This window comes from Diachasma alloeum, unplaced genomic scaffold, assembly GCF_001412515.2.
Source record: "Diachasma alloeum isolate Michigan unplaced genomic scaffold, Dall2.0 Dall_scaffold_00203, whole genome shotgun sequence".
Lineage (NCBI taxonomy): Eukaryota > Metazoa > Arthropoda > Insecta > Hymenoptera > Braconidae > Diachasma > Diachasma alloeum.
In genome coordinates, this window is record NW_021680368.1 from 263,764 (window position 1) to 332,390 (window position 68,627).

General features: G+C 35.7%; 9 protein-coding genes across 9 annotated transcripts in view; 4 read left to right on the forward strand and 5 right to left on the reverse strand.

Moving 5' to 3' along the window:
• The window catches only part of LOC107036057 (protein takeout), an 11,230-nt gene extending 9,229 nt beyond the window's left edge, over positions 1 to 2,001 (forward strand). Inside the window, exon 3 of the mRNA XM_015253778.1 lies at positions 866 to 2,001. Coding sequence (XP_015109264.1) covers positions 866 to 1,304 — 439 coding nt within the window. The 3' untranslated portion in view covers positions 1,305 to 2,001. The remainder of the gene's footprint in view (positions 1 to 865) is intronic.
• Positions 2,002 to 5,464: 3,463 nt separating this feature from the next.
• Positions 5,465 to 7,008, reverse strand: LOC107036056 (putative beta-carotene-binding protein). Its single transcript, XM_015253777.2, has 3 exons — positions 6,857 to 7,008; positions 6,351 to 6,716; positions 5,465 to 5,909 (listed from the first exon to the last, which is right to left on the reverse strand). Exons 1-3 carry the CDS (start codon positions 6,921 to 6,923, stop codon positions 5,602 to 5,604), a joined length of 741 nt encoding a protein of 246 aa, XP_015109263.1. The 5' UTR covers positions 6,924 to 7,008; the 3' UTR covers positions 5,465 to 5,601.
• A 6,026-nt stretch (positions 7,009 to 13,034) lies between these two features.
• LOC107036053 lies at positions 13,035 to 20,497 on the reverse strand. The gene is made up of 3 exons (XM_015253775.1): positions 20,375 to 20,497; positions 13,646 to 14,011; positions 13,035 to 13,569 (listed from the first exon to the last, which is right to left on the reverse strand). The coding sequence occupies exons 1-3, from the start codon at positions 20,460 to 20,462 to the stop codon at positions 13,262 to 13,264; spliced, it is 762 nt and encodes a 253-aa protein (XP_015109261.1). The 5' UTR covers positions 20,463 to 20,497; the 3' UTR covers positions 13,035 to 13,261.
• Positions 20,498 to 21,097: 600 nt separating this feature from the next.
• LOC107035952 lies at positions 21,098 to 27,905 on the reverse strand. The gene is made up of 4 exons (XM_015253619.1): positions 27,873 to 27,905; positions 26,881 to 27,047; positions 24,077 to 24,442; positions 21,098 to 21,405 (listed from the first exon to the last, which is right to left on the reverse strand). Exons 2-4 carry the CDS (start codon positions 26,948 to 26,950, stop codon positions 21,098 to 21,100), a joined length of 744 nt encoding a protein of 247 aa, XP_015109105.1. The 5' UTR covers positions 26,951 to 27,047; positions 27,873 to 27,905.
• Positions 27,724 to 35,462, forward strand: LOC107035953 (putative beta-carotene-binding protein). The gene is made up of 5 exons (XM_029125944.1): positions 27,724 to 27,904; positions 29,363 to 29,565; positions 29,748 to 29,919; positions 30,869 to 31,018; positions 35,308 to 35,462. Exons 1-5 carry the CDS (start codon positions 27,724 to 27,726, stop codon positions 35,460 to 35,462), a joined length of 861 nt encoding a protein of 286 aa, XP_028981777.1.
• LOC107036058 lies at positions 35,407 to 38,780 on the reverse strand. The gene is made up of 3 exons (XM_015253780.2): positions 38,717 to 38,780; positions 36,885 to 37,265; positions 35,407 to 35,871 (listed from the first exon to the last, which is right to left on the reverse strand). The coding sequence occupies exons 1-3, from the start codon at positions 38,778 to 38,780 to the stop codon at positions 35,573 to 35,575; spliced, it is 744 nt and encodes a 247-aa protein (XP_015109266.1). The 3' UTR covers positions 35,407 to 35,572.
• Positions 38,781 to 46,342: 7,562 nt separating this feature from the next.
• On the reverse strand, positions 46,343 to 53,682 carry LOC114841077. The gene is made up of 5 exons (XM_029125945.1): positions 52,183 to 53,682; positions 48,404 to 48,667; positions 48,213 to 48,339; positions 47,709 to 47,864; positions 46,343 to 46,724 (listed from the first exon to the last, which is right to left on the reverse strand). The coding sequence occupies exons 1-5, from the start codon at positions 53,680 to 53,682 to the stop codon at positions 46,606 to 46,608; spliced, it is 2,166 nt and encodes a 721-aa protein (XP_028981778.1). The 3' UTR covers positions 46,343 to 46,605.
• Positions 53,683 to 54,442: 760 nt separating this feature from the next.
• On the forward strand, positions 54,443 to 58,424 carry LOC107036055 (protein takeout). The gene is made up of 3 exons (XM_015253776.1): positions 54,443 to 54,528; positions 54,740 to 54,986; positions 57,737 to 58,424. The coding sequence occupies exons 1-3, from the start codon at positions 54,456 to 54,458 to the stop codon at positions 58,176 to 58,178; spliced, it is 762 nt and encodes a 253-aa protein (XP_015109262.1). The 5' UTR covers positions 54,443 to 54,455; the 3' UTR covers positions 58,179 to 58,424.
• A 7,774-nt stretch (positions 58,425 to 66,198) lies between these two features.
• LOC107036003 (protein takeout) overlaps positions 66,199 to 68,627 on the forward strand; it is an 8,344-nt gene continuing 5,915 nt past the window's right edge. The window contains exons 1-2 of the mRNA XM_015253682.1: positions 66,199 to 66,509; positions 67,807 to 67,899. Of these exons, the coding sequence (XP_015109168.1) occupies positions 66,392 to 66,509; positions 67,807 to 67,899 (211 nt within the window). The 5' untranslated portion in view covers positions 66,199 to 66,391. The remainder of the gene's footprint in view (positions 66,510 to 67,806; positions 67,900 to 68,627) is intronic.

Genomic DNA, 68,627 nt, shown 5'->3' on the forward strand with positions numbered 1-68,627 from the left:
CACGATGACCCGAAATATCACACGATCGGTTAAAATAAAAGTACTCGAAATTTTCTCCCAGATAAAAATAATTACAATTAAAATAAATAAATTCAATAAAGAATCAACAAAATTTTGGTTCATTTCATGTGCCTTCAAATTTATTATTATGAATAAAGATTGGAGTTTAGATTGATATTTTTAAGACAATATTTATAGATATTTGAAGATTACGCAAAATCCCATAAGAAACAGTCAAATAAACGCTCATTACAAATATTTTGAATAAATCGAACAGCTCAATGTCAGTCATATTAATCATTAAATTACGCGGTAAAACTAAGTAAATCTATATTTTATAATAACCCTCGGATTTATTCCTTTTTTTATTCATCACAAAACCCAAAAGAGTCGTCACTCATTATATTATTTAATTTATCAAAAAATATGTGCACTTTTAATTTATCACACGAGATCAGAGATTATAAAAGACAAAAAAGGCTCATTTCCTCAATTATAAATTATTCGTCTCAGAGAAAAAAGGTTGCACTGAGACCAGTGACAGTAAAAATTTCTCATTGAATATGGAATATTCGAGAAATTATCAAAATCGAAATTGGGTACCCATAATATACAACTGTCACTGTACTTATCTGTTCGGTGGCCACCGGAGGAAAGAGAGCGAGTCCTGTCTCTCGTGTATTAAGAGCCTCATCGTTTGATTCGATGAATCACCGATAATTCGGTTTTTCTCTTTTCGTTCGTGAATACATTAGATCTCTTCCTTTTCATTTTTCGAGGTTTCAGATTTCTATTTCATTTTAAAATTTTGAAAATTTAATCATCCTACAATCTAGAATTTAATAAGGAATAATTCTTTTTAAAGCGCTGACATGGGATCACTCGTATACCTTTTGGACGTCTTCCTCCCTCACCTGAGTATCGACGGCCAGTACGAGATAGACGGAAAGGTTCTGCTGCTGCCAATAACCGGGTCAGGTCGCATTATGGGCAATTTTACCGATTGCCTCGGCGCTGTCAAATTCACCGCGGAAACGGAGACTGTGGACGGCGTTGAATACTTCCGCGTGAGGGAATTCGAACTCAAAATTACTGTCGGCAAGGGCACATTGAGGTTGGACAATTTGTTTGGCGGTGACAAGGTCATCGGGGATGTTGTTAACAACGCGATCAATAATAATTTCGATGCTTTTCTTAAGGAGCTCATGCCCGTTGTTGAGAGAGCTTTAGGCAGAGCCTTCCGCGATATTGGACAAACTATTGTTAATCAATTCACCTACGATCAGCTCTTCCCTCTAGATTAATCGCGTTTTGACTCGCATGTTTTTTAATTTCGAAGTACAATCCAAAATACATACAACAGTAATGAAGTAGAAGAATGAAATGAGTCAATGCACTAGGTAAATTTCATTTTAAGATCGGTCTTTGCTGAATATCTCTGAATTTATAGGGTGACAGATGGAAGGTGTCGACAGTAAATTGACATATTTTCATTTCTTGGGACAGGAAAAAAACCCCATTTGAACCCATTAGTTCCTGCAATTTATTTGTAGTTGAACTGAATTGGCATGAGAATTTTCTTCGAGGGGCTACTTACTCAGTAATTAAGGGACACCATGATTTCAAAATGAAGTCGATTTCGGGTGATTTCAGCGATGATTTCAGTGATTTCGGACACAATGATTTCAAGCGTCACGGGAGGAGATTTCATGATTTCAAATGATTTCATTAATTCGAAATCAGTTATTTCAGAAAAATAAAGTTAATAAATAATAGAGGTGGGGCAAAACGGGTTATATCAAATTATGAAAATCTAAACTGGCAATAATAAGTGGCAATTAAGAACGAATTCGTTTGATTCCACTCCACCAATTTTGAGTCAATGACGATGAAAAGGGGTCCATTTCACCATTTTAGTATGGCAGTGAGTACGACATTTTATTATCATTCTTGGCAAGCGTGTCAATTTCAAAATCACGAATTACTTGCACAGTTCGTATGGCGCCAGTGATTTCGGTGATTTCATTGATTTCAGACGATTTCACGTGATTTCAGAGAGCTGAAATCACTTTATTTCAGTGATTTCAATGATTTCACGTGTTTCCGTGATTTCAATGACTTCACGTGATTTCAGAGTGATTTCAGAATGATTTCATGCTAGAGTGGCGCCGTGATTTCGGAAGTGAGTAGCCCCTCGATTTTCTTGGGGAAATGGATGATGCTTTCAGAGTCGCAAACTGAAATGTATAGAAAGTCAATTTATATAATTTTTTTTCTTGATGCATAACAGAAATAATTAACACACCTATGGATAGAGCGAGCTCTGCAACTTGATTTGCAATTGATTTAGATTACATGACAATTTTCCACTTATGGGATAACCATTCATGATTTCCCTTCAAACGATTTTTATCATGTTATGAAGATGACAAATATTATCAAATGTCATTCATGCATGTGTTCATTATTCTTGCCTTGAATCATGGAAAAAAATGTATAAATATACTTATTACACATTACCGCCCCCCCCTCCCCCCGTGAGAGAGATTGCGAAATTAGATTTTCAGAGATGTTCATAACAATTTTGTATTCTCGCGTGAAGTCTGGGATTTATAGCCAAAACTGATGTTAGAATGAAATTAGCTCGCGTACAATCAGCGATCGGTCGACAATCATTACATTTGTAATATTTTTCAATATTATTAGAATTTGCACCTTTCTATTACTGTGGTTATTTTATCTCAATTGAAATTTGAAAATAATGAAATAATTCATAATCTAAATTTTCTATTAACTATTGAGTAAATAATTCTAAATTTCATAAAAGGATTTTTTCGAGTAGACATGTAATGGTCAATCTTCTAACACGATTACTGGTTGATGGATTATTTCGGAATTTGAATATTCAATTGATGATTAATTTGGTAATTGAAAATTGTTGCGTAATATTATCAGTTAACATAAACTAAATTTAACTTATTTTGAAATTGATGACTGTTCCGATCCCTGCTTACAATTTTCTCTGGATATCTCTCAATTCAAGGTAGAAAAGCAAATTTTTGGAAGAAAAGCCTTCTTTTAGAGTAAAAGAGTATTCACAACAATCGAAAGAATAATTTTCTATTGCACTTGGAGACAGATATTCAGCGAAAACTGATCGTGGAGTTGAGTTGATTCAGTTGGTGCTACTGCTTCATTGCATAATGGGGTCGACATGCGGAGAAAAAACTGAGAAAAATTACGTGACAAAACGTTAAAGTGAGATGAAATGCTCTTTCGGGAATTGTGACGTGAAAACACTCAAAAAAGTCGACCGGATAAAAAATCCTGCCTCTTGAGTTGTGGAAATTTTATGGATTGAAAGGTAATGTTTACATGTTGAAATGTAAGTTTTACGTTACACTCCATAAGAATTTACGCAGGAGATATAGATTTCTGAGAAATAGGAGCAATGCATCACAATTACGGTAAACAACGTAATTTTTACGTCATTTCTATGGTACTGTTCAGGGACCGTTTTTCTCCGTGCAGGCCTCATTGTTCATCATATTAACGATTCTAATTGTAAATTGTTTGAAAAAAAATTATACGGAATGTGTACCAATTACCCATCCTAAACCCATTCATCAATGTTGTAATTTTTTTTTTGAAAAAATTATTTGAAATTGTGACGAATGATCCCTTTAGCCTAATTTCATGATTATAACGAGTGAAGTTTTGATTTTTAATTGATTCTTCTTCTGAGTGAATTACCAAAATTTTTTCAAATACAGAAATTTTGACTGACTCCACCGGAGGACCTCGACATTGTATTTTATTAGAGTAATTTATAGGATGAGTGATGATTAATGAGTAATAAAATTATGTTATTATGTACGATGGCTTCTTTATTTATACCTCAAAGGTTTTATTCATCTCGTTTCGAAAGACATTCCTTGTAAGAAATTTTCTGTATTATAGAAGAGGTTTTTTTTCCGATATTATGTGTGAACTTACCAGTGCACCTTTTAAAAATACATTATGTGCATTGTCCACAAGAATGGTCTTTTGATGCAGTTTTTCAAACCGACCTCTTGGAAGTCGATTTGAATGAAAATTGGATTCTCGAAAAAACATCCACTTAAACCGTTTTATCTCTTCACTTCTTCTTCACCGAAACAATCAAAAAACTCTTCAGCATCCGTTTCTTTCATCATAAAAATGATAATTATTGCAATTACAGTCTGAAGAATATGGAACGGGGAAGTTGGTTGATCTTAGATCCATCATGAATAAGGAAAAGGTAGAATTACCGTGTATCACGCAAGGATAACAGGCTCACCGAGAACTCACCAAGGCCGAGCATTAATGCATGAGAGACATTGTTGATTCACTTTTTTTCTCATTTTATTTCCTCTCTCATTTATCACTAATGAATCTCCGAGGCTGGGGTAATTGCTCTCCATTTTCGACTGCTGTTTGTGCACAATTGTTTTTTTTTTTGTATGAGAATTTTTCCCATCGAAATTTCAGCTAATAGAATTGTACTATTCGACTGTTATTTTCTACATATTGTCAATACGATATTCAACTGATATTTTTTAAAAATTCTACTGATAATTTTTTATATTTCCCGATAGCTTCGTTGCAAACAAACGAAAGTGTCAAGTTTTGTAGGCTAAAAATCCCGAGTGCGCAGCACGAGGGATTTTTCTGCAAAACTTGACACTTTTGTTTGTTTGAAGGGAAACTTGAGGCAAATATTACGATTAATTTTGAAAGTCGAGGGGTATTCGGCGGAGAATTTTCCGGGAGTGGATTTTGGCTAAGCGGAGCGCAGTATTCGAGGGCTTTTTCCAGCAAAACATCCAATTGACTGGCTGTCATGGGGGGAGGATCTCGTTTTGTTGGCATAAAATTAATTCGAAATTGGATTAAATAAAATAATGAAGCGAGGTAAAGAAAACGACTGTAACATTTTTGATTCACATGGTTCGTTAACTCCAGAAGAAATATCTGTTCTATGGAATGTTAGGTACAAAGCTTCTGTGATCAAATATAGTCAATGAAATTAAAAATATTGATAATAAAAAAATGGTCTGAATCTATATGAATATTGCTATTATAGTTGAAGCTGTGAACTAAAGTTTATCATTAAAATAAATTGTTGAATTGAGAGAGAGAAAAGAAATAATATTTTTCATTTTATCGTAGCCCAGTTCTCGGAAGTCGGGCTCGGCGTGAGCGCGTAGTGGGGGCAGGGAAATAGAGTCGAATTCTCCGAAATCGCTTCCCCTATCCCGCAAAACAGTCGACTCTAACCAGAGTCCACTGTATTACATAGGAAAATTTTTCAGCAGTAAAAATTGTCACGATTCGTGGGAATCGCGCAGTTATGATGATGAATATCGTGGAGTTGAGAGTAATAATGATTCAACTGTTTTTTTACGTTTAGAAATGTTTTTATAAATGAAAAGAATCAATGTAAAAATGAGAAAAACTCGCTTTACTATTCTCTATTCTATACAATATGTACAATAGAATTTTCGTGTAATTTACGTTGAAAATTCGGTTTTAAAATGAACAATTGCCACAACCGTGCACAAACCACAATAAACAAATCTATTCGCGGTCCGGGAATAGTTCTTCGAATGTGAAGTTCTTGCAGATTTTATTGGCAAGCTCTAGAATTTTAGCTGAAATTGACTTCTCCAAACTTGGTTGAATTCCACTGATGATTTCTTGACGATTTGAGTTGAGCACAGCGTTAATTGCTTCTCCGAATGTCACATCAGGGCCTCCAGTAGGTACAAATTTGGAGACGTAGTCTTTGATATCGAGTTTTAGAGACATTGTATTGAAGTACATGCGTCGGCCCTTCTTTGTGTTCACTATTTGGTATTTTAGAACTGCCTGACCGGAGACGCCACCTAAGGAACATAAATTTTATTAAAAATGAGCACCATTGTTAGCCAAATAAATCATCAGAATGAATTTATGTCTGGCGTAAATTCAGTAGCGAAGCGGTAAACCGAGTTAAATCAATTTTGGCAAAATGTCAATAAATGTTTTTTCTGGCGGAAAATTTGAAAAATAATCTGACAATTTGCCAAGAAATGATGTGAAGATTATTTCCAAATTGCAAGTGCTACGAAAAAGTCTCGATATTTCTCGACGATACTAGCTTTAGAGATATTTGGACAATTGTTTCTGACGGATGTTTCACGGATTTTAAAAATAAACATGACTAAAATGAAGACGTTTAGAGATGAATATCAAAAATCATTTTTTCAGGAGACAAAATCCCTACCGAAATATTTTACCAACTACCAAGAAAGAATCATTGAATAGAACATAGAAAAATTGATTACTTGTTTCAATCTCGACGGGTCCCTTAGCATTAATCGGTACAACAATTTTCGCTGCGACATCATAATCTCCCTGAAGCCTTAGTTTCTCAAAATGCACCTGCAGATCAATCTGCTGCTTATCGAGATCAACATTGAGGTTGTCCAGAACGAAATTCGGAATGCCATAGAGCTTGACATTACGAGCATAAGCCTTGATGTCAGGAGAATCTACTAATGGTAATCCTTCTGGCAAGAAGAATGGCTCCACTGATGGCACATCCAACTCTGGCATTCCCTCAGCTATTTTTCCTCGCAGTGATTCTACGCTGTTCCTTACGCATTCATTCAAATTTGAATTTTTGCGGCCGCAAACCGTAATGTAAGAAGCTAAAAATGAATTGAAAATTCGGAAAAACTAATGAACAGAACGTAAAATCACAACGGAGATAAGAAGAGAAAAGGATGAAATTATTAAAAAAATGAAAAAAATTATCGAAAACTCTCGAAACATTGTTAAAAATACTTACGAACTTCTCCTAGAGTCCATCCACTCAATAAAATAACATTCGCACACAATAAAATAATTTTCTCCATTGTCTCTCTAAAAAATGAATGAGTTATGTTATTGGTGCAGGAGTTTAAAGAGAAACTGAGAACGGCCAGTCTCAGTCTCGCCTATATACCATCGAACACAGTAATTTCATCGACATCATCACCGATTGAATCATTTATCAGTGTATTTCAGGGCCAAGGCCTGGAATCTACCTATGGGTGCATGCGCAGATTTCTCCCACTACTCGAACCCACCCCACTATCGCCTGCATACTCCATTAATTCATTAACACGCCAATAGGCGGAACTAACAGGTTTATTATTTCTTGTTCACTCGCTACATTACATCCCCATTCTTCATTTCTTCATTTATCATTCATTATTCAGCAGTTCTACCAGTTCTAGGTATAAAATACTTCATTAAAAGTGTTCAAGGTTGTGTGAAGTTTTTTCATCAAGAAGTATAGTTCAACAAGAAAAATGAGTGTTGACCCATCGCTAACTGAATATTTAGCGGAGTTAGTGGAGAGTTCGCCGGGAGCCGTCAAGCAGGGCAGACGTGTCTGTTCCGGTTCAGTGTATTCGACCATAACCTTTGCAATTCTTTCCTATTCGCCTTGCTTTTTCTCCTTTCTTTATTTCAATAGCGAAGCGGTAAACCGGGTTTACTCGATTGTGACTTTTGGCCAATTTTTGATAAATATCTTGCAATCTAAGAAAGATAGCAAAATTTTTTAATGACCTTTTTTATAACCCTCAATTGGCGTTACAAAAAAGGTCGTAACAAAAATCTTCCTATCTCTTTTAGATTCCGAGATATTCGTCAAAAACTGACCAATAGTCAAAATCGACTTAAGGTACTTCCGCAGTAAGTATACTTGGTGAAAATTTCGAAATGGTATAAAGCCGCAATATTTGGATCATATGTTGTTGACCACATTAAAAAGATATTCCCAAAATTTCAAGTCCCTGGTCCACCCCATTTTTGAGATATGCATCGCCAAACATTCAATATTTGTTTTTTCCATTTTTGACGATGTATATCTCGAAAATGGGGTGGATAAGGTACTTGAAATTTTGGAAATAGTTTTTGAATGTGCTCACCAACATATGATCCAAATATTGCGTCTTTATACCATTTCGAAATTTTCACCAAGTATACTTACTGCGGAAGTTCCTTAACCCGGTTTACCGCTTCACTACTGATTTTAATTTTCATTTCCTATCCTTTCCCACTTTACAACAAGCAGGCGTTCGAGCCTATCCGACAGAAGGCGTCACCGAAGGCACCGTTACTTTTTGTGTTATATTAGTCTATTTCTTTCTTTATCTACCAATTCCATTAGTAGTAAGTTTTCGAATGGATTCGTAACAATTCCTTGTCCTTGTGACAGGAATATAACAGTAACCACAGGCTACAGAGTGTCTACAGGAAGATATTCAACCTTGTAATGAAATAGATTTACACAAGAGATTAAATATCTCCGAAAATGCTCGGCTGCTTGAAGCCATCCGAAATATCCAAAATACCGTCAATATTATAAGAGCGACAATCATACCAAATTTCAACTTGCTAACTTCGTTTTTTCTCAAAATATGGTGCGTACAAGAATGAAAAAATTTTAAAAACGAAACAACGACAGTATCTCGAAATTTTTGTACAAACGGTTTTGTACAAGTTTATAAAGAATATATAAAAAATATAAAATATAAACATATATTTTATATATTTTTTGTATATGAATTGGGCCAAAATTTAAGATATTTTTTAATATATTTTTCAAAATATAAATTTTTCTGTGTAGGTTGTTCCTACTGTTACTATAAAAAATGAGAGGTCCAAATAGTGGTGATTCCAGAGTTTATCTAGAGGATCATTGAGAAGTAGCTATTTTTCAATGGTGTACGTGATGAAATGATCGTTTACGCGATTCGTTTAGTTATATTATTATCCATCGAAGAAAAATGGATCATATCAGAAGTAAAATTTAGAATTTTTTGCAATAGTGAACAGAAATTTTTTTCAATTGATGAAATTAGTCACTCAACTCGTTTTACGGGTTATAGATATCATAGTTCATACAAAAAATTTGAATTTTTATGCAGTTTATTAACGTTAATAACAAATTCAATGTTGAGCACTCAATCAACCATCCGGGAGCGATATGTTACAGCAGGGCAGTCACACTAAGCTGCCCACGTGCGAGAGAGACGGTGCACATCGCCTCAGCCGGGTTCCGCTGAGAGTGAGTGAGAAACATGGCAACTTCCCTGTTGCGAGGTCACAGTTTACTTAAGGATAATCGGGCGAGGAGGAAATGTAGGAGGTGAGGCGGAGGGGTTTCTATTGTTTTCCTGCAGAAAACCAATCGCTGAACAAAAAAATTTTTCCCATTCGGATTCAAAATTCAGGCAGTATTAGGGAGTATCTCCGGTTAAACATTATTTTTGGAGCTAATCAAATTTATTTATATCTGTTCCACGCATTGAATGGTTTTCAGATTGTTTTTTTTAAATAAATGAAAAAATATTAATCCATGCGAAAAAGTGGCAACATCGTCGGTAGTGTTTTTCTTTTTCACCAGGCGCTGGTACCACTGGCTCGAGGGAGCTCCAATCACAACGCTTCATCGCTCTCTCTCAAGAGACGTTTAAATTGACCGCGCTACCCCCACCCGATCGGTACTTGAGACGTTGCTGCTCATTTGGGCTGCGTGCGCAGAAATTTCATTTTTCAGTACTTTTTTCGCTATTATTAATAAACAATGCTCCTAGGCGACAATCTTTTTCACTCAAAAAATCATTGATCACATGTTCTAAATGTGTCTAAAGTTTCATGACTTTGGCTGCTTTTTTTCCTTGAGTTTTGCAGTTTTTTTTGTAATTTCCATAAGATCACGGGTTAAATGACCACTTTTTCAAAAATTCATAATAAATTAACCATGTTCCCCAGCAGTCTGAAACTTTGCACACGCTTTTTCTATCATTTAAAGAATACGTAAAAAATGAAACAGAAAAATGGCTGCTTTTTTTCTAACCCTCCGGGCTCGCCCGATTATCCTTAAGGCCTCCAAAAAGTGTACTTTTTACGAAAAAAAATATACTTGAATATATTTTATTCTCGAATCGAGAATAATACACTTGGGTAAACCTGAATTGTTGAACACAATTCAGGTTTTTGCCCGTGTTCTATCAACAATGTTGAGCGGGGTAATTGACGTTATAGTCGTATTAATTTTATGTTGACCCCAAGATTTTATCTACATCAATCTTTTATCCGGTACGGCTGCTAACGACGAATTATCCGAAAACAACAGAATAAAAAGTCTAAGGAACGGAATTGCAGCAATCAACCACAATTCATTCCGACTCACTATATAATTGATAAATAAAATGTTCATAAAATAATTTACAAAAACTGCAGTCTATGTCAATAGCTATTGCACTTGATAATAACTTGATAATATTAAATGGATATTTTGGTTAAAAATGAGAAATCAGAACAGGAGGATAACTCTGAATAGAAGGATTTTCAAAAAAATCTTCATGAAATAAAAAATTCAATAGAGACAGGATCAAAGTTCTTGCGCGGATCAGCAGATACAGATTGATACGAGACAATGAGTTGGAAAACTCCGCGCCAAGAAGTTGAATCCTGTCTCTATTGAATTTTTTATTTCATTGAGATTTTTTTGGAAATCCTTCTATTCAGAGTTATTTTCCCCACAATCATCTGATACCACACTCCATGATCCATTGGACATTTCTTGACTTAGCTATGATTTTTATTTCGTTATTTTTTGCAAAATTTCTATGAGAATTGTGGTTCGCAGAAAAAAGTGCTTCGCCTTTCCAGAAACGACCCCACAAAACTTTTTCTTGGCGCAGTTTTTTTGCAAAAACATTTGTTTTTGGTTTTTTGGGAGATTTCAGTCATTTTTCCAAAACGAGCACATGATCATTTTCGTATGAATCGAATTTATTTCTTTCCGCGGAACAGAAACTATTTTCAATCACTTCTGCTCTAAGAAAAAAAAGGTATTTCTTTACTACATTTATTCATAATTTATACTTCGATTCGATTTGAGAATTTCATGGGAAAATCAAATGTTCAAATTACCCGCGTGAACTAACATCAGAAATAAACTCGCCCACATGTTATTCACGGACTAAGTTGAGAATCTAAATTAATCGAGGATAGGGGAAAAATTTCCATGCAATATACAGCGCTACGTGACCTTGTTCATCAATTTTTCATTAATTTTCATAATAAGTCGATGATAAGTCTAAAAAATGTAAATCAGTAGATTTCAAGAAGGAGAGAGAAAGAGTAATACGCTCTTAAAATCTCCCTTCTCCGCACGTGAGGTTGGAGTGCACTGTTACCAACTTCGAAAACTAAATCTCACACTTAGTGCTCAGAGATAATGTGAAATGCGAGAATGTGTAATTTCCTTAATATCCCGAGTGGAAATTCTGTTCGTTTTGATCAGAAACTGATCAAGTCCGATCCGAAATTCTGATCAGGCGTGTTACGCCTCTGCCTTAGGTTTTTCCACTAGGGTTTCTCCGCCTTCCATCATTAGGTATTAATTAAATTTAATTTTTGGAGAGAAAAAATTAGTAACTTCCTAGCCGGGAATCGAACCCGGGACCTCCCAATGTCGCGTCGGGTGCTCTTACCATCTGAGCTACCAGAACACTTACGAATTTCACTCTCAAATTGACTCATACCCGAGTGGAAATTCTGTTCAGGTCTTGATCAGAAACTGATCAAGTCCACTCCGAAATTCTGATCAGGCGTGTTACGCTTCTGCCTTAGGTTTTTCCACTAGGGATTGAGTCGAAAAAGAAAATAGTGACATCAATGGAAAGCTCGTGGCCGATTTATGTGATGTAACTAAGGCTATTTTTTTCGTAGGTTAGCACGTTTTCATTTTATTCAATAAATGTATTTCGGTGGTAGTGGAGTGGGTAGTTGCTTCGTGCATAGATACCCGGTAGCAAGCGGCGAGTTTCAAAACTTTTCTTGGCCGATACGCTATCGCGTATCTCGATAATACAATTGTTCAATCGTAGGCGAATCACCCCAACAACATCAGCAGACATTAGTGATGTAGGGAATAGGTATACTATGACATCTAGATATATATCTATAAATACGAAATAGAAATTTTTTCATTTCTATTCTAGTCTCCATTAATGTGTTGCCTTCGTTAGTTTCTTCTTCTGTGCAGAATAATGTCTTGCGTAAATGTAGATTCGACTTCCCATTAAAATTCCTAATAATTAACGCTAGAGAACGGAATATTATCTTGCTCTGCGCAAGGAAAACGACGGGATATACCTGGTGAAGTGCTCATACGAACCTCCGGCTAATTACTTGCGATCTCAGGTTTTCCGCAGTTTCCTTTTTTTCCGTGCGGTTAGACATTTTTTATCAAAGGAAACGCCCAAAAAAGCTGCGAAAGTTTTCAATAAAACCGGAGAAAACCCGATAGAATTCAACAAAAAAAACTAATAGAATTTTAAATTGAAGTTCAGTGGAAATGCAATACAATTTTTTACCAAACTCACTCGGTTTTTTAATGAAATTTTTTTCGTGCAAGAATACTCAGGATTCTTCGCCGAACATCCAATATTCGCTTTGAAACAGGTTTTCCCAGTCACAAAATAGAGATGACAAGAACCTTTTTTTTATACACAATAAAAACAATTGGAAAACTTCTGGTGATCCGCAGATATAGGGGGAAGTATTCCAATAAAAAGTTGCCTTGACGTACAAGGGTGACCCTTGTGCGTCAGGGCAACTCTCATATGGTTATTTACGCAGGAAAAAAACCATCAATGAATTCGGAAACAATGAGCCATCAACGTTTCCAATTTTTAGCAGGCTCATCTCGAAGTTTTCCCCGAGATTTTCCAGTATAATTTCCATGTATTTATTCACATTTGCACTCAGCGCTAATAGAGATGAATAAAAAATTGTTGAATGACAATTATCAGGTAAACTCGATACATTCATCTCGGATGATTGGGAAAAGAACCAAGTGATGACAAATGGTCAGTATCAATTGATCGATATTTTCCTGTTGCGGGTTCATATTGCGCTGATTTATGTATTCAAATTACATGCTGATGCTAGAGCAATAGTTCAATGTCTATTCCAATCAATTTATTTCCAAAAAAATCATCTTCAGAAGCTCATGGTTACGAAAGAGAAGGTTAAACATGAATGATAATCAAGTATTTATTACTTTAGAATTATTTTCTTTAAAAAAAGAATATTTATAAAAAAATATCCCATCAAAAAATATTTCTTTGAGGTTTTAAACTGCACCAGAAGAGCCAAAACATTTGATTCGAATCAAAGTGATGTTTTACTCTCTGTCTGGCAGCAATTGGTCATATGTGAATGCTTTGCTAATTTTATTCGCAACGTCAAGGATCTTTTCGGAAGTTGCTTTTTCAATGCTGGAAGAAATACTGCTGATAATCTCCTGCTTGCTACCATTTAGTACACTATTAACAGCCTCAGCAAGTGTGGAATCTTGTCCCTGTGTGGTAATATAACGAGACTCATAATCACCGATTGTGATTTTGCACTTCATCGATGTAAACATCATGTGTGGGCCATCTTTTCTGTTCTTAAAATCGAAAGTCAGTGATGCTTTGCCTAAGATATCCTCTGCAAAATACAAAAACCCATTAAAGACCCTAAACTTTATTCACAAAATTGTCTTAATGATTCAATTTTATCTCACCAGCATCGATAACGATAGGTCCAACAGCATTAATTGGTACGATGATCCTGGCACTAACGTTGTAGTCACCTTCGAAGTGCAGTTTTTTGAAGTATAGGTCAATATCAAGAGTCTTCTTCTCAAGGTTGAGATCATTTTTTCTTATCTCGAAGTCGGAGACCCCGTAAATTTTGACATTTCTCGCTGTAGCTCGGAAAGCCTCAGATTCAGCTATGTCGATTCCTGCTGGAATCTCTAATGGCTCCACTGATGGGGTTTCAAACTCTGGCATGCCTTCGCGTAGTTTCGCGCGGAGGGACTCAACGCTATTCTTCACGCACTCGTTCAGTTTTGGATTCTTGCGACCACATATTTTCACGTATGAAGCTGGAGATTCGATGAAATTATTGTTATGAATGGGGACCACTCATGAGTGGGGAGATGGAGGACAGGAGGCAAGTGAACGCATTATATTGAAATTATTCTGCGAATGTCGACGAAAGAGGTTTGCAAATTTTTTTCTGAAGAATTTTGATGAACCTTTTCTTTATCACGATATTTTTGAATCTTTGCGAATTTTTCCAAGGGCTTTGAAAATTTATGAGAAGCCCTTTTTGTCGGAAATCTAGCTCCAGGGATAGCCATATTCATAAATCATAATTACCATTAAGGATGTTTAGCCAGTGTCGGTAAATGTGTTTTTACTTCCGAATGGAAGCTTTAATAAAAATAGAAGGTAATATGTACAATCATACTGAACCTAATGGCCAGAGAAAAATCTGGGGTACCCGGGCACAAAGAGGAAATATTAGAATGATTCTATCTCGTATAAGTGCGTGTTAGCACATGCATTTGGTGCATTTTGTCTACTTCATTTCTAAATAATGAACATGGGTTGGGGGATTGAAATTTGTATCAAAGTGAAGGGAATATCTTCATCTCTCAGTTTAAAAAAAAACAATTTTTTTAAGTACTTGCGATTTTGAATAAACATCCTTAAATTTTGAAGCCGTCAGTTAAGATCACTCTTAAACTTTTAATTATTCAAGTAATCATCAATTTAAATATTCAAATTTTAACTATTTTATTAATCAATAGTTTAGGTAAGAATATTGCGGATTATTTGATTAATCCATAATCTCTTTTAAAAAATTAGAAATAGTTACTTAATGGAAAATTTACACTTATACTATATTACCAAATATTTCATTCATCATAAATCGGAAATTTAAACTACTAATATTTTTTTATTTTGATGAGTATATTTAAATATTTATCAGTGTAAGTCGCAAATCCTTTTAATATTGAAGAAATATAATATTGATGGCCATAGCTGCCTAGCTCTCGATAAACAATGTTGAATTCATCAGAATCTCTCCCTTGTTAAATATGCGCGGAAGAATCTGGATTAGGGGGACCTTTAGGGGGCTCCGAATGATGCACGCCCCTTAAATCGGTTCCAAAAAAACGGATAACATAGATGGCCCAGAATTTTTTGTCATAATGCGACTAGAAGTGATGCCAGTAAAAGCGAACTATTTTTTTTCCTATTTGAATAATATGAAATTGCGCGACTCTCTCGGTCTTGATGTTTTAATAGTTCGGTTTTCAACGATAAAAATTCATACTCAGCGTGAAATTTATGATCAACAGTACTACTTTCCACCATTTTTTTTTATAGAGCTCAAGACCTATTTTACAAGGTAAAAACTCGATCAATACGCCGACCGTAATGGTTGGGTGAGTTAAGTGTTGCTCCGGCGGATATCCAAGTGCCGCTGCGTTTAGCGCGATTAGTACTTGGATGGGTGATCGCTTAGGAACACCTTCGCCCAATAATTTTGGAAGGTAAGCACGGTGTAGTGGCCTAATGTGCCCTTCTAGTCACTGTGGCAGAAGGGAAATCAGGGCTCTGCACAATCGGCCGGCTGTACGACTGGGGTTTTCCATGGTTTCCCGTGCAGTCCTAGCCCGTATGAGGTATAACTAAGAGTAACACGGTCCATGGTAATGCAGAAAAAAATCAGGAGAGAAGAGAGAGGTGGGAGAGGCAAGGCAGATGGATGGGGGGCCTATAAAACCGCAATGGTAGTAGGAAAGAAATTATGAGTAAAAAAAACTCGTTCCATCGAAATAGAATTAAACTATGATATAGTTGTTTCAATTGATAGAACTACTGATAAATCTTGATAATTGATATATCGGAGCTTGTGAGCGTTTATTTGAATGTCTGATGTTGGTTATTTCAGAAACTGCTACTTTATCTTCAATTTCATCACGTTGCTGTAATGTAGGTCTTGAGCTCTATAAAAGAAATATGGAAAGTGGTACTGTTGACCATAAATTTCCCGCCCACTATGAATTTTTATCGCTGAAATCCGAAATGTTAAGAAATCAAGATTGAAAGAGTCGCAAAATCTCATGTTATTCAAATGGGAAAATATTTGTCTTCACCGCCACTATTTCTACTTGCGGTAGAACAAAAAATTTTGCGCCTCATTTTTCATTTCATTTTTAAAGTTTTCAACCGCACATATAAATTTATTTGAAAACCTTCTTCCTTTGGCCATTATGCGGTCACCATTAGCAATGCTAACAATTAATAAGCAAAGGAAAAAAATAAAAAAACTCCTCTGCATTTAAAGCCAACCTTTCGAGAGTTAAATACTTTCCTCATCAGGGCGATTTAATTCCTTCTATACAACAAAAATTCAAACAAAAACCCATTTCTATTGCACATAAAAAAACTACCAAAAATTGTTATCTTCAGTATCAAAAAATAACTATCAGCACAGAAATTATAATTTGTGAGAGTAGAATTTATTTATTTTTTAAATTCATGTTTCATTCCTACTACCATTACGGTTTTTATAGGCACCCATTTCATCAGCGTTTCTGTCTGTTCTCCTCTTCTTTTTACATTTTTCTGTCATATGCGCGTTATCATGGGCCGTCATACCCAACTGCACCCCATTCCGGCGAGGACTGTAAGGGAAACCATGAAAAACCCTAGTCGTACTTAGGGATGTGAGTGACAAAAATGACCGGTCAAATGACGGTCAATTACCGCACTCATGACGGGTAATTACCATGTCCATAAATCGGACGGATCGGTCAGGAATTCGAAAAATGACCAATTCAATTCTGACGGTCAATTCTCATCTATATAGATGACAAACAGAAATTTTTATTCGGTTACTCGGTGTCGGCAAGGTTGCTGGTCATGGGGACCCTATGTCGCTACTAGGGGTCTATGCGACACTAGATAACTAAATTCGTTCAGCAAGCAATTCAGGTGAAGAGCTGAGCGAGCTAGATGAGGGAGCCGGTGGCAATTATGAGAATTAAGGAGAGAAGGACTGAAGACGAGCCTCATCCAGCATCCGCCTAATTTAATATGAAGTTTTTGACCAAAAACATAATATATACAGAGATATATATTTAATGAATTTTGTTGACGTTTATTAAGTTCATGAGTTTATCATGAGTGATCTCGAGTATCGAATTTATGATTGTTTTGTAATTCGTTCCAATAAACATTCACTTTAAATTATGAAATGCGATTCAATCCCTAACTAATGAAATAAAATAACCAAAAATCTGACCGAAAAAATTACCAAAAAGAAAATGATAGTCAATTTGCATCTATATAGAGGGATTTTGGTCATTTTCTCAAATATTTGCCGCTGGTTGTTCATGGCGGTCATTTTGCATGGGGAATTATCTCGGTGTCAGAAAATGGTCAATTTTGCGATACCTGACCGAATTGAAAAATGACGGTCATTTCACATCCCTAGTCGTACTGTCGGTCGATATTGGAGCGTCCTACGGTGCGCATCTATCTCACTGACTAGATGGGTACACCAGATCTCTACATTCGCACCCGATGGTAGCAGTTCCACACGAGAAGGTAGGGCTAAGCGGACACCCATCCAAATGCTAACCAGACTAAGCGAAGCTTAACTTGAACGGTCGGAGCTACTTTTTTTCATTGACCATTATTCCCAATATTGAGATACCTTAAAAACTAATATCAAAAAATGTTCTACAAGTTTACTTAATATCGTAATTTTTTGACCGTGTATTTTTTTAGATAGAGATTATACGTTAATTATTACAATCAGTATCCATTAGCTTTTTGGTGCTTTAAATAGTATATTTCGATACGAGTGAGACGGAATTGTCATGTGTGAAGTTGGTGACCCGAGGCGCAGCTGAGGGTTGCCAATCACACGAGCTGAAAATTTCCGTCTCACATGTGTCAAACAATATTTTTCATCACGCCGTGCGCAAAAGTAACGCTTCGCGTGCCCTAAAGTCCCTTTTCCACACATTGTGATGAAATAGTATATTTCAATACGAGTGAGACAGAATTTTCAGCTCGTGTGATTGGCAGCCCTCGGCTTCGCCTCGGGCCGCCAACTTCACACTCGTGAAAATTTCTGTCTCACATGTGTCGAACAATAGTTTTTGACAGTGCTGTTACGTTCAGCGAGTGGCGAACTGTGCCTTTTTTCGTTTACTAGTAAACGAAAAGACCTTTCGTTTACGAGTAAACGAAAAGGCACTTTTCGACACGAGGTGAACGTAGCAGCAGTGTCAAAATAGTATATTTCGGTACGAGTGCGGAAAGTGTTTCGACTTTTCGTTTACTAGTAAACGAAAAGTCGAAACTTGTCAACGAAAAGACTTTTCGTTAACTAGTAAACGAAAAGTCGAAACTTGTCAACGAAAAGACTTTTCGTTTACTAGTAAACGGTACAGTTCGGCACTCGCTGAACGTAACATCACTAACAAAAAATATAGTTCGGATACACGTGCGACGGTGTGTTTTCAAAAGTCGCACTTGTATCGAAATATACTATTTCATCACAATGTGTGAAAAAGAGACGTTTTAGGCACGCTTTGCGTAAAAAGTTACTTTTTCGCACAGCGTGGTGAAAAAAATTGTCTTTTCAGTTTGCAAAGACCACATGCTACTCGTGTGACCACTACGGTCGCCAATTCAACACTAGTTAATCAGTATTGATGAATTCGACATTTATCAACTTTGCCTGAATTTGGCGAGTTTTTCCCAGAAAATTAGGATAAATGAGTTCTAGTAGGAACTCTGAAGGACCTGAGTTTATTTGGAAATTATGAAATACTAGGGGGCTACGCCCCCTGCTCGCTCCGCTCGCCAACCCCAGGGGGGCTTCGCCCCACCCCGCTCGCTTCGCTCGCTCCCCCCTCCCTGTATGACCGAGTGGGTGTAACCGGGAGGGTTTTTCCGATAGCTCTATACATACTTTACCATAAGAGGGCACATACGTATAATTCCCCCCCCCCATATAGGGGCACATACGTATAATTCCCCCCCCCATATAGGGGCACCCCCCATAAATGGGTACCCCCATATATAGGCACCCCCCATAAATGGGCACCCCCATATATAGGTACCCCCCCATATATGGGCACCCCCATATATAGGTACCCCCCATATATGGGCACCCCCCATAAATGGGCACCCCATATATAGCCTATGCATCCCCCATATATATAGGTACCCCCCCATATATGGGCACCCCCCCATATATTAGCACGCCCCCATATATGGGCACCCCCCATATACATATATGGCACCCCTCTATATTTGGGCATCCACCCATATATGGGCCCTTAGAACCCCCATGACCCTTATGACCCTTACCACCCCTATGACCCTTGTGACCCTTAGCACTCCTATGACCCTCGTGACCCTCAGCGCTCCTAAGACCCTCGTCACCCTTAGCTCTCCTATGACCCTCGGGATCCTTAGTACCTCTATGACATTTAGAGCCCCTGTGACCCTCGTGACCTTTGAGACCCTCGTGACCCTTATGATCCTTAGCCCCTCTATAACCCTTATGACACTTAACATCCCTATGACCTTTAGCACTTCTCTGACCCTCGTGATCCTTATGTCCCTTAGCACCTCTATGACCCTCATGACCCTTATGACTCTTAGCTCCTTTATAACCCTTAACACCCCTATGACCCTTAGTACCTCTATGACCTTCGTGACCCTTAAGACCCTTAGTACATCTGTGACCCTCCTGGCCCTCATAACTCTTAGCCCCTGTATGAACCTTATGACCCTTAGCACCCCTATGACCCTTATGACCTTTAGGGCCCCTATGACCCTTGAGACCCTTGAGACTCTCGTGACGCTTATGACCCTTAGCCTCTCTATAATCTTTATGACCCTTAACATCCCTATGACCCTTGGCACCCCTATGACCCTCGTGACCATTATGTCCCTTAGCACCTCTATGACCCTCGTGACCCTTATGAAGCTTAGCCCCTCTATGATGCCCTTATGACTCTTAACACCCCTATGAGCCTTAGCACCTCCATGAACCTCGTGACCCTTAGCACATCTATGACCCTCGTGACCCTCATGACTCTTATGACCCTTATGACCCGCAATTATCACCATTTCATGTCTTAACAGAAGTCGATTTGGAATTTTATAATATAGAGAGATCTCCACCTTACAAAGAAAACTGGAATACCTTTGTTTCATGAAGACCCGTTGAAAACAAAAGGTTAGAAGATGTTTATGGAGAAGATTGATTGCCCCCCGAAAAACGGCCTTCAGGAAAATTTTTATGAACCTCTTCCCTTTGGACATCTTTGCAAAATAATTTCCAAACTCCACTCATTTTCTGTTCTGTAGAATTTCATTGATGATATTATATTTACTCTTGTATTATATTATAAATTACTTACGAACTTCAGCACATAATGCTGAACCGATCAGTGCAACGCTCAGACAGACCAATAAAAACTTATCCATTTTACAAAATAAAACAGTCATAGTAGAATTATCTTCTTCCAACTCTCTGGTGACAACTAATGAGGTACTGAAGGCTATCGAGATGAAGAGACAACATTTTATACACACGTTGATGAGCTGTATAATTTTTCCACGTATGTTTTTGCTTGTTTTTCTTACAGAAGAGTAAAAAATAAATGAATGTTATCATAACTTGATACTTTGCGAATGCTCCAGCATTGGGCCATGAATATTCATGATTGATCATGGGTACATTGTTCAATAAGGACATTGAAAATAGCTCATTCAATATCTTCTATTTTTAGCAGGAAAACATGATAAATTTGAGATTGATTGTCAATAAAATTATTACAAGTTAAACATAATAATGGACCAATTCATGCAACCTGCGTACATTACCTCTCAACGACTTTGATATAAATTCATACATTGAAATGATCATGCCACTGTTAATAATGTACACAGGATAATTTTCTTTGAACCAGAAATTCTCTTCCCCCAATAAATAATTCATAGAGTTTGTTTTTTCCATCATTTTTTATTATTTCCTCAACATGAATGAATAATTCAAGAACATAACAATAACTAATAATTTCTACTAAGTCTGTAATTTGGAAAATAATAAAATCAGGCAATAAGCTTCCACCTTGTTATATTCATTCGCGATCAGGTAGCAATTCATCAAAACTGAATCTCTTAGTGATGAGATTAGCCACGTGGATGATTTTTTTGGCAACACCTTTCTCGAGACCAGTGCTTATGCTGGCTATTATCTCTGGTTTACTGGAATTCAATACGTTGTTGATGGCCTCGGAGAAGGTTTGGTCTTGACCAGGTCGTGGGACGAAATGCGATTCGTAATCACGGATGTTTAATTTGCAAGTGGTAGACGTAAAGAAGAGGTGTTGTCTGCCTTTGTGTTGGGTGTATTTGAATTTCAGCACAAGTTTAGCGGTAATGTCCTCTGTAATGAAAATATTGAATCGTTAATTAGCATGAAGCGAAAACAAAATTTAACGCTTTATTCTTTTAAAGCGTTATTGCTCATTAGTTTGTTTTTAAACTCCCGGGATGTCTATCCATAAACAATCCATCCGATTCACTTCAACTTCGGACTGGGTTTAGTTTACAGCATTCTGTATAACACCTGCAAACGGGCGCTTTGCGCCCGTCGTTAGATTAATTTATACTATGTTATTTTAAATTAGATTAATTTAATTTTATTCATTCTTATTGTCATTATATATATTTTTGTTCCTTAATTCACAAGTTACAACATTGAATGAAGAGGAATTCCCCATAAATCACGTGGGAATGCAGATCGACAAACAATTTTCGATCATCATACCTAAAGTTTTTCATTTCCTTCTTGTTTGAATTAATCATTACCAATGATCTGAAAATGTGAACGAATATGAACATTTTACATCCCTTCGATCTCATTCCAATGGAACCAAAGAAGGAAATTGCAAAGAGAGATCGATCATCATCAATCAGTATCAATACAATGAAAAAATCTATTTTTCTATGTCTTTTCAAAATTTTTCAAATTATTTTTTTCTTTTCAAAAAATGAAGGGAGATTAACATTTTTAATTTCTGTGATCATATTCCATATTGCACAGAAACAGGAAATACGGAAAATGTATGGAAGGAAAATCAAAAATAAATTTTCAAAATGGATTTTTCAATCTTCAAGATTTTAAAATGTTTTTTTTTAATAATGAAGAAAAACCAATATATTTTCTTAGTTTATTTTTCGATGTATGGCTCTAGGCCTCATACAGAACCAATGTATTTGCTTTTTATTAGCTAATTCTGATGGAAGAAAGTGAAGAGAGGAAGAGAAAGGAGATCAACATGAAAACAGAATTTTTTATTTTTCAATGTCTATGAAAAATTTAAAAATTGATATATTCTTTCGAATAATGAACCAATACCCATAAATTCAATTCCTATCCTCCCATTGTCATAGAATACATTAAAAAAATAGCAAAGAATTCAAATCGGCGATGAAAAATTTTATCAGATTATTATTATGTAGTGACCGAAAAATTGCTTGACATCCTCATCCCTTGGTTGGTATCGAATTATTTTTTTTTGCTTTTTCACTCTGTCAAAAATCCAACGTCTTTTTCATCGCAGCTTGCTTTTTTTGTAATCTTACTCGAGAAAGGTTTAGAACAGTACATAATGATCTGGAAAGTTCGCGAATCGTCTGGAAACGTCTACAATGCTCCGATGGACAATGTTCCAGAACATTCTGGAATGTTCTAGAAATCTTTCGGAATTTCGTGATTAATTCAGAGGCTAACGCTTCGAAAATCATGGAAGGTTTTAGAAAAACATAAAAACTTGTCGATTGATTTGAGGGCTTAGTTACAAGACCCTTCCATCACCGATGCTCGCTCTGGGTGCTCCGACAATATTTCAGAATATTCTAGACTTCTCTAACATTTATCGCCCAAATGTTAATTTCAACATGAAAAAATTGGACCGTAAAATTACTTCTCTCGCCCGGAGTCAAATTTTGGTACGGAGTCAAATCATTTAGAAGTTAATTCATTTCACTCCGGAATGAATTAACTCCGTCATTCACACCGAAAAACGGTGTGCACTTATTTTCCCTCCGTTTGGTGTGGACTCAGAGTCGAAATTCACTCTGGATTTTTTACTGTGTAGTTCTTAACCCATCAATACTCACGCTGATTTTCTCTTACAAAAGTTTTTCCAGGGTATAAGGAACATAAGGGTATAAGGCCAAAAAATTGAGATTTTGAACTGAAAGATTCTGATTGCCTCAAGCAATTATCCCTCTTTCCTCTGGGGCCAATAAAAACTGTTGAGCATGTTTCAATAAATTATAAGAAAATATTTTATCGAGTTCGGACAAAGAGCGCGTGAGGTTCTCTCGTGGCGTGAGTAAAGCCGGCCGTGTAGCTCACTTGCATCGAGCGGTTTCGTGAGGCGTTCAGTAATACTCGGCAACTAAACCAGTCCTATGGATAGCTCGGACCTCTCTTTTTAACTAGTGCACGCGCAGTGCGTGAGTGATTCTCTCACGGCGCTACTAAAGATTCTCGGTGAAATGGCGCAAGTACTGACGGCTTAAATTTTTTTCAAAGTATCCGGTCATCTTGATCAAAACACATCTCCAAAGAATAACAATAGACGAGTAGATTAATTTCAGAACAGAAATTTTAAGAACGAAAATAATTTTGGTTTGAGATACCGAATGTTCTTTTTGTTATTTTTTGAACCCAAAAGTTCTGAATTTCAGAACCAAAATTTCCTTAAATTAAGAAAAAATGTTTCTTAATTCAAGTACAATTATAGTAGATTCGAGAGAAAATAACTGAGAATTAGAACTTTGTTCTTTGATTTTAAGGAAAAATTTCTTCAAATAAATGAAAATTTCAGTTATTTCCAGGATTTTTGACTTGCTAAATTTTAATAAATATTTCAATAAATAAATTTCAACTAAATTTTAGTGCGAAGGATTTTTCTGTAAAGAATGATGTCAAAATCAGTTTTAAACTTATCTTTCACTAGTTGTACATAGTATAAAAATCTATATGCATGATCTGTTTAATGATTTTTCAATTAGACCAATCAATGTTTAAATATCAATCTCACCTGCATCAATTTCAATCGGCCCCCCAGCAGTGATCGGTACAAGAATCCGGGCCATGATGTCATAATCGCTCTGGAACTTGAGTTTATCGAAAGCAATATCGATTTCCAACGTCATAGCATTCAAATTGACATTGACTCTGGTTAAGTCGAACTGAGATACACCGAATACTTTAGTATTACGAGTGTGTGCTCTGAAAGCCTGGGAATTGGCTATCGTTAGGTCTTCATCAATGTTCAGAGGCTCCAAAGACGGTACTTGGAGGTCAGATATGCCGGTGCGGAGCTTATGGCGGAGTGCCTCAACACTGGTCTTCACACAGCCACTGAGATCTGGATCTCTCCGACCGCATATCTTCAAGTAAGACGCTGAACAAGATGATGGCAATTAATAATTGCATGACAAAAAGTTGGGTGGTAGAGTAGAACAAGTGGGCAATTTTTTTTTATAAATGAGTATAGTTAATGCTGCTAATAAATTAGCAATTTGTTTCCGAATGGGTTCTAATTTTTTAAAATTCTTATTTCACTATTCTTTTCAAGGTTTAACCCTAGTCTGGTCACCAAACGCGACTCTGCGACTTGGTCACCAACGCGGGGATTCGCCGCCATATTATTTAGGCTCTAGCGTTGCCGAATTCACTCTACACTGCCCGGGCGCGTTTAGCGAGTTTCCGACAACGTCGCGTCATGGATAATTTCATTTAACACGGGGAAAAATAATTGATCTATCCGAAATAATTTGTTCTCTTTAGGAAGTTTGGGAAATATGTTGTTTTAAAACCTACTATAATTTTTTAGACACTTCAATTGACAAAGTCATTTTTTTTTTAATTTTTCCGGTTAGCACGTTAATTGTAATTGAAGAAAAACGAGGCGCGGCAGCGTTTCCCTCACAGGGAAACCAATGTAGGGTTAATCAGTGTATAGCCGCAATTGAATCAGAGTTTATTCAGGATCTAGCCAGAGTTAACCCAAGTTGTGTCAGAAGTTAGTCGGGGCTATGAATAAATATGAATAATTATTCAACATAATATAGACTGGTAGCTAAGTTTAACCCGTCAGTAGGCGCGCTCTTTTTAGTACCTCACTCGCACTGCAGAGACGTCCTATTGGTTGACTAACATAAGGTGAGGAAAATGCTCATAGCGCGCCTACTGACGGGTTAATAGAGACAGAAATTTTAATATACGAAGCTCATGACGATATTGTGTAACTTGATAGGCAATGATGATGTTCTCACCATTTTTCAACTTGATTTAAAAGGCATTGAAATATACTTTTCAAACTTTGATTTAATTATTATTACTGATAATTCTTTCGGTAATCGTGAAAAATCCGATTTTCTCTTTCAAATCGCATAATCAATGTGCTGTAACTCAAGAACGATTTGTGCGACCCCATCATATTCTGATATAATGAAGAGGGTATCAATTTTTTGAGCCATGAGTAATTTCATTTTCGTCATATCTGTACGGAAAGTTCGGTTTTTCTCCCCAAATGATAGGAGAAAAGTGGCTTATTTCATTTCTCGGATTTCTGTTGTTTTCGACGAACCTGGGAATGACATAACCCACTTTGCTCCCTGAATTTAAAAATAGTATGTGCACCTAGGAAGGGAAACAGGACATCAAAACCCGGGTATTTGCCGCCCTCGGCTGCGCCTCGGATAATTCACACGCGGGTTGAAAGGTCCTGTTTTCCTCGATTGGTGCACAATCTACTATTTTATGCAAATTTTTTGAGTGATCGTTAAAAAATCAATTTTTGGAAAAATATCAATTTTCTTGAATCTGTAGGAAAAATTGAATTTCAATTGATGTCACTGAATGAAGCTTATTGAAATCTATATTTATGAAAAAATGCATGAAATCCGATTAATCCCTTTTAAGAAAATTTTGAAAAAAATTAAAAAAGAACACATACATGTATATACACACATACATACAGGCACCATTTAAAAATCACATATAGCTTCCATTCGGAAGCAAAACCAATTTATTTCGCAGTAATTTGGTGGTGATGTGGTGCAAAATGGATACTTTTGATATTATGAAAAATACAATTCTTCCCCTTAGTGATGAGCTGAGACTGAGCTCAGTTGATAAATTTGTTAAGACGTTATAAACATTGCAAAAAAGTCACCAGTTTCTGTTTTGCCTCACCCTTTCCTAATAATTATAAACAAACATGTCAAGAGACATTTTGTAAACTGCAAAGATCTTCCGATATTTTTCTCTAAACCATATAGTTCCAGAGATACTTTTAAAAGAATCTGTACCAAAGCTTTTGTTCTAAAAAAACTCGAATAATTTTTCTCATCATAAATTATTTTGCAGATATTTTGAAAACTAACAGATTTATTGGAGAATTCCAAAATATTTTTTCGGTGAGAATTGAATTTCCCACAAACCGATCTTCTGACGTTATCTCCTAAACCTTCTCCTTCCAAAAATATCCCCAAATAACCGGTCTGCACTGATAGAAAGGATTAGTTATTGTTAACGAATGGATTTTTGGTTGAAAACGACGGTCTATTCGGTCTCACCAAATGTTCATTCGTTAATAGTTAACAAATGCAGAGTTGAGGAGCCTCATTCGATTCGATTTTCACATTTCAAGTAAACCATTCGTTAACTATTAACGAATATTCATTTGGTCATATTCAACTCTACCATTCATTAATAGTTAATGAATCTCGTTTGGAATAAATGAATCCGTCTACCAGTGTGGAAGTTCCTGTACAGATTTCACTCAGTCAATTTCAATGATTATTCGTCTCAATTATTTCAATGCCTGATACTTACGAACTTGAGCAGAGCATGCAGCAACAACCACAGCAATACAAAAAACCACTGAGAATACTCTAGCCATCATGACCAAATATTCTCCTGAATTTTCAGAACACTAAAGCTGTGGAGCAAAGGCGACACCTCAGTGACGGCAAGAGTCCTCACTGTCTTCCTTATATATCCTTCCGAAAATAAAACCAGAACCATGGAAAAAAAGGCCAAGTCAAAGTGGTCCACCTTAGCCATCATTTTATCATAAAAAGAAGTTTTGCATATAATGTGGGTTCCCCTCGATTTATCAAACGAAAATTCCCGGAATCTTTTTATAGCAGGAAGTTTCGTGTTTACAAGAATGAAATAAAAACAACTGCAGAAGGACAGCCTTTTTCATTTCTTTTATTGCGAAGGAAGTGCATTAAAGTCAAGATTCCATAATGGTCAAATACAAATTCTATTCCAAGATGAATATATTTCCCCTCAATTACGAAAATACAAATGACGAAATTTTATTAAATCCTAGCGCCAGCGTCTAATTACACATTTACGTGTCAGTTTGAAATGCACGTTAATGACACGCGATTGCATATATCCACCTGTTCGGCAATATTCTGTTACGGATCGACGGAATACTGAGCCCCAGCGAGTTCTAAACGTGTGCATTACTGCAATACTTTGTATACTTTCGCTTGTCACTGATTGCACAAATTTATGGAAAAGGGCTTCACGAAATCCTCTGGATTTCCTGCATATTTTTATCTGCCGAATCGTAATAGATCGTTTTTCTATAATCATTTCAATAATAAAATTGTCATCCTATAATTGAGACGACAATGATTTTGTTGTCAATAATTAACGAAAATGCGTGAGACAGTTCAAGAATCATCACGAATGTCCAGTAGTGAAGAAAAGATGGGCGAAAAGAAAAAAAATCCACTAACATTCTCTCGGGCATTTTACACTATATCCACCCGGGTTTATAAACCCATAAGATTATTGAGTGTATTTACCTTTTCAACCAATGGCCGTCAAGTGGCACGAGGTAATCTACTTCTGCAACAACTAGTTGCAATTGATCATTTTCGAAAACATTTTATATTCGTGGTTTCTCGGCTCAAACGTGTCTATTCCATCGTGACGAACGGATTGCTATCATGATCGTCCATTCATTATTGTACGTTAAATATTAATTTTTCGGTAAATGAAAAAATAATAAATTTGCATTATTTCTCATGTCCATATTAAAAATAATAATAATAAATTCAATAAATTGGTTTATAACTCAATCAATTAATGTTTTTGGTGATTTATAATTTAATCTTCGATTGACCTCGGCTATTATTCGTCGGTGCTTCAGGGACTGTCGTCGAGACGTGCCGTTTAATTAAAATGCTGAGGGTCAAATGAATTCCGCAAACACGCACACACTGTGAAAGTCAATGAATCTGTGGTCGTGCCATCGGCAATTGTACATTGCCGCTTATTTTTATCAATAATTATTCTCCTTGTCTGTGCAGTCTCAGAGCATAACAGAGACACTGAGATTGACTATGATGCTGCTGTCTTTGAAAATTTTTGTGGATGGATTACATATGAATTCCTAGGGCAGTTTTTTCAGTGATTTATCAACATTTTTGTCGTTTATTTCCAGCCTTCTGTCGGCGATAGCGAGCTTCGCGATCGCGGCACTACGTCAGTATTCAATTCTAAATAAAGTTCTGTAATGAAGTGAAAAACATGACTTGTGCTTGAGAGATGATTCAAGGGAATTTTTGGTATCGAAATTCATGTGCTGCAAAAGAAACTTTTCATAAATATTTGCGAAATAAACTCTTTAAAAATCGTGACTTCAATGAAAATTATGATATTTTTAATTATTTATTCATCTTGTTAACGAGTAACTTTGGGACAAAACGTTAGAAAACTCCTTTTATAGATCACAAACAAATGTTCGATATTTATTCATTCATTCCATTAAGGATGTATTACCCCCTTTTCGCCAAAATTCGCGTTTTTTAAATTTTTCTGGTAAATTGTTGATCGGATTGACGTGAAAAAATATACCGTTTTTGCGTTTTATCATTATTAACTGATCGTAGTGCAATCATTTTCCTGCGTTTTTTCTAAAACTTTTCGGAAATTCACAAAACTTTAGAACAAATGCAGGAAAATGACTGCACTACGATCAGTTAATAATGATAAAACGCAAAAACGGTATATTAATTCGCGCCAATCCGATCAATAATTTGCCAGAAAAATTAAAAAAACGTAAATTTTGGCCGAAAGGGCGTAGTACATTCTTAACGCGTGATTTTAGAAGAAATTATTAAGAGATCTCTTTTGTTGCTGCGAAAATTTCCTACGAAAAATGTCTCATGATTTTTTTAAATTTATAAACTGAGTAAATTCCTCAAAATAATCGACTTTTACTACTTCATTACAAAATTGCCCGTGAAGAAAAATTGAATCTATTCAATTAGTTAATTATTCTCGTTTACAGCTCCGTACATCAAAGCATGCAAGAGACGCGATCCAGACATTAACAACTGCATTACAAATACAATTGAAGAGCTGCGGGAGAAGTTGGCGGAGGGAATACCTGAGCTGAAAGCGCCGGCGATCGAGCCACTCACCTTGAAGCAAATTCGACTGCTGCGTGGACCCCAAGGTGCCCGATTGGATGTTAATCTCACCAACATTCAGGTAACAAATGATTCCATCAACATTTCAGAATCTTTATTCCTATCCAAACATTCTCCACTCCATTTGAATCATCAACCTGTTTTCCTTGACTTTGGAATTCTCTGATGAAATGTTTCATTGTTGTGTTTTATTTTTCGTTGATGGGTAGGACAGTTGAGTCATTTTCTTACTGGTGAATTTAGGTACGAGGCCCGTCGAATTTCAGAGTACGTGACTTGAAAGCCAACACTGAGGATGTTGAGTTTACATTCACAGTGAGCTTCGATGTCCTGAGATTCAGTGGAAAATACCAAATTGATGCTAGACTGCTATTGTTAAGACTCGCTGGTAGTGGTGATCTCACGGGCAATTTCAGTGAGTTCAGTAACATTTCAATATAATTATGATTTTTATACATGAGAACTCGTTTTCAAAAATGATTTTCACTCCAAAATTGAAATTTTTTTATGTAAAATTTTTCAATTTTAAATTTTTCTACATTTTTATTTCCACACGGAGAGAAATATTCAATATTCAAAATTACGGAGCAATTCACGTAATCCGCAGTGGGGAATCGTTTTCCGGAAATTTTTATAGGAATGGAAGAGAAGAAATCTGAAACGCTCAGTCAATTTTCAGGTCCATCACCGAACGAAGTACGAAATTGTCACGTAACTATTCCCGAAGAAGTAAAATCTTACAGAAACTTACCGACTTATTATGCCTCCAAAATAAAAAATTCTTGAACGTTCAACAATTTTTATGAAGCTGGTAAGTTATTTCTATGTTCCGTTCTATAAAATTTCTCAATCGTTGGGGAAAAATTACGGAACGACTTGTTGATCAGACATAGAGTGGTCAATTTTTACGGAACAAATCGTAGAATTTACGTGGCAGCTCGTACAACTTCAGTTCCGACTCACACTTTTTATTGAATTTTACTTTGCTCGCGGATTACGTTTCGAAACGTAATTTTTACGTTTTTTCTGATTATTTTCATCGAGCTTTTCTCTCCGTGCGTTTTTTGAAGCTTGGAAAGTCATTACTCTGGTTGTAATGGTAATTATTAATCACGGAATCCATTATCGAACCAGATAATTCAATTTCACATACGTTTTAGCAGAATCAAAATGAAAATAACAAACTGACTATTTTCAATTTTTTTTCTACCATTTTCTTGCTAAAAAAACCGTCATGTCTTTAACGGGTTCTTAAGCAATTCTTTCTCCAAGTTATTACTCCTCAGATACCGATACTTATGCATTGAGAAATACTCAACATCCCGTGCAAATGTTGTGACACCGCTTCATTCTCTAATTTCCAGCTGGGTACGAGTCGGGCGTAATCCTGCGAGCGAATAAAGTAACGAGAGATGGCAACGTCTACCTGAACTTCGAGAAAATGCGTCTGAATATAAAAATTGGCAAAGCCCACATATACCTCAACAACCTTTTCGGAGGTGATCCCATATTGGGTAAGAGTTCTCACATATTCTACCATCAATAAAAAAAATAGAATGGGGATATTGAACTATGGCCCCGTAACTTTCATTTGCAATATCATAAACCGTGCAATCAGTATAAATCTCTCAACATTTTTACTTCATTATTGACTTGAATGAATCATAATCTTAAATCATTTGTCTAAGCAATAGTCAGATGAGATTCACGCAACAATCCTTAATAATTTAAGCTTAAAATCACTGGAAATCAGATATAATTTCCTCAGAAATTGTCATTGAGAATTTTCTAGTACTCACAGTTATTCTATAAAAGAACGTAAGTCACAGTCATAATGACTACACTGAGAAAAAAAAAGTCTAATACCTGAAACATATTTACTTGAGACAAGTAATTTTTCTTCAATCGGTTAGGGGGATACGTCGGTAAAATTTAAAAGTCTTCACTGGGGCTTGGGACCCATTGAACAATTTGTGGTACATGGCGGAATATAGGTATAACTAGGGAAAATTGCGGACCCGATCGATTTTGCCCCGTGTAACCGGGAAAAACTTCATTTTTTGCTATTTTTATCTTCAAAATGCTCTTTGCGCCAGAATTTTCATACGATTTTAGCTTTTTTTAAAATATTCATTACACTCCAAAGAATAAAGTTAAAAGTCCGTTTTATTTTATTCGCAATAGATCGTGAATAAATGAATTTTGAATTTCATAAATTTTTCGCGTCTCTAGAGTAGGACTAGAAATTCATTATTTTTAGTAATTGAACATTGTGATCATGCGTGACCTAATTCTTAGGAATAGAAAAAAAGGCAGGTTGAAGCGAAAAGACGGGTTCAAAAGAAAATTTATGAAATTCAAAATTCCTTTATTCATGATCTATTGTGAAGGATACAAAACGGATACTTAATTCTATTGTTTGGAGTTTAACGAACATGTAAAAAAAGCTAAAATCGTATGAAAACTACGGCGCAAGAAGCATTTTCAAGGTGAAAACAGGAAAAATGAAGTTTTTCGTGGTTATATGGGACAAAATCGATCGGATACGCGATTTTCCGTAGTCATTCCCATATTCCGTCATATATCACAACGACTTGCATGATTTTTTTTTCCATTTCCTAATCTCAAGTTTGGGACCTGAGTAGTTCATATTTTATTCACAAACGTGCGAAATATTGCTCTTTAAGGGTGCCAAGTGAATTTGAAAAATGATTCAAAAAAAATTTTTTCTTTCCCTCCATGATTGGAGAAATATGTATTCATCCATCCGACGAAATTTCAAACATGGGTCAACCGGAACTAGACATCGAGAAAATAAATGCGGAAAATCCTCTATTTCGCGTGACGAACCTCGAGAAAGCATGGGATCAAATGGGTACGGCGGGTTGAAATATCTCTCTTATTCACCCCGGTACCCCATTGTTTTTTGTCGCCATCACATTGAACACATCATTCCCCATATCTTCAAATTTTTTCAAATTTTTCTTGAGTTCCTAGGGGGTTGAAACGTTCAATTTAATCAAAACTCCATAAGAGGCCGTGTATAAGACTGATTTTGTTTATTTAATTTCTCGATATCCATAAGCTCCAAAATTTTTAAATTGTCACCGATGTTCACCATCTGTCTAATACTATTAATTGAAAAAATTATAACTTTGTTGGTGAATGTCAATTTTCAAGGTCATCGCCAAATTCACTTGGCACCCTTAATTAATAATTAATTATTAAAAGTTAAAGAGTTCAAACGCTTTGAAATCGCTAATGACGTCACACAGACGGTCGAGTGCTGGACCAATGACACAATGGCTCGGGTCGACCTAACCCATGTTGAAGTGCGCCTCCGCCAATGGAGGACAACTCCCCACTCTCTCATTTTTCGACAAATGAAGCGATTGACTGATTTTAAATTAATTATTATAAGACATCTAGGCAATATTTGTCCATAATTTTCGCCCTTTAGCTATCCTTATGTTATGAGGAATGTGTGAATTGGGGAATTAGAAAGAATTGAGCTTCATGCAAGTTCCGTTTTCTCCCAGGGAGCTCAACTCACGTGACCCGAGAACGATCTCATCGTCTCATGCTTTCAAATATTCTTGTAGTCAAGTATGATTTTGTCGCAAATGAACGCCCCCAAATCGCGTAGAAGAATTATCGATCTTCAAGTATTTATAGTCTTCATGACTTTTTTGTCATTACAGCCGTAAGGCAGTGCTTCACGGATGCTACGTGTCCGTGAATCGCTACTTACAGCCGTTATGACAAAAAAATATTGTTCGTCGTACGGCCTAAAAAAACTTCTAGCTCATATTCGCCAGAAAAGTTTTTTTCGGCCTAATGACGAAATATACTATTTTATGCACTTGTAATGATTAGATATGTATCATATTCACGATGTAACGGGCAGCGTTAGTGATAAATGAGAATTTATTCGAAATCTATGAAGCGCAAACATTCTGAGATTTAAGCTATCGAAAATAATTTACTAATTTCAAGTAAATATGGTCTACATATTAAGAAATTTTTCCCTCAGCGTACAGTCAATATATTAAGACCGATGGTTCAGCCGTGAAGCATTCAGAAGTAATAGAATGAGTAATTTTTTTCAATCTTATCGTATATGGTTCTACGTAACGTAATTTTCAAGGGGAATGACAGGACACATTTTTTCATGAATTCGCTCAACCGATTCATTTTAATTCCACATCACTTACGTCCTTTTTTTCGATCATACTCAGCGAAAAAATATGTTCTTGAATAAGTCCTGTTTGAACCAAATAAATGGCAAGTTCGTAATTGCCAAAATAGTTTCATTGGAACATATGAAAATTTCAAGCATGGATATAATCGCTTTTCTTTTAACCAACGATAAAGTTGACCCAATAGGCCTAATAATATGATATCATTATGATTGGGCTCGCCAAATAAGAAAATGGCATTTTCGCCTTCGGCAAGTGCTGCGCACCTCCCACGGGTCGAAAACACTTAGGCATTCGTATCGAAATATACTAATTCATCACTTATGCATAAAGTGAATTTTTCACTTCACGCGTTCAATTCCAGATATCGTGATGAAAAATGGGATTCGACACTCATGGGGAAAGTGTTCTTTGACCATTGGGAGGGTAGTTCTCAAAAAACACTTTTTCGTCATATCTGCACGGAAAGTTCGATGTTCCTCCCCAAATGACGGGAGCAAAGTGGCTTATTCACTCGTGTGGTTGGCCAGTTCTCACCTTCGGTTCGGATACCAACTTCCCGGAGGTAAAAAATCCCATCGCAACAGCCCGGAAAAATACTAATTCTCACGAGCCTCAGACAGTATTTTTCATTACAGTGCGTGTGAAGTGTGGTTTTGCGCACGCAGAGAGGGCAGAAAATGTCCCTTTACAAACAGCGTTTTAAAAAATCGATTAGTTACGCTCAACCACTTTGCCCTAGTAGAAATTGTGAGGTTCTGCGATATTGACTGTTGCAGCGACGTTCACGCACGGTGTGCGCTGCCGTACTCCGCGGCTAGATCGCTGCTGAAACCCTATGGACACTGACGCGGTGCGCCCCGATTTTTTCATTTTATCAATAATAATAATCACCAATTAGTTGGGAGCGATTATTATTCACTAACGAATCGTTACTCCTTCAATAATTGATTTGAATTAATACGCATAATCTGAAGTTTGTAAATTCTTGATAGCGATACCACGAGACGCGAAAGAAACAAGATGAGACGAGACAAACGTGACGAGAGACATGACGAGACGAGACGAGTCATTCGAGATAATGATAGAAACGAGACGAGACGAGAAAAGCCGGTGGAAAACGAGAGAAACGAGAGGCGAGAAGAGAGTCGAGAGCCTCCCCGTCTCTGTCCCTCTGGGTATTTTTTTCGTGCAAATTGGATTATAGAGACGAGATAAGGTGAGAGGAGACGAGAGAAGAAATTGCTCTTGTATTTTGATACGAGACGAGACGAAAGAATGGTTTCCTGACAACGAGACGAGACGAGACGAGAAGATGCAGTTTCTCGTCTCGTTTGGGCATCACTGATTCATAATTGACGGGTTTTGAGGGTAGGGCAGACACAGATAGGTCTCCCTCGCATAAACTACGCGCAACTCTGTCTCCGCGACCCTGCTGCGTACCTTTGTGAGGTACTTCTCCGCGGAAGGCAATGTCGCGCGCCCACTTACGCCGCAACGTGTCTGTGCAATAAAATTTCTATTAGGGCGCTGCTGAATCAATTAATACTAACAACACTAATTACAACTATTGACAATAATAATGAAATTTATAATTGTTTCAGGACCAGCAAGTAATCAAGTGCTCAACGCAAACAGCGATTTATTAATTGATGAGTTGCGGCCAGTTCTGGAAGAAGCTCTCTCTGATTTATTCACCGAAGTAGCCAACAAAGTCACTAGATCATTCACTTACAACGAATTATTTCCACTCGAGTAAACCTACTTTCAATCAATTTATCAATCGCTCAATCAATCAATTACAATTTCGTTGTTATAATTTTGTCTCTATTCTCTTCTTGTCATCCAAAATACATGAGTGAAGATTTCTCACGGCAGAATCTCGTCTTTGGTGAGAGCTCCAAAGGCCCTTGCAGCTAATGCTTTAGCTATCGACGTAGCTGTCTCCTCGATTATAGGATTTATTATGTCGAGAACAAGGCGGGGACTTCCATTGAAGAAGTTTGCCGCTGCATCGGCTGCTACCCTGTGCTGGGGTTGGGCCTGCAACTCGATATTTCCATTCCCAACGCGAATTTTTGTCTGCAGTTTGTGTACTTGAACCCTGCGAATGCCATTCTTGTCGGTCACTTCGCGGCCTTGAGCTTGAACCCGTACTTGAGTGTTTGCTGAAGCGGAAAAAACAATTGGAAATCAGTTATTTACAGTAATTGATTGATATTCATGAAGAAGTAATTTTTTGGGTTCCCCTAACATCCAGTTTTTATTGTTTGTTCTGCTAAAATTCAGTTGTTTCTCAAACAAGGCTTTCTCAAGGTGAAGAATAACAAAGAATAAAAAATCTCGTGGTGAACATTTCAAGAGTGTCCTAAGATCAAAATTTTTACCTTGAACATAGATTTAACTGCTCAAAAAAATTGTTATTTTCTGTGCAAGCAAGAAATCCCATTTCTACCACTACACGGAGAGAAATGTTCAGTAAAAATTACGGAACTTACAATTCGCTCACCGATTACGGAATCGACTCAGAAAATTTAAGTGACGGTATCGTAATTTTTCACAGGAGATTCAGATAAAAATTGCGGAACGCTCTGGAAAAATTCCGTGACAGTTCCGTAAAATTTCCTACAACCACATTTCGCTCCGAAATAATGGAAAAGATACGTAATTGTTATTGAATATTTCTCTCCATGTACTTGTATTTTTCTCCCGATAAATATTCGTTTTTTATGCAAAACGGGATTATAATTCTTCGTTTCAGGTATTAAATACTCAAACATAAGGAATCAATTTGTAAATAGAATGATAATGATGATATGATAGCAAATTTGTAATTTAAGAACAAAAAATGTCTCAGTTTGAACTTCACTTTATGCGAGATATTTTCATTCTCAAAGGTATCATCTGGCTGGAAAGATTCCCCCCTCGAGTCGAATATTTCGTTGTGGAAAACAGACCGATTATTTATGTTTGAAACTTTCGCATCTTCAACTAAAACAATTTCTATTTCTACAATTATCAACTTGTGGATTTTTTGGTTCAAACCATTTTTTTTTGAGAACATGTTTTTTATTCTCAGTACAGAATAGAACCGTCTTTTTCCCCCAAGAAATATTTTGGCTTTTTTCTCAAACAAAAAATTAATTTCGCTTTATCAATTCCGTGGAAACTCAAAACTTACTGAAATTTCCTTTGAACCCTCCATTCCCATTGAGTGTAAGCAACAGAAGAGTTCCCTTAACATCATAATTCCCCTTCACATGCATATATGGGAATTGTGCTTTCAGAGTAACAGTTAAATCGTCAGGCTGCGCATGTAACTCATCAATTTTGTAATTAGTTCCTCCGTAAACTCTGACACTGGTCAAATTAGCTTTGACCTTGATAGCATCGAGATTACGATCTATCACGAGGGAAGGTAGAACGAGTGGATCCATCGGTGGTATCTTCAGAGATGGTATTCCCTTGACTAGTTGCGGCGTAACTACTTCCAATTGCTGCAGGACACACTTGTCATATTCGGCTGGAGGACTGGCACGAGGACAGGGAGTCACTCCAGGTGCTGAATAATCAATTGGGTTAATTGAAACTAATTTTCTAATTACTATGTATCGATTCTATTTTTATGCTGGTAGAAAAATGTGACGGAGGGTCATTGGAAAGTTTGCTCCAGTAGAAAGTGATTCAGAACGTGCTTGGAGACACAATCTTTTTCCGATGATTCTCGTTCGAGGCGAATAAAAACGAAAAATAATTGAGGGATTCTGAATTCACTAGTAATGTGACAAAATTGTTAATTAAGGATATCCAAGTATTTTTTACAGTTTGGTACAGAGCACACTACAGATACAAACATTTTCAATCATCAAATTTGTCAATTCAATAGCCTGAAAAAAAATGAATAAAATCCCGAATGTTCAGCGGCATTCGTGTTAGATTTTGCACAGAATTATTATTTTTTAAACATTCGTTGTTTACAAATAAGTAATTGAAATTGTTTAAACTTTCGGAAATCTTATTTTTTTAGGTATGACATCGATATTGTGGTAAAATTCTGAATATGAATAAATTTGTTACGATTCCGAACAAATAATTTATATGGTGGAAAAATTTTGGTTTATAAATTATTTATAAAAAATGCTCGTAATTTCAAAAAATGCAAGTTTAAAATTATTTCATCAATGTGTCTGCAAAAGTAAACTTTCCAATTGTTTTGTCAGTTTTTTAACCCTAGTCTGTTCACCAAACGCGACCTGCGATTTGTCACCTCCGCGGAGATTCGCCGCCATGTTATTTAGCCTTGCCGAATTCACTCTACACTGGGCGCGTTTAGCGAGTTTCTGCCAACGTCGCGTCATGAGCAATTTCATTTAACATTGGAAAAAATCATTCATCTCTCCGAAATAATTTGTTTTTTTTTTAGGAATTTTGGTAAATATGTTCTAAAAACTCCTAGAATTTTTTAAATACTTCAATTGACAAAGTCAATTTTTTTTTAATATTTCCGGTTAGCCAGTCAATTGGAATGTTAAAAAAAGACGCACGGTGGGTTTTCCCTCATAGGATGAGCAATCTAGGGTTAAAATGCTTTCTAACGGTTCAATATTGCGATTCAAATACAGACCTGCAAAGTTTAAATAATAAAATAATTGTAAAATGTTCGGAAACATAGGGTCGAATGGGGTTCAAATGAAAGCTCTGATGTTCGACTACAAAAGTAAGAAAGCATTTCACTGGAGAAAAAACAGCCAAAGTCCTTAGATATCCTTAAGTACTGAATCATCTTGGAGATGAGCCGCTTTAGGAGAAAACGTCAAGAGAACTTTCGTCGCAGAGGACTGAATTCTCTACAAAAATGGCATTGAAAATTTTCCCCCGGAATAACTTGTTTCGGAGGTAAACGCCGAAGACGAAAAGAATGTTCGATTGTATATACTATGGTTGCACTCCACACTGATTCCAATCGATGGTCAAGAAAGGTAAACTTGATTTTCACCTTATTTATTTACTTACGCAATTCTCCCGAGGTTTTTCCACTCCACGTGAGTAACACCAAAAATGCAATGTAATACATCATTTTGAACTGCCTAGTAATTAATAAAAATTGAATGGAGTAAAATTTAAATAAAGATTGATTTTATGAATTCACTAATGTCTATGGGCACAGTGTACACGAAATAATAGCGATTACCAATGTGCCGGTTTCATTGAAAATGTGAACGTTATTCACTTGCTGGTGTATATATAAAGTAAGCGCTAACTTTCTCCGTTCCGAGTTGTGTTTGGATATGTGCTTTTACCCCACCCTCTTTTTTTTTTACTCACAGATGTAATAGGGAATTTATCACGGTAGAACGCTCGGCTTTTTAACTCAGTCATGGCCGTACAAAGACCTGTGACAGCGGTGGAAACAAAAAACACAACTACATTGATAGGTAATGTTGGTTTTATGATTGTAATTGTCCGGTGTTTTATTCCGGGCATTGTCATTGGTGTCATCGGGTTACTCGTCATTGACGATGGGCTGATGGGTATTCCTGTCGTATGCTCCACGTCAATTATATGCGGAGATATAAATCTCCCTGGGTTTGGCCTTCAGATGAAAAAAAAATACCCTTTGTGATGAAATGTCATTATTGCAGTTGTCGTTTTTTTGTTCTTGGAAAAAACATGGATAAATCGGTTTTTAATTGTGATGGGATGCACCTTATTAGTGGGGAGTACAATGAATGAATCATTGTTCTGGAAGATGGGTGAATGATATTTTTTAGTATTTGGAGAATCGCAGAATTTAGGAGAAAATGTCAGGGACTTTTTAATAGGCAAGAAAGTTCTTGACAAAAAATTCTTCCCATTCTTCTCCTGAAGTTAATTATTATCGAGATAATGTCATAATTAAGATGGGAAATGTCGTACAGTTGATACCTTGCTCTACTACCGTTTAACTGTTTCTATTTTATCCTTCACTGAATGTATCAGCTTGGGCGTCAACCGCCTCTTATTTTTCCCACAATTCATCCAACTGTCTGTATTTATGGTCTTAGAATAACTCGTTCTAGCCAATATGTCTTTTATTTTTTTGAAAAACGATGGAAAAATCAATTTTTAATTAAGTATGCAATAAATGAATTATTATTCTGGAACATCAATCAATGGGATTTTTCTTCACTTTGAGAATTGAACGGTTTAGGAGAGAATGTAGGGTACCTTTTTGAAGAGATAAAAATGCTTAACAAAAAATTTCTGTTGATTTTTCTCCTAATCAACTTCAAGAGATTTATCGAGATCATTTCGTATTTCAGAGCAAAAATGTCAGCCATGCAATTGCTACATTTTTAATTGACTGTATAACACTTTCATTCATGTTTTTCCATTAGATTAATTCTATTTAAACCTTCAGTGACTGTATCTGCTATTAGGGCGTCAACCGCCTCTTAGTCGCCATGAAACCTGCAATCGAAAGTCGTCAGGTGAATCGCGTACGCTCAGAGTGCATTCGCGTCAGGATTATTTTCCTCATCTTTTTTTAATTTTTTTTTTTCAATGTGACTGGCGCGAACTTAATTAAGAGGCGCCCTAGAACAAGTATATATTTGAAGAGAAATCAGTGTTTTTGTGTAACAAAGAGAGTGATTTATCTTAAAGCAGTATAAATAAACTCTCAGTTGAGTCGTTATGTGTAACAAGGAAAAATTAATTTTAAAAGGCAAAAAAAAAGTCATTTATCGTTAATAATTTTTCACATAAATTCTGACTTTAATGAGCGTAAGAAATTGATCCATCAAATTCTTTCTTCAATTATTCTTCTAAGGGGGAACCAGGTGAAATTTGAAAGTCTTCGGTTGATGAAAATACCTATCGAGTGACTTTTGATATATCATGGGGTATCTGAAAAACTATGAAAAATGTTGTACACAACCCGTTTAACCCCGTACATCAGGCGAAAACGTCGTTTTTCATGTTTTTGGCTATGAAATTCTCCTCGCACAACAATTTCCATCGGATTAAAATTTTTTTTTTAATGTGCGTCAGATTTTAGAATAAAACGAGGTATTTTTTCGATTATCTGAACTACACAAAGTTTTTATCGTGTTCAAGTTCCACTAAAATTTTAGGAAATCTTGTCATTGAAAATTCAGAATTTCATGGAACAATCGAACAGAACTGTTAATTTCCTTTCCATTTTTCTCCGAAAATGAATAGAAAACTAAAAAATTGTGGTAAATATATTCTTGAATTTTGAGGACAGTGACATTGAATGCGATTGAGAGGGGAAAATCATGAAATTTCAGATTTCACTGAAAATTCCATGTAATTTGACACTAAATATTCATATTAGATTGGAAATTCACATAAATAAGAAATTCTTGTCTTCATGTCGCTTAAAATTCTGGAATTTTACTGAATTTTCAGTGAAAGCTAAAATTTCATTTTTTTTTTCCACTACATCAGATTCAGTGTCACTGTCCGGAAAATTGATAGTCAACTGTCCATGAAATTTCATTTTTTTTCTAACAGCGTAGATTATAGAAAAGGTATTTTTTTTTCGATTTACTCTTTTTTTTTTCGTTCTTTCATACCGTACAAGTCATTATTGTGAATATCTGTTATGTACTATTTTACTGTTCAATAACTCGGAATAATAATTTTTATACTGTCTGAAAAAAGTAAAAAAACCGAGTAAACCGAAAAAAATCAATTTTCCATGTTCCAATTCAGATAATCGAAAAAATACCTTGGCAGAGCACCTGTCCGGCAAACAGAAGATGTGGGATTATACCCCACTTGAGTTCGAGCCCGTGTGCCTCCGAATTTTTTAATTTGTGCATTGATAATTATTCAATTATTTCCCTCATATAGAGGTCCGGATAGTCGATGGATAGCATATAGCATCCCGCTTTCCAAGTAATTTATGTCTTAAAAACATCTAAGGTTAACCGTGTAGAATAGCCCAGGGGATAATACAGATGTTCAATAGACCGGTGAAAATTTCTTTGATTGTGAAAAAATACCTAGTTTTATTCTATGGAATCGAACAACCATTTTGAAAAAAAAAAAATTTTAATCGGATGAAAACTGTGGTGCGAGGAGCATTTCACAGCCAAAAATACGAAAAACGACGTTTTCGCCTGATGTACGGGATAAAATGGGTTGAGTACGAAATATTTCTTAGTTTTTTCGGTTTCTCATGATATATCAAACCTTGCTCCATAGTTATTTTCATCGACCCAAGACTTTTCAATTTCATCTGGGTCCCTCCTTGAACAATAGTGATGTTCGTTTGACTAGGATAGAATAGTTTGACACTGACGATAATTTTCATTTTGGACATAGAATTTTTCTTTATTTCTTTCTATTTTTTTGAGATCTCAGATTTTAATTTCCTCTCAAACTTCACAATGTTCATTTCTTCACAAGACTCTGTGCTATTTTTGCAATTCGAAATTATTTATTATCAGCAATACTAGACTGCCGATTGCGCACTAACTCAACCAAAATATTTCTATTCATGTTAACTTTCATTCAGAATTTGTTTCAGATTTCAATCTTCGAAATTCGCATTATCTTTATACTATTTTCCACCGTTCCGTCTGAGACGAATCCCTGATTTTTAAGTACGTGAATGATTTGAATACAAAATTCAATGTAATACAAATATGAAACAGCCCGAGTGGAAATTTTACTCAGTTAGCTTGGATCTACATTAGTTTTAGGTTCAATACTGGTCAGAATTTATTGATTAGACTTTCGGATCAGGATCTGATGAGATTCTGAATGGAGTATCTGTATTCATTGTGGCGGAGTGAATTGTGATACTATTCTGATCAGTCAAATCTCGACTAGATCCGTATCGGATCCGGTACTGTTCAGGAAGATCGAATCCTAGAATTTTGATCAGGCGTGGACCCAAATAAGCGTTACATTTCTGATCCAAAATTGATCAAAATCAGTTTTTACTGGTCAGTCTCTTATTCTATCCTAATTTGAATTTCCACTCGCGAGAGATTAAAAAAATATGAATTGTTTTGAGAACAAAATGGGTTTGTGATTCATTGTAGACCACAATGTCCTTATGAACCTACCCCAATTGAGTCGTTTTTTGTTGTTATAAAGCCCAATTAATCGTAATCCTAAACCTCGCTTCACTCGGTTCGATCGCGATTTTTGGGCCCAACGACAAAATAATACATTATTTCATCAATGTGATTTAGTTCTCGCCGTCGGCTCAACACATTCATCAGAAAATATTTTGTGAACCTTATGATGAAAATGAAAATATTCATCACTGATAATTTTTTATATGAAATGTAATTTTTTCGTTCATATTCTTATTAACAGCAATCTCTCGTTTGACTAGGGTGTTTTCAGGAGGGCAAAGCTGTTCATTTAAAAGTATTTCCTTCTCGATAGGATAGCCAGGACTGAACTAAAGCGGCGCTGCCACATGTCCATAACACGCAATTTTGAGGCACCCAAAAACAAATTATTCACAACAAAAGTTCAAGACTGTTGATAATTTTCATATTACACACAGAATTTTCATTTATTTCTTCTAGATTTTTCAACTTTGCAAAAGTAATGTTCTCATAAGACCCTGTATTATTTGTCACTTCTGAATTTATTATTATCAATAATACTAAATTGTCTATTGAGCACAAATTCCGTCTAAATGGCTTTTCACATTAACTTTCATATGAAATTCATTTCAGAGTTTAATCTTTTACAAGTCATACCTATTGTAATGAAAAAAATTTGTTCATTGAAAATATGACGCGATTGAAGGTTGCAATTGCTGTCATTGGGAGAGAAGACGAATTTTATCGTAAATAAAAAAGACGACCTGTTTAGCCCCACTTATTTTCGAGCTATGAAAAAAATTAATTCCATCAAATGAAAAATTCTTCATCCGTATCTGAAGAACTACTGATCCGAAATTAATAGTTTTTTTCCCGCAATTTAATCAGTAGAAAATTTTCATGGTCTTCTCAATGACACCACTGGCAACCTCCAATCTTGGCAAGTTCTCCAACAACAAAAAATTGTCCCTGAATTGAGAGCAATTTTCCATTCATTTTCAGTGGCAACAAAATTATCAAAGCGAAACAATTACATAATTGAATAATTGACGAATATTTATCTGGACTATAAAAAAATTGAAATCTTCTGTCATAATCGTTGAACTCGTGGCGTTGATGCCATAATGCTTTTCCTGTCTTCTTACGTAATTTTCGGCTTTACAGTTAGTCTGTAGTCTTCGATATTTCGACGTATACAAGGTGCAATCACTTGTTGCAGCGCAAACCAGTTGCTTTCGATAATCGAATCCGATTTCAAATTTATGCGTTAATACTTTCTTTGATGGCATTTCGAATGTACAACGAGTACAGGAACTTCCGCGGATAAATATACTGAGTGAACAACTCAATCAAATTCCGTCAAAGTTGTATGAACAGACTATAGTCAAGTGGCTATATAACTTGAACGGCAGTTTCCACAAAGTAGAAAATTTCAATATAATTTTTTTTTGAGTGATCCGATCATTTTCGAAAAATGAAATTTTTACATTCTTCATAACGATGTTATACAGAATGTATAAATTTGCATTTTTCACAATAATCATTTTCACCATAGAAAAAAATTGTATGGTGAGGAAAGGTGAATAAAAATTCCTCAGAAAATCGTGGCAAATTTTACTGTACACAGAGAGAAATTTTTGATAAAAATTATCCTACCGTTCTATAAAAGTTTATCATGAGTCTCCTCATTTCTATTTCGAAATTTAGGAAAAATTAATATATGATGATCAAATTTGATTCTACGTTCTGAGATAATAAATTTTACCCTTCCAGTCCAATAATTTTTATGTAGATAACAACGAAAATTCTAGAGCGGTTGGTAAATTTTACCAATTTGAAGTGAGGCAACGATGACTCATGATACGCTTTTATAGAACGGTAGGATAATTTTTATCAAAAATTTCTCTCCATGTACGAAAGGTAATGATGGAGCAAAATGTAATTCGATGAAAAAAAAAAATCTGTTCGTGGAGGATATCTTACGATTCGTCCGGTAAAAAAAATACATCTATGGATGCAAAAATTATTCTCCTGTACAGTAAAATTCTCCACACCAATTATTTCTTTTCGTGCACCCATGTGAGGGGCATGGGGACGGACGGAAGTGAAATTTTACCGAACGCATTCAGTAAATAATCATTCTCCAACACAGAAAAATCATACGCAATATTGTGGAGTTTTTCACGTTCACTGGGATTTTTCATTGAATGCGGGGTAAATTTTACGCTTTCAGTAAATTTTCCCGGACCAACGGAGAAATATTCACTATTCGTTTCGCCCTTTCCCCCGATATAGGGTGAAAAAATACTGAAAATCGTGTTCGCTTCAAAATTGCTTGACTTGTTCGGTAATATTTCTCTAACTTTTGCTCCGTGTGGATTGTACTCTTTTGACTCTGATGGCAACTATCGTCCAAGCTACATGGCCACTCAAGTTGTAGAGTATTACGCGGAAAATAATTTTTAAGTATTAAAAAAATAATTTATCGTTGATAATTTTTTAATGAATTTTAACTTTGATGAATGTATGAAATTAATCCATCATATTCTTTTTAAATTATTTTTCTTAAACAGTAGTCCTTTGTTGGATCCAGGTGTTTCACTCAATGGCAACGCTGCACATTTGAAATTATTTCCCTCTCAATGTAATGGCTAGCGCTCAACCAATGCAACGTTGTCATGTTGCCACCCAGACACATGGATTATTTATAATAAAAGTTTGAGGCAGTCAATAATTATCATATTGGGCATACAATTTTTATTAATTTTTTCTGTTTGTTCAAGTTTTTTCGTAGATTATATATTCTTTATCCTTAAAAATATAAATTTCTCGTAAGACTTATAAATTAATTATTATCAATAATATTTCACTGTCGAATGAGCGCGAATTTCATATAAATGTCGCTGTTTTCATTAACTTCCAGTTATTTCACATTCAATCTTTGAAAGTCCAGCTGTGTTAACACTATTTCGATTGATCCTTTAAAGTAGTATGGTCACGGATCGATTTCCAAGAATAAAATATGAAATAATTTTTTTATGAAAGTTAATATCAATAAAAACCTCCTTGTGCAATTTGTGGTACATTGATCGTTTAGTATGGTTGATAAGAATTAATGAAAAACTAGATTTTAACACAGAGTCTTATGGGCAAATCACATTTTTGAGTGGTTTTTATGATGAATCCAAGATTAAATTATAAAAAAAATACCAAAAAATGGGGAAAAAAAATTTACGATCATCGACGGAAATTATTGACCGTTTGGGACTTTAGTTATAAATAATTTCTGCGCCTCGGTGTTCGGAAATTGCGTGTCGAGTAGATGCGGCAACGACGCGTTAGTGGAGTGGGGACAAGCGGGCATTTCAAATCTTGTTTTCCCTACGCTGTTACAGCGTTGCAATACATAAAACGACGCTAGTCAAAGGAGGTAAATAATTTGACTAATAAGTGACAAATAATAAAAAAAATCGATTAATTCTTATATTCATAAATTTTATCATTCACAAAGAGAATTTTCAATTATAAATCATAAATTTTTGATTAATTTTTTTAGATTTTCTTGACGGACACTCAACGATCACTTTGGAGAGTGACCATACTACTTTAACAATTATTCAGCTTCCACGAAATTGAAAGAGGATATACAAATCCATAAAATACATATTTTAATTTCCTCATTAGTTGTGATAAAAAGAAAATATATGAGTAAATATGTGAATTATTTCAGAATAATTAGAATGTGTATTTAAATAACTCAGTTTAGAATAAATAAATAAATAGCTAAAAAAATAAAAATACGAATGAAGTGATTGATGCATGAAATTACTGCGGTAATTCCCTATACAATTTATAAATAATCGAATCCGAAGTTTTATCACTAAGTGCCTTGGTAGCCAAGTCATCAGCCAGCATGGCTGCAACAGCCTCGGCAGCGACTAAACCTGCAAAGTAAATTCGACATGCTGTAATCAACAAATAATGATTCCTTCGAATTTGCAAAACGAGATATCATAATAGCATGTGTCATAATCTCAAACTCGTCCCGTCGATTCCATAATGGCTTATGTAACTTTCGTACGTTGTGTGACACAAGTATACAGTACAGCACATGATCGATAGTTCAATAATTTAGAAGTGAAATGGTGAAGCAAGATAACTCAATCATTTCACTCAGAAATTACTTCCCTTATTGTAAAATATCTTAAAATCTAGCGCAATTGAGCTCTCAATTTCTTTTATCAAACAGATTCTACGAAAATGCATGGTGTCCCAAGATGATTTGTACGGCTAAATAACTAGTTAAAAACTAGTTTAACGCGAAAATGTTTCAGACCAAAGTGATAGCGCTTCAAGGGGGAAAAATAATGAGAAGCATATTTTGAGCAATTTTATGTTTCCATGTTACAAGCATAAGTTAATTTTTTTTAAATGGCACTAACAATTTTCGTCTTACAAAAGTTGTTGTACTCGGTCAGACGAATACAATGGTATCACACATTAAGTATTTTTTTATGTTTTTGGGCTAATATTACAAAAAAATGAATAAGTTGTACTGTGATCTATCATATCGGGCACTAATTGCCCCATTTTTATTTGAAGGTCCATTGTTGTAATCGTCTCACCGAGTACAACAACTTTTGTAAGACGAAAATTGTTGGTCCTATTTAAAAAAATGAACTTATGCTTGTAGCATAGAAACATAAACACTTATGCTCGAAATATGCTTCTCATTATTTTTCCCCCTTAAAGCCCTATAACTTTCGTCTGAAATATTTTCGCATTCAACTACTTTTTAGCTAGTTATTTAATCGTATAAAACATCTTAGGACACCCTGTTTATCAATTTCTCTTAGTTTCAACCATTCTGCAAAAAATCGTATCGAATTAAAAACATTAATTGGTAATTTTTGATAATAGAGATATACCTTGATTCAAGATCTCCTCTACAGGTCCTTTGTCATCCATTCCCTCAAGATCAAGGTTCTTATCAGCAGCTTCGAGTTTCGCTCTAGCAGCTCTCACAATCATCGTATTGTCCCCGGTCTTCTTCAATTCGACCGTAAAATCACCAACGAGTTCAGCTAATCGAAGAAAGACGAAAATTTAATATTTCCTTCTATTGCACAATGTGCCAAAGGTGGAGGTGTTTAAAGAAAATCCGTATATTTTAATTTCTTGGGGCAGAAAAAAATTAACACTCAAATGGACACAGTAATTCTTGCAAATTTATTTTCGATGAGAATCAGTTGGGTGAGAATTTCGATTCAAATTTTTATGAAATTGTTTGAGACTATTCCGGGAAAAATGAACGCTAAATGGGAATACATGAAAAGTAGATATTCATTTTTACTTGTCACCCTGTAATTCAAGATCCATGAAAATCTTAAATCGTTTTGCAAGAAAATGATAAAAAAATTGACATCACTCACTAAAGTTTCCATCCAGTCGACCGTCCCCTCGTAAAACCTGCTCTCCAACTTTTCCCATCAAAACATATCCTGCCTTAACACGCATCGAGGGCACGCGTATCTTCACCACCAGGTGCATAATATCATCCTGCGAGACAAAATAAATGTAAACACCCAGTAGTCTCCTAATTATTCAAAATTACATGTCTTACATCATCATCCTCTTCCTCGTGCGCTCGTTTCAATCTTCTACTTTCGATTGCACTGGAATTATTATTATCGTCACTTGGGTAGTGGTAAATTATCTCCAGTCCCTCCTCGAAGTATCCCTCCTTTTCTTGATGACTCTTGGCGTATCTTATTAAATCCTCGATTCTTCGCGTCTCCTCGGCGAGTCTAATTCGATCGTTTTTCTTCAGTAATGACTCACCTTCGGTGAAGTTGTGGATTATGAATCTTCTGTGGTTTTCCAGATCCTGCACATTAAGAAATCAATCCCATTAATCACTCTTTTTTTTACTTCCATTACGTTGGTAATGAAATTTTTATTCCCCAGATGGATTTTCCGTCTTTTACGAATTCTCGGAAAAATATCCTCGAAGGAAAAAAACAGAAATAATTGAAAAATTTTGGAACTTTGTTTTGCTTTACTCATTCGATCGTAATATCATTCGGTATAAATTGTTAGAAGATTACTCCTGAAATTACAAGTAAAAAATCTTGATATTTTTAACAATCGCTCATTCACACAAAATTTTTACATATTTTATTATTGAAACGTCAGTTGAATTGCGGAGAATTCAATGGAATTGCATTTTTCAGGTCTACACGATAATGAAAATTATTAAATACTTTGAAAATTCAAACAACTATTTCCCCAAATTTCCAATCCACTGAAAATTCAGTTGGATGTGATGTTCAATTTCCGCAATGAATTTGAAAATTCTAGATGTCATTGAAAGATCAGGGATAGTCTAACATGGAAAACCCAATGATCCTGAATTTCCAACTTGAATGAGGGATTCCATGAACAATTTGATCTTAAATTGAACTCAAATTCACAACATTGAGAATTCAAGTGCAACTATTGCTTAATTTTCAAAAAATTTCTAACAGTGTACGGCGGTCTTAATGAATTATTTGTTATGGTGATTTTGCCATACTACTGGTTTCAGTTTAAATTTTTGGTTAAAAATAAATTAATTTGTTTCTTTTTAATTAGTATATTATTTGAGGATGAAAGCGAGTGTGATTTCCTTTTTATTATCTGCGCGATCGGCCGCGCGTGCTGCCCACGCGCCTTCTCACCTCCTCACGTAGTGGCGCTTTGGTTTCAGTCTTACGCTTACGCTTATTCGAGATTTTCGAGATCGATTTCCTTTCTCCTTTTTACGACAGGATTATTTTTTGAAAAAGAGAGACATGTAATATCGAGATGTCTTGACTTTTTTGTTCAAGTTTTCGTTGGTTTTTGTCGAATTTGCACGGAGAGAAATTTTTGATAAAAATTAATCTATCGTTCTATAAAAGTGTATCATGACTCATCGTTTCCTCATTTCTATTCCGAAATTTAGTAAAAGTTAATATATGATGATCAAATTTTATTCTACGTTAGAGAAATTTTATCCTGATAAAAATAAAAATTACCGCGTTGGTAGAGTAAAAATTACTGTACCACTAGGGTAAAATTTACCAACCGTTCTAGAATTTTCGTTATTATCTACATAAAAATTATTGAATTAAAAGGGTAAAATTTATTATGCGTCAGGATAAAATTTCTCTAACGTAGAATAAAATTTGATCATCAAATATTAATTTTTACTAAATTTTGGGATAGAAATGAGGAAACGATGAATCATGATGCACTTTTATAGAACGGTAGGATAATTTTTCTCAAAAATTTCTCTCCGTGTGGTGTTTAAAAATATTAACGTATTTTTGAGGGAGATTTTAGCAGTGCTATTTCCCTCATTTCCTCCGGAGAAGAAATTCCTTAGAATCAATTACGTTTTATGAACTAACCACAATTCGATACACCTAAAAAAACAAGCTTTATTTTGAGACTTATGATTTTAAATTGATACTTTTGAAAGCCTCTACTTGGGATTTTTTAACCCTTAAAAAACATGGGGATACGTTCGCAATAGATGATGAATAAATGAATTTTGAATTTCACAAATTTTCTTTTGAATCCATCTTTTCGCCTCAACCTGCCATTTTTTTGTTCATGGAAATTAGATAATGCATGATTACAATGTTCAATTACTAAAAACAATGAATTTTTAGTCGTACTCTAGAGACGCGAAAAATTTATGAAATGAGGGAATCCCTGCTGAACGATACGCAACCTATAGGGCGCCACTGTGGAGCCAGTGAGATACTAGAAAAGCGCGACCACTTAAGGAAGGGGTAACGGAACCGACCACAAAAAGACGTTTACCAAAAACAAGTTTTCTTGGATTCTATGCAATGAGAATCAATGAAACTTTTTCCCCGTATTGAAAGTAGTGGAACGCATCACTCTCTTCTCATACTTTTCTTATTTATGCACAAAAAAATTGCAAATTATTTAACGGCAAGGACCAGAGTAAGGGCGACGCCATTTTATTTGTAGGAATCTGCCAAGTCATGGTAGAAAAATCGATTTTTTGTAGATTTTTCTTAGCCGATGGCTATTTTCATGAGAAGAGAGCGATCGAGTGAGGTCCAAGACAGAGATTTTGCGTACAAAAACGTACTTTTGTTGCGTAATTTTCGTAAAAAATTGTTTATGATGATTGGGTGGTATCCAGGAGGTAACACGTCCTTTACAGGGCACCAATTGTAAGAGGGAAGTACTTTTACGAGTCAGAAGATGATGTAGAATGTTTCCATACCATTATTATTTATTTATATCCATTTATTTATATTTTATGGGCATTTGTACTTTTCGCGTACAAAATAAAAAAAACCACGGGAACCTGCAATACCGATAGGGGGGGCCGCTAACCTCTACGTGCTACGGGTTCCGTTACCCCTTAAGAGGCAATGGAACTTACCATCAGAGTAGACATTGGATTCCAATTTCGTTTTTTCGTCGTCAGATGAGTATTTAGCAAAATCCAAATTCTTACATCTTCAATAATCTTCGTATCTGATGCGTAAGAATTTGGGTTTTGCTGAATAGTCGTCTGACGACGAATAAACTTGGAATGCGATTTCTACTTTGATGGTAAGTTCCATAATCATAAATAAAAAAAAATGATAAGTTCCACTGCCGCTTAAGGATTAATGTCTCAAATTAAAAGTGTCAAAAGTCTCAAATAAATGCTTGCAAAACTCAAGTAAAGAAAAATTTCAAGTTTTGTTCAGAAAGTCTTAATTTCCGGCATTCAAAAGTCTCAATTTGAACCTATGAAAGTGTAATATTGGGACCTTCGAAAGTCTCAATTTCAGACTTTCAGAAGGCTTAAACTGAGATCTACAAGTCTCAAATGGAGACTGTTGAAACTTACACGTTAAAGCGTTCAGGCTTCAAATTAAGACTTTTAAAAATCTTATTTTGAGTCCTTTAACCCTAGTCTGGTCACCAAACGCGACCCTGCGACTTGGTCACCTCCGCGGGGATTCGCCACCGTGTTATTTAGGCTTTAGCGTTGCCGAATCCACTCTACACTGGCCACGCGCGTTTAGCGAGTTTCTGGCAACGTCGCGTCAAGGGCCATTTCATTTAACATGGGAAAAAATAATTCATCTGTCTGAAATGATTTGTTTTCTTTAGGAATTGTGGGAAATATATTGTTCTAAAAACTACTATAATTTTTTAGACACTTCAATTGACAAAGTCAATTTTTTTTTAATTTTTCCGGTTAGCCAGTCAATTGTAATTAAAGAAAAACGACGCGCGGCGGGTTTTCCTCATCGGGCGACCAATCTACGGTTAAAATCTGAAAATGTTTTTTTTTCGGTGTACATGAAGAGAATATTTGAATAATTAGAGAATGATAATTACCCTTACGGCATCTTCGAAACTGTAAACAGTCATATCTCTCGTACTATCAATCCTCAAATTTCCGAAATGTCTCATCCTATTCTTCTCATTCTTATTGTTACGATTATTATTATCCACATAAATGATGTCAATATACCCTGGTTGATTCTCCAACCTCTCGGAGAACTGCTGATTCTTATCTTCAGCCACAGGTCCATTTCGACCATTATCATCTGGGACTCTGGCATAAACACCATTATTGGGACCTGGATATCTGACTCGCGCTCTATTTCCCTCCCCAGCTCTGAACCTTGCCCTTGTCTCAAATGTCATCGATTCAGCACCGAAATTCTCCTTTCGTCTGTCAGCAAATCCTTGTGAATTGAATTGTGCTGAGTCTGAGTTCGCGGGTCTTCGATATATGCAGCCGAATTGAGATTCTGCGCAATCCCGATCATCAGTTTCATCAGTTTGTCGGTTTTGATTGGAATAACGTGATGGATTCACTTTAGAAGTTTTAACTCCAGCATGTTGATTAGATGACTGATCTTCATATCTTTGTTGACTGTTCTGGAGTCTTGAATATTGTCCTTGATTACGAGTTGCTTCAGCATATTCTCTCTGATTGTCCGGAGTCGAAGAAAGTTTCTGGTAATATCTGGTTTCTTCAGTATATTGTCTCTGTGGCTGGCTTTCCGAACTCACTGAAATACGCTGACTACTTCGATATGGTTGGCTTATCTGAGACTGTTGATAACGTCCCTGATTCTCTTGGCTCTGGTCATATTGCTGAGAAGATGAAGATCTCAGATTCTCAAACTGAGGGCTCCCATTTCGGTTATAAACCGATTCTCTTTGATTTTGATAATTTTGACTGAACCTGTGTCTCTGATTCTGATTCTCATAAGTCCCCGAAGGATAATATACCGGGATTGACTGATAATTACGACGTCCTTGAATCGGAGCTCGAGATTCGTCGGCGTAAATACGAATCCGTGAAAACTGTTGTTGATTGTTCTGGTTATCATCTCCATTAACTCTTCTAAAGTCATTTCCCTTGAATCTATCAAAGTCACTTCGTCGACGAGCTTCACTCCCCTCGATCGATTTAACTTTCAATTCCTCAGAGTCTGGGGTCTTTGGCTCCTTGACAACTGTGTGGAACCGGTATCTGATGGCGTCCAATTTCCCAGCGTCAGAGTAGCTGACGTAGCCCGCCTCATACTCACTCAAATTACTCTTCATTCGTCCTCTGCCAATCTGCACACTCTCGATGGTGGATTCGTTCAACCCCGTGACCTCCACGTCACTCAGGATCATTCGGTAACGAATGTTACCTTGAGATTGATCGACCTTCACCAGTGGCACGAGGAGAGGATCCAGAGGGCCGATTTCTGATAAACTTCCGTTCAACAATTTTGACCAGAGGATTTGGGACGCGTCCAGGAGATCGTCACCACCTGAGACATTTGAAGCTGTCAAGATGCATAGGAGTAAGATCTTGATAAAAATTGCCTCCATTTTTTCTTGTTTTACGATGCTACAGATTTTTTAAAGATCTGAGATCATAGCCAAATTAGTATCTTTCTCTATTTTCTCTAAACTCCCAAATAACAAGTGGCTGGTAGATTATCACGAGGATGATCACTATGATAATCAGAATAGTCAGTGAAAATGAAACCACAATACACATGAAATTAATTCACATTTTATTCAAGCGGGATCAAATAAAATTGGTTGTTTCGTTTGTAGGCGAGTGAAATGAACTGAGTAACGCAATCTGGATGCATCGGGGCTTTTTATAGTTGAATTAATAGTGAAGCCGTACGCAAAAAGGATATATAAACTGGGCCATGGACCGCAGTATTGTTGGTAGTTTGAGAATAATGTCCATCTCAAGTGACTGCCATGAATTTTTCAAATCATTTATGGACGTGTATGGGGGGCAAGGTTCGTTGGTGACATTGAGGCCAGGTTGATGCCACTTGATCGCATGATCATTGAGGATAAAATTCCTTCAACTAGATTGCTAATTTCAGGTGACGGCTCCAGTTTTGATGAATTAAATATTGATGAATCGTTATTGTTTCAATCCGTTGGTTGAATTACTCAAAGTAGTTTAAAAATTGTGAAATTATGAGACGATTACCAAAGTTGTTTTGTAAATATCAGCGGATTTTTTTGTGACACATGGAACAAACATTTGCATCAGCGAATTTTGTATTCGTTATTGAGCTCTTTTGAAATTTTCAATAAAGAAGATTTAGTACATTCACTGTCACAACGCAGTCAACATGTATCGGATTATCTTCCCACTTTTTCTATTTGAAGTTGTGTTAATTGAAAACGGTTGGACGGAAGAAATACGTGAGTAATTCGATTATAAAAATATTATATAATAGGAGATTTTTGTAATCTGAGTGACGTGTTATGCAGTCTCGTACTGTAAATGGTTCGCATGGTATGAGTCACAGATACAGCTGCTCTAGATGCAGGAATCTAGGCGATTCTATTTGTAGCTTAAGGATTTGCAATTAAATTGTGTACTTGACTAATTTGGAACACTTTATTACATTAGAGATACCATCAGTGTTGAAGATATGTAATAGAAGCAATCCACATTTGAACGAGTGCATCAAATACAGTGTGGATTCCCTTAAGCCCTATCTCAAGAGTGGAATACCTGAATTCAATATTCCACCTTGTGAGCCACTTCATGTGCCTCAGGTGGAAATCAAGCAGGATGCTGGACCTGTGTCAATTAGCTCTAATTACTCCAATATTAAAATTGCTGGGGGATCAGATTTCAATCTGAAAAGTGTTAAGTAAGTTGTGAGAATTCATTAAAAAGTGGTTTATTTAAATTCATGTGTGTCCTTGAAAAATGACATTTTTTAATGTTCACTAAAACAGTTTGTTTTATCCATTAATAGCATCAAACACGTGGTGAATATTAGTGACAATTTGAAAATTTCAGAACTTATATTATAGATACCGAGAAATGAAATCAACAAAATCAATCTTGCACACGGTCTCTTGTAGAGCTTCGGGACACCGTTGATTTTCAGACATGTGCCGACACTCGCGTTTTAATGCGTAATTCTTGTTTTAAATAATAAAATATGATCATTGAACGTCAAGTAAACAATTTTCAATTAATTTTAGGCATTGCAATTATTTGTTAGTAACAATTAAATTATTCAAATCGCCATAACACCCAAAGTATGAAGAATAGACGACAATTTAAAATTATGAAATATCTAGAATTTAATCCCTCACGTACGGCGTCGATATCATGTATCGACCCGTAAGCTTGTCGTATCGGCCGGGATCAATGCATGGTATCGATCCTTTCCGTCAATAGTAAAAAATCATTTTCTCGAATTCTAAGAGACATATTGAAATTTGGAAAAGATATTTGGAAAGTCAACAGAATTGTCTCTGCAGTGAACTATTTTATTTTTTTTCAATGCATTTATAATATTTTTTTCTATGAACAAAAGTTGTAGATGAAAATTGTACGTCGGACCGATTCAATCATATTAAATGATCTCGTTTATCGACAAAATTTCCTCCAAAAATTTTGAAATGTTTACTGAAAATACTTTAACGATTCTTCTATCGAATGGCACAAGTTAAATTTCGATTTGTCGAATAATTTGTTTGTTATAAATAAATTTAGCATGTTCGAAGATCTCGATAACCAATTGTTGGCAAACATTGAAATTGGTGTCAAAAATTAGAAAATTATGGGGAAAAAATAGTTCTTAGGGAGTTTATTTCAAAGTTCAATGCAGCCAATGCATTTGATTTCTATTTTTTTCGTTCAACTGTTTCCAAGTTATCGCGCATTGAATAACGGAGTTGACGCGGCTTAAGTCTCGCGGCCGTTGGGACAAGCCGCATGATATGGACGCCGCACGTGAGGGGTTAATAAGGAATGATATTTGTCTATTATCAATTTTACGTATCTCTCGTAGATTCCGAGATATGAGCAATAAACTAATTACGCGACCCGACGTAGCGCTCTCTAGTCCATACGCAATACCCCCTTCTCGTGTGCACTAAAAGGGCGGAAGAATATCATCGTTTTTTCTTATGTTGTTTGGCTTCAACAAACCGAATCTGTTGATATTTTTTCTCTCCGACCGTGTATCTGAAAGTTATTAACAATCCCATTGTTTAAACCGAGTTCACGGGACAGCTATGAGAGATGAAGAAAAATACTTCGAATAAAAGATCTTGCTTTCGTTGAGTTAAACATATTTCATCTGATGGATTTTTTTCTTATTCAAATTATTCAGCGAAATATTGAGGGTCAAACGAATCGTTCCGTTTGTCGACGCGGGGCAGGGTGGGACGTCGCGGGGTACTGTGCCCCATGCATTTCCACGGGGAATTTGAATCCCGGATATCTCGAAAAATAATCGAGATACGAGAGAAATCGATAAAAGCAAATATGTTCAGTTTTACAAAAGGAACATCTTTTGTTGGAACTATTTTCTTGTATCTCTAATAAGTTTCAAGAAAACTCGGTTTAAACAATAGAATTGTCAACAACTTTTGGATGCACAGTCTCAGATAAAAAACACTGACAAATTTGGTTTCTTCAAGGCAAACAACATGAGAAAACACAGTGATATTCTTCCGCCCTTTTAGTGCACACGGGAAGGGGGTATTGCGTATGGACTACTCTGCTTGCGGTGCGCGGTGGGTTTCAGAGCGCTGTGTTGGGTCACGCAATTCCTTCCTTGCTCATATCCCGAAATCTGAAGGAGATATGTGAAATTGACAAAATACAAAAATTATTCCTTATCAAATTCTAAATGATTCGTGATGCGAAAATTTTCGTATATCTTACATAGTTTGGGCGCTGGGGCAATTTGAACGATTAAATTGTTGATAATTAATAGTTGCAATGCCTAATATTAATTGGAAATTGTTTACTGGACGTTCCGTGATCATATTTCATTGTTCAAAAAAAGCATTGCCCATTGCAATGCAAGTGGTTGGTCCATCAATTTAGAAGCGCTTTTTGGGGGCATCCCGCAGTTCTATTATAGAGGTGTGACTTTAGTGAAACTTCCACCCCCCTCCCCCCCCCCTCCTAGGGGATCAAAAAGATATGGTAATATAGTGAATGGTGTGTTCAAGGCGAAGGTGCCAAAAAATACTGGGGTACAGCGTTGAATAAGAGAGATATTCGAACCCTCCGCACCCATTTATAGTCCAGACGGGGACATGAAAAACTGAAATTAATGTGAACAGTTGAAACTTGGTTTTCGATGTGCTGCAAACGAAATTTTATTTAAAATTCAATGCAAATACTCTTGAAAATCAGAATTTTTTCATCTAATCTTGGGGATTATCGTCACTAAAAATTATTGCCAATTTTAAAACCAAAAGTCTCGAAAAATTACGGATAATTCCCGAAAAACTAAAACATTTTCTTCTTTTTTTTTTGTAAAGAATTTCTTCCAATATTTGTCTCTGAATCTGATAGATCTCGGGATATCAAAAATTTATATCTATTCAAAATTGCTTCTTGACGTTTTAAATTATTTAATAATTCTAGGATTGATGCCGATAATGATCGAATTCGTCTGAAACTCTACATTCCGCGTTTGACAATGACATCCAACTACAACATGTCAGGAAAAATTCTGATGCTACCAATCACAGGTCACGGACAAGCACGCGGAAATTTCTCCGATATCGACGCAATCGTCACAATTCAGGGTGAACGTTATCAAGGCAGCAACACCACACAGATATATTTCAGAGTTCTAGACTGCTATTGTGATTTTGAAGTTGGCCACGCTAGCCTGTATCTTGAGAATCTCTTCAATGGTGATGAGACCCTTGCTGACACCATGAATCTGTTTCTCAATGACAATTGGAGAGCAGTGGCTGCTGAGATTAAACCAGCACTCGAAGACACTGTCGGCAGAATGTTTAAAAATTTCTCAAACAAAATTTACTCCAAATACCCACTCGATCAGCTTCTACCCCCCTAATTGATGTCAACCAATCGAAATGGAGTTCCACACTAAGAGAAAAGTCGACATAATATCACAAAAATCATTTCTTGAGCGAAAAACATCGCGTACATATTTGGAGGAGGAAGTTAGTGAATGATTTTTTTTTTCGAAATGAGATAATATTCCTTCAAAGATAAGAATAGTTTCGTACTCAACGCGATTGAGCGTAAGCGACGGTTATATTTTGGTAATATCTGCAGGTTTTCCTCTGCATAAACTCTCTATTAATTCAATATGAAAGTCTCTGATTCATGATGCACTGAATCGAAGCTTTCAATATTTTTATTCATTTTCTCATCTTCTGACACGAAAAAACCGATTTCTTGTGACAAGAAATTCTCACTTTATCGTGAAATATTCATGTTCAAGTCCTGAATTAATACTTTACCGAAATCTGACATTGTCTGACACATTCCGGAATTCTTATCCCAAGAAATTTATCCTCAAGAGATGAGATATTTAGCGTTTTGTGATATGACGATATTTCTCTTAGTGTAATTATTAAAAATTGAACTGTTCATAATTGTAGTTAATTTTATAATACAACACAACATTTTCTATTCGTTCAGGTAACATTATTTCTTTAAGAAAATGTTCATTTTTAATGTATAAAATATACAAACTGAATAGTTTTTTAATTGCAGTATAACACAATTAACAAAAATAAAAATTACAGTAATCTTTCTATAGATCGCGTAATCTCTCCATCTATGACAGATAGAGAAAAATTTTAAGTGAAAGATGACAAAAATACTCAAATGATATCAATGTATCCTTCACCAACAACACAGGAAGTCATTTTGCCGGCTGTGCTAAAGCGCATTAGATCTCGCGCGTTAAAGTCTCCGATGATTATGAGGGGATAAAGCCACTGGGATTAGAAGAAGACGAGGGTCTGATCACTGAAGAAATCACTGGACCACTCGATTAGAAATCAAGGAAGAAATCACTGGAAATCAAGTGATTTCCATTTCCGGTAGCGATTTCTAATGACTTCTGGAAATCATTGGAAATCAGCAGAAATCATAAGAAAATTAGGTGATTTCAGAAATAATTAGAAATAATCGATTAAGGGGAGACTACTGTGAGTTTTAAAAGTCGTGGGTTATTAGCGTGAGACTTTTCATACATTGAAGATCAATTATATAGATGTGAAAACGAATAATTAGTGGAAAATTTTTTTTTTATTGTTCGTTTGACCGAAAACGCTTAAAATACCAAAAACAGTTCAGGGTCTCCAATTTTTGAGCTACGGAGGATTTTTTTTTTTCAAAATTTTCGGAAAAATATGTGGAATAACAATTACGAGTTTTTTTTAAATTCGCCTCTTGCATGGCTAAATTTGCTTTTCTTGTATTTTTTTACACAAATAGTGAATTTTTTTACGTAACAAAAAACCGAAATCAGCTGTGTAGAAATCGAATTCCAGAAAACTGGCTCGTAATTGTTGTTTCACACATTTTTCCGAAAATTTTGAGAGAAAAAATCTTTTATAGCTCAAAAATTAGAGGCCCTGGACTGCTTTTAGCATTTTAAGCGTTTTCAGGCAAACGAACAATAAAATTTTTTTTTTTGCACTAATTATTTGTTTTCAGATCTATACAATCAATCTTCAACGTATGAAACGTCTTACTCCAATAACCCACGACTTGTAAAACTCACAGTAGTGTCCCCTTAAAGTGAAACCCAATTTTTTTATTCGAGCTCCGTCATACGATCCCGTTTGACCTTCATGACCTTCTTATGCATATGTCATTTAACTTTTACTACACGGAGAAAAAAATAGAAAAATTATTGTGCTTGTATAGTAAAATGGGTTCATTTGGACAGACCCGGAAAAATTACCGTGCCAGGACCGGAATTTTTGCTGCGCGCTACAGGAATTTTTCTCGGATTTATTGCGAAAAATTCTTATACTCCACAGTACATTTTTCGGTGCTGGCACGGTAATTTTTCCGAGTCCGTCCAAATGAACCCATTTTACCGTGCCAGCACAGTAATTTTTCTGGTATTTTTTTCTCCGTGTGTCATATTCATAAGGCCCTTCTAAACTCTTTGGGTCCCTGAATCTTACCCATATGCGATTATAGACAGATGCCCCACTTTAGCCCCGAAATCATGATTTTTCGAGTTATTTCATAAAATCAAGAAATCATCAGAATCTACTAGAAATCATGGAAATCACGAAAAATTAAAAGAAATCATGATTTCTAATTCTTATTAAGAAATCACAGAAATCATTCAAGAAATTACAGGAAATCATCCCATTCTGGAAATCACTGAGCCACGCGCGTGAGGAGTGATCAGCCCCTCGGAAAAAGAAGTAGTCTCCGAATCGTTAGAATGGATTCAAACGAATAGAAAAGAAGATGATTCAATAATGGATTCCCCGGTGCAATAATGCATGAATCCTATGCGGGTCTGTCCTTGACCCCAAAGGAACTTTCGAAAAGACTAGAAATCGAATGGTCGGTAGTGAGACAAGACCTATCCTTTCGATGTGGTTCCACGAAATTTGTAGACATTTTTCTTTGATCAGTACAGGGTCAGTGGTTTTGATTGCCCGGTCTATCACCAGCCTTCCCTCAATGTCACCGACTCAAACAACTCGTCAAGGAGAAAAATGTAGAATGTCATTCAAGAGACCCTCTTAATGGTAATTGTTCACTTATTCAGGAATCGCTGCATCGAAGAGTTGCGAAAATACATTTGCTCACATCTGCATATTCGCCTGCATACGCGACATGCGACATAATATCACAATTGGTCGTGATCTCTGCTTCCATAATTTACCTCTTCGAAGAATACGGCAAAAACCTCTCCGCAATTCACTGCCAATATCTCCGATGCCTCAATTATCGCCGATTTTACCGCATCGAAAATTACTTCTTCAATAATTACAGAAAGAATAAAATTGCAGAATTGTAGCTAGCCGATTGATAATATTTACAACTAGTTTCTCAATATCTACCCTTTGCATTCCCGTCACGCCATAAACATAAAACTTGCGGAGAAGGAACTAAAAAAACATTGAGAATAGAAAACGAACATTACATTATACTGAACACGCGCACGGAAATTCAGCTTTGTTTGAAAACAGAATGGAGCAATGCTGCAATATCTGCATAGATCAACATAATTCTTTACTTTATGTTTCCTTCCATTAGTTTGACGTCGAAGATTTTCTTGAAAATTGTTTCAATCCCGGAAAAAACTTCAGTTTTTTCAGGTAAGTAGTGAAGTTTATTAACTTTCGAAAAAACTGATAGAATTAAGAAATGGTTTTTGTTAATATGGATGGTAATCCGTTGGTTGACTTTTAGGACGAATTTTCTAATATCGATGCTTAGGTATTTTTATTTTTACCTATTTTGTTCTTTTTGATTCCGAATGGAAGCTTTGTAATCGTGTTTTTTTTTCTATTTCTTAATTTTGGGTGGAAATGCCTAAAATGTCATGAAACGTGAAGAAATTATGTTTTTAAAAACTGTCTGTATGTGTATAGGTATATGTGTGCACATGTGTGTTCGTATGTCCAGAGCTGTCCCATAATTCGAGAATTATTGAGCTAAAGATGCTGAAATTCTGGCTGCTAATTGGTACTACTGAGACTCAAATTTACGCTAAATTTCAGCTCGATCAGTTGAGCTCGATCAGTTCCTGAGATATAGCGATTCTTTGAAAATCGTTTTTTCCGATATCTTCTGAACCATTTGACCGAAGCGATTTTTTCTTTTTTCAAAATACTTGTCATGATGATACCTACTTAATTGAATTGAAAAAGACCATTACACCCTGAGCAATGTAGTTTTATTCTCGTTTTTTCATTTTTTCGCTGAAATCGCTTGTTCGCACGATAAATTGAACATAATGGAGATAAAAACCTGAAAATTGGTATGAAAGTTTGGATGAATTCTGGGTGAACGAAACCAGACCAGTAGTTTTGGAGATATTCAACTTTGTATGTGAAACATTTTTGCTCAATATCTCAAAAACTATTGGTCCGATTTCAATTTTTTTTTCCAAATGTGCGTTTTGGTGTCATCTATCTAGATCCAATGAAATATGGGTACCATCCCACTGCAATTTTTTGAGATATCGTCGTTTTTTCATTTTTTGGTCGGAATTCACTTTTGCGCACTATGACATGGGTACAAGTCAGAAAAACCTTTTGAAACTTTGGCTTCTACTTAGTATTGTCAAGGAACATTTCTATATCAAATTTTGGGTCGATATATTTGATAGTTCTTGAGAGGAAACAATTCACCCACAATTCCTGAGAAAAAAAAAATTAACGCATCTATGTTTCATCGTACATTTTCACATCAGGATAACTGAGAAAGCCATATAACTTGAATATATGGTTTTTTCAAATTTATTTTATAGAAATAGGGGGAAATGAAAAAAAAAAGAGAATCCTTATGCCTTAATTTTTTGAAAACATACATTGGGATCCATTGGAAAACCTACTACGAATGAAATTGGTAGAAATGAAAATAAGAGAAACAAAAATACGTAGAGGGTCTCAGTCATATGTAATCAATCAAATGGCTTTTGTCGCGCTGCTTCTTTTTCATACTTATCTCGAAATTTCGATTCTGAAAAGATGAAATAAGATGCAATACACTACCCTGTGATGACAAAAATGTTATTTGCATAACCGCCCATGAAAACGAGCTGGGAACAGGGAGCATATGACAGTGAGCACGTCAATGAGTGATGTCTTTTTTTTCGTCAGCAATTCATCGATGATGGGCTTCCGAATCATCTGAAATATTATAAAAGTTTATAGCTATACAACAATAACTAGCAGCAAAAATCACCTAAATGGGGATATGGTGGCTTTCATATCTCGAAGAATCTTTTAATTAGCAGTAAAAAATTATTTATGAAGATATCGAAGCAAAGAATAATTAAGTTGAGAAATAGTTGAATGCAGCTGAAACCACTAAGTTCTTCCTGAATTGACAGTCTTCAGAGATTTCTGCAAGTCCTCATTGGTATATTTGAGGGCTTTTTTTTTGTATTTTTGTAATTTGTTATATTCGTTATTTTTATTTTTATTCTCATAATTTTTTCATTATCTAATGCACGAGAGTTTCAGAAAATAATATATCTTTATGAAAGCAAAGAAACTGACAGAAAAAAAACATTGAGGTTAAGGGTTGGAAATCAAATGTGCGGGAACTCCTCCAACCGCGAATTCAGTCGTCCGAGATGCCGGATTTAACATTTCCTCCATAAAAAACAATTATTTTTCTCTTTTTTTCATTTCAGCTTTTTCCAAATTTGTTGCTCAACTACTAGAAACCTATTAAAATCAATTGTTCACTTACATTTTGCTGTTTGATCCTTACGCAATATCGATGATTTTTAACGTTCGCGCACTACACAACCACCAGCTCAGAGACCAGCCATGGATACTCTTACGTAGATTAATTTCTAATAATTGTATGAAACTCGTGGAACATTCGTCAATAGTGTGATTTGAAGGGGAATAATTGGACAATCGCATGTAACAAAATGAAATGCACATGATGACTGTGAATGTGATAAATGCTAAATTCTATCCTAAGAGCGCTCTGCGTCCGGGAAAGGGGTCCCGTGCGGCAATTGGGACACTCACGGTATGTTGAAAACAAAAAAATTAAATCGGTCCACTAGGTTTGAAGATATTTGCGGAACGCAATTTAAAAATGAATCGCTTTTTCTCAAAAACTATTAGATCTATCGAGCTGCAATTTCGCACAAAGTTAGTCTTCATTGAGACCCATAATCTGACCCAATTTCAGATTTTCTTGAATCACTTTAGCCGTTTGATTACTCAATTTTCTAAAAATTATTCGCTGGAAAGGTGGCGGTGGACATGTTTACATATAGACATGGTCGCCAAACTTCGTATTTTAAAGTTTCAGACCTTTCTACATAATTTCCAATCAAAATTATAGAACGTAAAAATTTTACGATTGCAATGCTTTCATTCTGAAGCAAAAATTAACTTGATTGCAAAATTTTTAGGATTACTTTTACACCATTTTCTCTAAAGATTTGGAGAAAATTCTCGAAGTCCTAGAAAAATGAAACAAACTATAATTTTAAAAATTTGAAAAATGTTAACCTCAAATTCATTGGAATTTTCATGATAAATGTCAGGCATTTTCTTTCTCAAGATTGGAAATATCTTTTAGATTATAGAAGAATGCATATTAGCAATTACACTGTCCAGAATTTAGATAATTTTTCCTTGAAATTAGCTTTGTCTCTGTTTACTATCTTGTTGGAGAATTGCGGAATTTTCATAACTCTTTTGTAAAGTCCTTGCAGAACTGCAAAAAATGCCGTTGCAAAAATTGCGCTATTTCCTTTTGATTTTAATAGATTTCCTGACAAGTGCTTTCTGAAGACGCTTTTTAATCTATTTTTGTTTCCTATAAAGAAACAAAAATTGAATCTACGAATTGAAAGGAGATCCCGAGAACAGAAATCCCCAGAAATTTTCCCCTGAAATACCAAGAAATTTTACCTTAACAGCACTAGAAGTTTTTACAGCCGGTGGATTGTATTTTTTTCCAGTACTCGTACTAGAATTTTTCTAGAAAATTTCTCGCCATGCAGATATTCGTCTCAAACTGAGATTCATTGATTCAGCAATTTTCGGTTTCTAGTGTCCTCCATATAATAGTCAGTGCTCAACCCATGTAACGTTGTCATATTTACATAACACGTCATTTCAGGGCATCCGAAACCATGAATTATTCATCGCAAAAGTTTGAAGTAGTTGGTAATTTTCCTATTGAACATAGAATTTTTATTTATTGTTTTTTTCTTTCTTTGCGACTTTAAAAAAAAAATCAATTCTTCTTTTACTAGCGAAAGGGCGCTTCGTGCCCGTCACTAGGTTAATCTAATTTTATCCATTCTTATTCTTATTATATATTTTTTTCCTTTATTCACAAGTAACAACATTGAATAAAGAGGGATTCAGTAGTAAAGTGGTCAAACCACAATTTGCGCCCGTTCGCTAGTAAAGGAAAATCGGCTAGAAATGGATTCTTTTTTATGTCGGCGGGGACATTAAAACCCTTTTTTTTTTCTTCAAGCATTAAAGGGATATCAATATTTCAGCGAGAAAATGGGAATAGAAGTCCTTGTATCCCTAAGGGGAACCAATAAAGATATACATAAAATATTTTAGTGAGAACAAATTAAAAAAATGCAAATCGATATATTTTTTCGAATGATAGAAGAATACCCATAAATTCGATTTCTATCTTTGTCTTTTGGTAGAATGAATAGAATTAATGGCAAAAATTGAGAATTGGAGACTAAAATTTTTATCGGATTATTATTATGCAATCATTAACCTTGAAAAGGTTCTTTTCTCATAAGACTGTGTTATTTGGCACTTCTAGATTAACTACTATCAGCAATACTAGACTGTCCATTGAATACAAATTCGACATGAATATTTCTAATCACATTTACTTCTATTCAAATTCTAATCTTGAAACATCGAAATTTGTTCATGCAACTCTCAAAACATTTACCAAAAACCTGTTCTGCAAATCGGTTTATCTTAGACAATAGAATGTAATATTATTCGTTGCCTAATGATTGAATAACAATTTTTTCATTATTTTTTGAGTGAAAGGATGATGAGTATAACCAATAGAAGCTACCGACAATTATTAAGAAGATTTAATGAAGTAAAATGGAGTAATCCATAACGCAACCTCATGACATAATATGATTTTGGCAGAGCCGGGGAACTCCCCATAATAAATTACACACCTAGATTATTCGCAGTTGGTGAAAAAGCTGGAAAGTTCAGTCAAATGGCGGGATAAAGATGCTAGATGTTATTTTTTTTGTATCAGTGGGGCCTACTGAGAAACCCCAAGAGACTCTCAAAGGTGCCTTGCCCCGGCGGAGTAGGGGGACTAGCATATAAGACTGAATATGAAGGGGAACTGTCTTTAGTTGATAAAACCCAAAAGCAAGAGTAACTAATAACTAGTTTTAACATTTTTTTGTAGGATTAAGCATCAAAATTATGTACAGTTGAAATACAATAGTGAAAATCGCTGAACTTCCCCAATCCCAAACATTATAATATCAATTTTAGTGATAAAAAATCGGACATAAAGAATTTTATTCCACTCATTGAAAGTCATCGGATTGTGACTGAGATGATTGTCGTGGGTGTAATTATGCTCCTGGGGTTTCCCTGGAGCACAATCTGTCAAGATGTCAAAGTTGTGGAGGCGCCAAATAATCCCGGTGACAATGAGCCGGACTTCGTCACGCGTAAGGTTCATTAACTTCATTCCAAATGGTCTTTGATCCAGTAGTGAAGTTAGCAGTGGCCCCAATTGAATCTAGTTCACTTCAAGATCAATGTTTGGAGATTTTTTCTGTCTCCTTGAGATTCCAACATATTCATCAAAACTCTAGATGAACAAAGAAATGTTTTCGAGGAAATTTTTTTGGGAAATATCTCGGAAGCTGAAGGAGATGGTGAATTTCTTGGTGAAAAAAATCCTTTTGGGTAAAAAAATCCTTGCAATGAATGTTTTTATGCAAAAGTCGATATCTTCCATGGAATCTAGATTTTAAAAAATGCTGGTCCTGAAGGAAAAGTTCATTTCGATTGCGCACTTCATGTTGGATCAAGAATCATCGATGATCGCAGAAAACAGTCATTAATAATTGTTGGTATCATCAAATGCGTGTTCTGTGACGTCACTAGTGTCATTCAATAATGAAGCGTCAGTGAGTGTAAACAAGAGGAATCATTAAAAAATGAACAAGTTTCCATAAAAAAGGAAGAGCAGTTTCGCTTCTTCTCATTTTCTAATTTCGAATCACCTAAAAATACAGAAGAATTTGTTCTCCACCTAATAAGAAATATAGCTGTGGCCGGTTTATAATGGCACAAATGGCGCAACTCGTTGTGGCGTGGCGAAGGTTATGTCAGACTTTTTATTGCGTAATTTAAACGTACAACTGTCGGGTTGAGTCGGGGATCCGCTGGAGAAAGTCAGTTTAGTCGGGAGCAGTAACAAGTGTTGGGGGAGGGATACACAAGCCACTCGGTGATCAACAACTCGTGTGTAAACTAATACACTCAACTGAAACCTTTGTTTCACGTCTCACATTGATGATCGGCTTTGAGTGAAAGCGAAGAGTCGTTTGGTTTATGATTCAATGCTGAATTTTCAGAATCTTTTCTTTGGAAAATTATGAGAAAATTGCTAAATAATTTTTCCGACTTATTTAACGACTTTTTACGGGTCCTCTAAACTGTCATTGAACAGTTATGAAGAACTCATTATTCAAATGAAAATAATTTTATTCAATTGGTGATGAGGGTTGAAATAATGAAATTAATAAGGGACTTATTTCAATTGTTTATAATAACAAGAAAGTGAAAGCACTAGTTATTGCGTAAATCGCGTCCGGAAGCAGGAAAATCCCGTGCAACGGAAATCCTCGTAACAATGTTAATTTGATAATTTTCATCGTTGAAAATGGGGCAATTGTTCTTCTCTGAATTATGAGGAAGTTGTCAGGTTTACATTCATATTTTTGTGGTATTTTGCAGCTGAGTATATTCTGCCGTGCAGCCGAAGTGACCCAGCGATCGACACGTGCATACAAAAGGCTTTCAATCACTTGAAACCGTATCTTATCGAAGGTAAAGGCAGTGACAATTACAATTGGAATTATCAATTTAGTCATGTGATAAAACAGCATCAGTCAATTTTCCTTGCAGATCCATTTTTGGTTAATTCACACAAAGAAGTCGTTTATTTGAATTGATTGAAAAGGGGGGGCTACTATGAGTCTTCGAAGTCGCATGTTATTGCAGTGAGTTTTCTCATTTGTTAAAGATCGATTGTACATACATTAAAACGAAAAATCAGTGAAAAAAATTGATTAGTGATCGTTGTGTAAAATGTGCAAAATGATAACTACGGATTACTTTTCTCAATTTCGAAGTCTAACACCCACACTGTTAAAAAATTTTGTGTGAATTTTCCAGGCCAAATTCCGGAAATTTTTATCGTGTTCCAATTTCACTGAAATTTCAGGAAATCTTGTCATTGAAAATTCAGAATTTCGTGGAAAAATCAAACAGAACTGTAAATTTCCGTTCCATTTTTCCCTGAAAATGAATAGAAAACCAGAAAATTCTGGTAAATATATTCTTGAATTTTCAGTACAGTGATACTGAATGCGATTTAGGGGGAAAAAATCATGAAATTGCTGATTTCACTGAAAATTCAATACCATTTGACACTGAATATTCATATTAGATTGGAAATTGAAGTAAATTAAGGAATTCTCGTTTGTATGCCGTTTAAAATTCTGGAATTAGACTGCATTTTCAGTGAAACCTGAAATTTCATGATTCCCCCCCCC

Coding starts and splice junctions, on each gene's coding strand:
- LOC107035952 (XM_015253619.1), bottom strand. CDS start 26,950: ATGATGGCTAGAGTATTCTCAGTGGTTTTTTGTATTGCTGTGGTTGTT. Junction 24,443..26,880: donor TGCATGCTCTGCTCAAGTTC/GTAAGTATCAGG, acceptor CATCTTGTTCAG/CGTCTTACTTGAAGATATGC. Junction 21,406..24,076: donor GCCGATTGAAATTGATGCAG/GTGAGATTGATA, acceptor TTTTCATTACAG/AGGACATTACCGCTAAACTT.
- LOC107035953 (XM_029125944.1), top strand. CDS start 27,724: ATGCGTGAGACAGTTCAAGAATCATCACGAATGTCCAGTAGTGAAGAA. Junction 29,566..29,747: donor TTAATCTCACCAACATTCAG/GTAACAAATGAT, acceptor TGGTGAATTTAG/GTACGAGGCCCGTCGAATTT. Junction 29,920..30,868: donor TGATCTCACGGGCAATTTCA/GTGAGTTCAGTA, acceptor TCTAATTTCCAG/CTGGGTACGAGTCGGGCGTA.
- LOC107036053 (XM_015253775.1), bottom strand. CDS start 20,462: ATGACTGTTTTATTTTGTAAAATGGATAAGTTTTTATTGGTCTGTCTG. Junction 14,012..20,374: donor AGCATTATGTGCTGAAGTTC/GTAAGTAATTTA, acceptor TCGAATCTCCAG/CTTCATACGTGAAAATATGT. Junction 13,570..13,645: donor ACCTATCGTTATCGATGCTG/GTGAGATAAAAT, acceptor TGTATTTTGCAG/AGGATATCTTAGGCAAAGCA.
- LOC107036058 (XM_015253780.2), bottom strand. CDS start 38,780: ATGATGTATTACATTGCATTTTTGGTGTTACTCACGTGGAGTGGAAAA. Junction 37,266..38,716: donor AAAAACCTCGGGAGAATTGC/GTAAGTAAATAA, acceptor TTGATTATTCAG/CACCTGGAGTGACTCCCTGT. Junction 35,872..36,884: donor AGGGTTCAAAGGAAATTTCA/GTAAGTTTTGAG, acceptor TTTCCGCTTCAG/CAAACACTCAAGTACGGGTT.
- LOC114841077 (XM_029125945.1), bottom strand. CDS start 53,682: ATGGAGGCAATTTTTATCAAGATCTTACTCCTATGCATCTTGACAGCT. Junction 48,340..48,403: donor ACGAGGAAGAGGATGATGAT/GTAAGACATGTA, acceptor TTTGTCTCGCAG/GATGATATTATGCACCTGGT. Junction 47,865..48,212: donor TCGACTGGATGGAAACTTTA/GTGAGTGATGTC, acceptor TTCTTCGATTAG/CTGAACTCGTTGGTGATTTT.
- LOC107036056 (XM_015253777.2), bottom strand. CDS start 6,923: ATGGAGAAAATTATTTTATTGTGTGCGAATGTTATTTTATTGAGTGGA. Junction 6,717..6,856: donor ATGGACTCTAGGAGAAGTTC/GTAAGTATTTTT, acceptor ATTCATTTTTAG/CTTCTTACATTACGGTTTGC. Junction 5,910..6,350: donor ACCCGTCGAGATTGAAACAA/GTAATCAATTTT, acceptor TATGTTCCTTAG/GTGGCGTCTCCGGTCAGGCA.
- LOC107036055 (XM_015253776.1), top strand. CDS start 54,456: ATGTATCGGATTATCTTCCCACTTTTTCTATTTGAAGTTGTGTTAATT. Junction 54,529..54,739: donor CGGTTGGACGGAAGAAATAC/GTGAGTAATTCG, acceptor TTATTACATTAG/AGATACCATCAGTGTTGAAG. Junction 54,987..57,736: donor TTCAATCTGAAAAGTGTTAA/GTAAGTTGTGAG, acceptor TAATAATTCTAG/GATTGATGCCGATAATGATC.